Source organism: Quercus lobata, chromosome 11 (assembly GCF_001633185.2).
Source record: "Quercus lobata isolate SW786 chromosome 11, ValleyOak3.0 Primary Assembly, whole genome shotgun sequence".
Lineage (NCBI taxonomy): Eukaryota > Viridiplantae > Streptophyta > Magnoliopsida > Fagales > Fagaceae > Quercus > Quercus lobata.
In genome coordinates this window covers 36,692,270-36,764,358 of record NC_044914.1, presented here as the reverse complement: position 1 = coordinate 36,764,358, position 72,089 = coordinate 36,692,270, and the positions used below count along the sequence as shown (strand labels likewise).

The following is a 72,089-nucleotide window of genomic DNA, read 5'->3' as shown; positions in this document are numbered from 1 at the left end:
TGAATTGTCATTTTCTCATGCACAAAGTGATTGGAGGTTTAGGAAGGAGAAAGGGTTTGAGTTGGGATTAGCAACATATTGTAATTATCTGTAAAAAAATAATTTGCTACATTGTTAAAACATGGTACTAAGTTTGACATGATTAATCATTGTTAAATGGACGGTTTAAATTTTTACAATGTCAATGTTTAAAAAAAATATAAATGGATTTCAATTTTAAATTTATTTTATTTTAAAATTCTTGAAACTTTTTGAAATAAAATTTTGGTTGAAAGAACTTGCAATTTCTTGAAACATAGCTAATAGAGTTTTATCTAAACTAAACTACAATTGGAGTATAATTTAAAATTTCTAGAAATATGACTAATAGGATTTTCTTTTATAATAATAATAATAAAAAAAAAACTAAAAGTATGTTTCGTAATTGTTTTTTGTTTCCAAAAACAATTTTATATTTTTGAGACTAAAAAACTTGTTTGACAATCCAAAATGGACAAAAAACAAAAATTAATCTCAAAATTTAATTTATGAAGGAAATTGAAAACATATAAAAGACTGTTTTCAGTTTTTAATTTACAAAAGTTAATGAAAACACGCATTTAATTTAATGAATCTATCTCATTTAATGAATTAGCATTAGAGTTCAAATTATAGTAATAACATATTTTAGTATTTTCTTCTCTTTTTTTTTTTTTTTCAAAAAACAATCTTTTTTAATTTCAATCAACTAAACATGTTTTTTACTTCAAAAATACAAGAAAATTGATTTTTCTTTATATTCCCAAAAATAAAGTTTTGAAAATAGAAAACAAATTTATATAAAGTTTTTTTTTTTAATCTGATAATTTATATAAAGTTATTGTTAAGAACCGTGTAAAATTTCAAAATATATAGTTTAAATTATTTCCATTTCATAGTAAAAAAAAAAAAAAAGAACTATTTCCATTTCTAAATTTTAAATATTTCTCATAATAGTTTTATTTTAAATGAATTATTTCTATAAGATAATTCCATACTTTTTTGGCTAGATTCCATATTTTTTAGGGATTATTATTCAGATATTTATTTAAATATTTACTCTATATCATATCATAGCATATAGTATTATATAAAAATTTGGACTTATAGCTCATGGCCACATCAAGTGGCTATCTTCTCCTTGTGACAAACGTTACATTCTCATTAATTAAGATGATTTACAAATAAAAGTCTATTAGCTAAGTTTTAAGAAATTAAAAATTCTACTTCAACAAAATTATATTTTAAAAAATTTTGATTTTTTTTTAAATAAAATGTAAAATATATTTTTGTTATTTTGAATCTTTGATCATATATCATAATAATTTTTTATTTCAATATAATGAAATTTACACATTAAATGTTTTCCTTACGCCATGTAGGTGAAAATATATTTGTATTTCAATAGTTTAATCTAAATGAAAATCTACTAAATTCTTAATAATATTTTTAAAATATATATTTCTTTTATATAGAGTTTTTAATTAATTCACGTGTTTCACAAGCATACTACTAGTATTTATATTTAAAAACTTAAAGCTTTGATCGTTGAAATTTTTTGTTTACAAAAGTATTTGTTGAGCCGGTTATGTTTACTGCATACAAAAAATGCATAATAATTACAGACTCTTGTAGATCATGCTAGCCAACACCTCCTGATATTTCTAATGAAAACATTAAAATCTTCATCCCCTAACTATTAAATTGTCAAAAAGAAATCTCAATAATAATATAAACAATAGAGTTTCTCTGACTTAGAGTCTTGGCGGTGCCAAACTCCTTGTCAGTAGAATTTTGTTCCTTCCATAGGAATTAGTTCCCTTACCCAACAACGTTGCGTATAGGGCTTGTGGGAATTCTTTCGTGGGACCAGGGAAACAGTATGTATTATGGATTCCTTAACTAGAGAATGGAATCGCTTGTCTCTTTCCAAACAAGAGGGGGATACGTTTGACTTTGAAAACAAAAACATCAAACCAGGAAGTATGCTAGCGGCTAAGTTCTTCACTAAGAGAGCCCTCAGTATTGAAGTTGTGGCTCGGACTCTCTGATCACTGTGGAAAACAAAACATGAGTTTCGCATCAAAGATCTGGGGAACCATCTAATTCTTTTTACATTTGAAGATGAGTTGGATGCTGAGAAAATTCTACTCGGAGCATTGTGGAGCTTTGACAAGTATTTGGTTGCTCTCTACCGATACGAAACCGACCAGTCTCTAAAGGAGCTTCGCTTTGATACGGCGGAGTTTTGGATTCAAGTGCATGACCTTCCTGCGAGACGAATGACGGTTGATGCGACGGAAGGTATATGTCAAACATTAGGACGTGTAATCCACTGCAGCGATGAGGAGGAAACGGACGGAAGGGAGTTCATGAGAGTGTGCGTGGAACTGGATATCACAAAACCGCTCAGTCGTGGACGGAGAGTGCGGTTTGGCCCAGACAGTGATGGGTGGGTTTCGTTTCGGTATGAACGACTCCCAATATTTTGCTACTGGTGTGGGAGGTTAACATATGACGCAAAGGAGTGTGACGTCTGGATTCGCAGTAAAGGGACGTTACATGCCCAGCAACAGCAGTTCGGAGACTGGATGCGTGCGCCTCAGATGAGTATGTCCAGGCGGAAGATAATATCAGTGGCTGGGCAGGAGGCTCGGAGAACGGGTAGTGTTGCGGAAAAGAATGGTTTCGCTACTACTCCGGTGACGGTGACTGACAGCCCGGTGATGATGACTAGGACAGATGGTAACACGAGAAAGGAAAATGCGAATCCTAAGGAATATTCGAATTCGAATGATAAGGCGAAGATCACAGACATACTTACTGACAAGGAGAAGTTTAACGCGCACATCCAGGAAATTGATGATGCGATCTTTAATGGCACTGATATTTCTTCGGTTACAAATGCTAATAATGCTGATCGTGATTGGAGGAATAAAGGAAAAACTGACAACACATTGCCAGTGAGGAGAAGTGATGGACCAAACATGGAAGGGACTTTGGACCATGGACCACAAGATATGGGCTGCTTGGTTAATGGGCCTAATGGGCCTATCACTAATAACCCAGCTCCTAGAACCTGGAAAACAATCACAACTGGGCCAAAAATTATTAATCCAATTCTGGAGGAGGCACATGCAGGAATTAAACGTGGAGCACATGACCATGCAAGCACCGACATGGTAACTACGTCAAAGAAGAAAAAAATGGAAGCCGAGGTGGTGGAAGTGAGTAAGATGTTGGCTATGGAGTTTACTGAAACGACAGTGGCTGCGAGGCAGCACCGCCGAGATCAATGAATACTTTTAGTTGGAACTGTCGGGGGCTTGGGAACCTCCGAACAGTTCGACAACTCCAAGAGGTAATTGCCTCTGAAGATCCCAGTTTAGTTTTCCTCATGGAAACTAAGCTATCCAAGGAAGAGATGACTAAGAAGAAGCATACTTTTGGATTTACAGAAGGGCTGGTAATGGCTAGCAATGGAAGTAAAGGGGGGTTGGCCTTACTATGGAAGAAGGAATTAATGGTGGATGTCCAAACGTTTGGACCGTGGCATATAGATGCAGAGGTGGGAGGGGTTGATGGAATAGGGAAGTGGAGGTTCACGGGATTTTACGGACAACCGGAAACGGGTAGGAGAGAGGAGACTTGGCGTATTCTAGAGAGACTAGGGAGCTCAAACCATCTTCCCTGGCTGTGTATGGGGGACTTTAACGAGATCGTTAGTGATGCTGAGAAACTTGGGGGTAATCTAAGGTCACCTAAACAGATGGAAAGATTTTGAGATGCCATTAACAGATGCCGATTCAGAGACTTGGGTTATGTGGGCCCACGTTTTACCTGGAACAAAATTTTTGCAAATGGAGATAGTTGGTGGATTCGACTAGACCGGGCATTGGCCACGCTGGATTGGTTTTTAAAATTTGCAAATGCGAAGTTATACCATCTGTCGACCACTACGTCGGATCACTGCATATTAGCTCTTCAGTGGAATCAAGGAGAGAAACGGCGACATAGAGGTGGGAAGCCATTTAGGTTTGAAGCTATGTGGCTTCGTGATCCAAGGTGTGCGGAGGTTGTAAGTGATGTGTGGGAGTTTGGCCTTGGTGTCCCTACGGGTCATCCACTTCAGAACTGTATTTCCTCATGTAATGCTCGCCTCACTCAGTGGAATAAAAAAGAATTTGGTCATGTTAGCAATCGGATCAAATCACTTCGAAATAGGCTCCAAGCACTGGAAACAGCCCCGGAGCATAATATGGAAACCATCCGGCAGGTCAGGCAGTCTCTAAACTCTTGGTTGGATATAGAAGAGGTCATGTGGAAACAATGATCTCGGAATATTTATCTGAAGGAAGGGGATCGCAATACTAGCTTCTTCCATACCAAAGCGTCAAATAGGAAGTAGCGGAATTGGATTCAGGGACTAGAGGATGAGAATGGGCTATGGCAGGAGGGTATGGATGAGATTGAGTATGTAGCTACACAGTATTTCTCCACATTGTTTACTTCCACTCAGTCGGGAGATATGACAGAGCTTTTAAATGCAATCACACCTACAGTAACGGATGCAATGAACCTGATGTTAACCAGAGATTTTCAAGCCTCAAAAGTTACCTTAGCACTGAAACAAATGCACCCTAATACTGCACCAGGACTGGATGGCTTGCCACCTCTTTTCTATCAGAAATTCTGGTCACTCACAAGCACCTGTGTCACTCAAGCTGCGCTGGACTTCCTGAATCATGGTATTGTTCCTCCTAACTATAATGACACACAGATTGTTCTTATTCCTAAAGTCCAAAACCCTAGAAAAATTATTGAATACAGGCCAATTAGTTTATGTAATGTGGCCTACAAGATAGCCTCTAAAGCAGTTGCTAATAGGTTTAAAAGTGTTTTATCAACAATTGTCAGTGAAAATCAGAGTGCTTTTACCAAGGGGCGTTTTATAACTGATAATGTGTTAGTTGCATTTGAAACCATGCATCATATTAGCCAAAAGAAGTCGGGGAGGGTGGGGGAGATGGCTCTAAAATTGGACATGAGCAAAGCTTATGATAGGGTAGAATGGACTTGCTTGGAGAATATTATGAGGAAAATGGGTGTTCATCAGAAAATGGTTGAAGTGATTATGAGGTGTATAACTACTGTCACATATTCTATCTGTATTAATGGGCAAACCCGAGGTAGAATAGTCCCTTCTAGAGGCCTTCGCCAAGGAGACCCATTATCTCCTTATCTGTTTCTATTTTGTGCAGAGGGTCTTTCAGCACTTCTTCGTCGGGCAACAGAAAGGCAAAATATTAATGGTGTAGCTGTTCTTTGCTGATGATAGCTTGGTTTTTTGTCGAGCATCATTGGAAGAATGTAATGAGCTACAGCGTATTTTCATTGTCTATGAAGCTGCCTCCGGCCAGCAACTCAATAAAGCCAAAACTGCCCTATTCTTCAGTAAAAATACTCCACGGGCAATACAGGAGGAAATAAAATCTAGATTTGGAGCTCAAGTCATACGCCAGCATGAAAATTATCTGGGACAACCTTCGTTGTTTGGGAGATCCAAAAGAACACTTTCCATGATCTAAAAGACAAACTGGGCAAAAAAATTTCGGGGTGGAAGGAAAAACTTCTATCGAATGCGGGCAAAGAAATTTTAATAAAAGCAGTTGGCCAAGCAATTCCTTCTTATACTATGAGTTGCTTCAAACTCCCAGATTCCTTATGTGATGAGCTTGCTGGTATGGTCTGCAAATTTTGGTGGGGACAAAATAATGGGGTTGACAAAATGGCTTGGCTTAGCTGGGAGAAGATGTGCACTCCTAAGGAGACGGGCGGTATGGGTTTTAGGGACCTCAAGGCATTTAATGTGGCTTTACTAGACAAATAGGGATGGCGCCTTCAAACTTCTACAAATTCACTATTCTACCATGTCTTCCATGCTAGATATTTTCCACATGGAGACTTTCTCTCAGCTACTGTGGGGACAAGACCATCATATGCTTGGAGAAGTATAATTGCTGCACAACAGATAGTCTGGAAAGGGAGCCATTGGAGGATAGGAAATGGAGCCAAAGTTCGAATATGGGGAGACCGCTGGCTTCCTTTGTCTTCCACTTTTAAAGCTATCACACCATGCCTGAGTGGTGGTGATGAATCATTAGTGGCTTCGTTAATCAATTACTAGAAAGGAGAATGGAACTTGGAAGCCCTACAACGAACACTCAGGGCCAAGGATATTGAATTGACTCTCTCCATTGCACTGAGCCCGACTCTGCCTGACGATAGCCTCATCTGGGCGTTGGCTTCTTCAGGGAAGTTCACGGTGAAGTCAGCCTATAGATTGGCACTTGATGAGAGAGCTGGCAACAACGCTGAGGAGAGCTCAAACTCAACATGAATGAAGGAGTTTTGGAAGTTTATTTGGCGCTTGAATGTCCCTAATAAGATTCGAAACTTCACGTGGCGTGCATACCGGAATATCCTACCCACAAAGGATAACCACTTTCGGCGAAGGATAACTGCAGATAACACCTGTGAGGTATGTGGAAGCTTTGAAGAAACAATAGGACATGCACTCTGGCACTGTCACCGTGCGAAGGAAGTGTGGAAGGAAGCAAGTCTGGATATGGATAAGGTGATGGACAAATGCCCGGAATTCTTGAACTTATTGTGGTATGCCCGAAACGTGAAGCAGTGGCCGGAGGAGGACGTGGGTTTGATGGTAATGACGGCATGGGGCATTTGGACGAACCGGAATGAGGTGCGCCACGGGAAGAGCAGAAAACCAGCATTTGTTCTCGTTCGGTGGACAAAAGAGCTCCTGGAGAACTTTGTGATGGCTAATCATTCCACACGGCCATTCAAAGATCCTGTGGAAGCAACGTGGCAACCTCCCAAGCCTCCGTGGTACAAAGCCAACATGGACGGTGCAGTTTTTTCTCAGCAAAAGGAAGCCGGGATCGGGGTGGTGATACGGGACCATCATGGGGAGGTGGTGGCAGCACTTAGCAAGAAGATAAAGGCTCCGCTGGGTGCTATGGAGGTAGAGGCCAAAGCAATGGAGGAAGCAGTCCGTTTTGCATGGAAAATGGGAATCCGAGACTGCCTGTTCGAAAGCGACTCCCTCACAGTGGTGAACGCCATGCTGTGACGCACAGAGGCTCCATCGTCTATTGTTAATGTTATTTCTGGGTCCCTGTCCCAGCTTTATAGGTTTAGAGAGGTTAACTTTCACCATGTGGGTCGGTCAGGGAATAAGGCTGCACACACGTTAGCCCAGTTTGCTAAAAGCGTGTCAGACCAAACTGCTTGGGTTGAGGAAATACCAGGCTGTATTGAGAGGCTGGTGTCCCAAGATGTAATGTCTTTGATTCTAGTTTAATCTAAAGTATTGAGTTTTCACATCAAAAAAAGAAAAAAAAGAAAAAAAGAAATCTCAATAAGTAATACTCTTTTTTTATTAAGTTTTAATTAAAGATAAAATTATTTTGCGGAGTATCCATTAATTTTCAGAGTATCCGTTCCGTGTATAAACGGCCATGCATGCATCTATATATGCAATTAAAACAATAAACAGGTTACCATATTATAAATATCAAACATTTCCCTATAATAATTAATATATTACTTAATACACCAGCAAGAAGTTCTCATGTGACATGCAGGGACAGTATTGATTCACAAAATGGAAAGTTGTAGTGGCCTCTATATGGAATAACATTTGTTCTTATCAAATGAATTATTAAAAAAAATAAAAAACTAATAAGATATATATATATATATATATATGTTTTTTTTTTTTTTTTTTTGGAGAAGAAAATTCATTCTAGACTTGCATGAGAATCTCTTTGCATTGATTAGGTTACTTTCTTTTTTCTTTTTCATTTTTTGCTGAGATTGGTTAGGTTACTTTCTTTCCATCAATCTGCTTCTCAAAAGAATAAAAAATAATAAAATAAAATAAAGTAAAAAATCATCAATCTAAAGTGCATGCATTTGAAGAGAGCCCAATCACCGCCTATAATTCCTAGAACATTTTGATAGGCCACGTTTAAACTCTTTTTTTTCTTTGTTTCAGTAATTTGCGTCTTTGACATAAATCAAAACTTGAAGAGAGAAAAGTCAAAGATTGGATAAGGTATAACAGTACGAAGTCTCGTGAATACATACATAAATTCCCCAATCATACTCTTTATTAAAAAAAGCAAAGATTGTATAAGGTATAATGTTTCACGGATATGTATCTCCGTGACTTTAGGCACCATGTTAGCCTTTCGAAAGTTTCTCAGAAAGTTATGATATTCCGCTGATCTAGTTTCTCAGAAAGTTATGATATTCCGCTGAACTCACGAGATCAGTGGAATCAGTCACTTCCGGAGTACTATAAATGTGTACTTCCTTATCTCACATGAATGATGGGTTCCACTAATTAAATTCATGGTAGGACCCACCATTCATGTGAGAGGAGAGAGTACGCATTTACAGTACTCCGGGATAACCTAATAATTTTCCGACTAAGAAAAGGAGCAGCTGACTACTTTTCTAGCATCTCTTTTCACTACTGTCAAATGTCTATGGATTTTTTTTTTAAAATTTTTTTATGCAAATTCTAATAAGTTTACCGTTGGTTTACATTTTCTCTTTATACCCTTGATACTTGCAAAATTTCAAGATTATCTGATATTAATAACATTATTTAATTTATTAAATATGATTTTATGGATTAAATAATATATAATATTCGATTGGCACAAACTATGGCATGCACATTAATAACATAGAGAAGATGTATTCAAATAGTAGGATTTTTAAAATAATGATTTAATAAAATAATTTCTAAATAATTCAATAAAATTTTTTAAAATTCATAGGTAGTGTAATATTGCTAACTAAATAATGTTATGACACAATTACTGAAGTGGTTAAAAGTGAGTGGTTTACAACACTAACATGTGTGGATCCACTATTTTTTATTGACCAATCACAATTGAACACTTCAATAATTGTAAAAAAAAAATTGAAAAAAAATTGTGTACATAGGATTATTTGGTGTAACTTAATCCTAATCTAATATAGATTAGTACTGCATAATATGAAATCTACTTTCTTTCTTTTTTATTTTTTAATTTTGATGAAGATATGAAATCTACGTAAGTAATTGATGATGTAATTTATGTCATGTATATGAACTACATAATTATTTTAAAATTTCATAGTTAAGATTTCAAAATTTTTAATATAAAATTTCTTTATAAATGTAAGGGATTCTAATCACAACGGTAGACTTAGTAAAGTTGACACAATACAAATTTACTTATTTTCTTCTGCCCAAATTAGATAGAAATGGGCTCACCCCACTTATTATATAAGTTGTTCAATGGATAACCAAAAAAAAAAAAAAAAAAAATCACAGTATTTTTACAATAGTTGTGATGTATCATAAGTCAAAATAAAATAATTATTAATAGATACGGATCCACAACTATTATGAAAATATTGTGACATTTTTTATAAAGCTGAAACCAAAAAAATATCCTTCGTATGAGACTAGAATTGTTTTTAGATTTCATCTATGATGTCAAAAATATTGTAACTCAATTAGTAGACACTTTTTGTATTTTTAAGATATTCAGGGTATACAAAATCGTTTCTTTTTTCCCTTCTTTTGGTAGCATCGTGGTTTTATAAAATTCTCCTACAAATTTATGAAAACTTTGGTTGTTCTAGTCTCTTCTGGTCTTTCTTTCTTGAAGTGGATTGACAACCAAATAAGAGTCAAGTCGTAGAGCTTATTCTTGTTTCTCATATCATTCCATTTTTCTATTTTGCAATAACCACGGGTGTGACCTATGTGAGTCACATGCTATCACAGCATTACACAATGTATCACTTTCTTCTATTTACCGATCACTTCAAGTGCATGACAGTATCAACTAATTGGTAAATTTTTAATGAGAACCGTTCATGCTATTTTCATATTTATGGTTTTTTTTTTCTCCAAATCTAAAAGATTGTGGTCAAAATCAATATACTTGTTTGCCTTGCTGCGAGCACCAGTGCAAAAGTCATGTTACGGATGGTTCCATCCATCCACCACCATGAAAACAAGTGAATTGGAGATCTAGGTGAGAAAGGGTTCAAACTCCATGATTAATAGCATATTATAATTGTCTAATAAAAAATAGGTGTCTTGTATTTCATTTACTAGAACAGAACTTTCCAAGTATCAAATTACGAGATTTAAAAGTCCTAGATAAAATGGAAGCAATTCACCTTTACATAGCTACTTAATGGTGCGCTTGGAATCCAACTTTTAAAAACAACCATAAACCACAGCACTTCAAGTTGAAAGCAAGTACGTTCAAAATCACATAAAGATGTAAATGAATTGCCACCCAATGAAAGGTGGATGACTTTATAATTTATTTTAATTTTTTTCTCCTAAATTAGTTTATTTATGAATAAAAACATTTGGTTTTATTCATAGAGCTTCAATTAATTTCTATTTCACCAATTACAATATTTCATATCTAAAATTAAAGAAAAAAAATCCATTTTTAAAAAAAAATAATAATTAATTGCCTAACAAAGGGGAAAAAAAAAGGACATATCAGTATATCACAATATATGGTATAAATGGTGGAGCATAAACTGGAATATTAAGGGCATGTTTGGTAGACTGTAATAGGCGTTGTAATGTAATAGTTATTCTTATGGTTTAGTTATTCTTTAGTTTGGTTATGTTTTTATTACAAGAAATAATCATTCCTTATGAATAGCTATTCTTTAAAATGAGGAATAACTATTCCTCTTTAAAAGGTCGTGTGGGGGCCGGTTAATCAATCAATTATTAAAATCGTGTTAATTGGGCCTGTAGCCCATCCGAGGACGTAAAACTGTTCGAGGAGGCCCATATCAGGTTATAAGGTAACCAAATGAAAGGAAGAGTAGATATCACGTGAGGTGAGTTCAGTATTCGTCTGAGGACAAAATCCTTCTCGGCAATATGAGTCCGAGAACGACCTGAACGCCACATTATTACAAACACACTTCGGAGCTACGTTACCACTAAAAGTAGGACATGGGACCAAGGATAAGAAAGAAAAGGTAAACAAATATCTTTAACAACAGTTGCCTCCGCATTAATTGCTCTCAACCAACTCTCTGCCGCATTAATGTGGATGTGATACCTGAATAGTGATGAGGCAGCCTTACAGCTACTGGTTGGAGGTTCTAGAAGGTGTTGGATGGGATAGGAAGGGATCCCCCGAACCCAACCTACACGTGTGTGGTGAAGATGATACCAAGAGGGCAGTACATAACATGGAAGAAGGCATTGAGAAAAGGGGGATCGGAACTTCTAAACAAAGAATACTGAGGAGAAAACCTTATGAAATAAAGAACTAAACTTGTTTCAAGGAGAAATTGATCGTTATATTAGTGCTAATCCATCTATAAACGTAAAGTTTAATCGGTTTTTTTTTGGAGTTAACCTAGCTCTTTGACATCCACGCTCTACAAATTTATTGTTTAGACCTTTAACGTTCGAACCCAACACCAATTTGGGATCGTTACAAATTGAGTCCTTACAATTGGCGCCGTCTATGGGAAGAGCTTGATCTAACTTAAAGGAAATTCGGTGCAACGTTCATGATGGAGAAAGCAGGTCCGCATCACTACGCAGTAGGACTACTTCAGGTAGATGCCAACCTACACCAAGCAGAGTCAAGGGGCTCCCAGTATGGTGATCCCCACCGGAGTCTCGGACGAAGAGAAGGCCGCGAGGGGAGTGTGCGCACAACTCATACCACCAAAAGTCACTCTCATGGGAAGAGTCATGTCTCCCATGCAAAGCATGACAGGAACCTGCAACGTGAGATTGACGAGTTGAAAAGAGAGTTGCGTCATCCCCGACGAGAACGTTCCCTACCTTGCTCCGAACCATCATCCGAGGAGACGGATGGAGCTAGTTATAGGCGGAGATCCAGAACTCCGCCTAGTGAGACTTTCTCCTATGAAGAGGAGCACGGCCATCGACATAGGTACGAAAGCCCGCCTAGCAGGGGCTTGGGGAACAACGCCATGAATAAAGTGTTAAACCAAGTTTCCAAATCACCCTTCACAAGGAATATAGAAGATGTGGTTCTTCCTCGGCGATTCCACCAGCCTACATTCACCCTGTATGATGGCCGGTCAGACCCGGTAAAACACGTTAGCCATTTTAGCCAAAAAATGGCTATCTACTCCATGGATGAGGCCTTGATGTGCAAGGTCTTTCCGTCAAGTTTGGGTCCGATGGCGATGATATGGTTCAACGGTTTAAGGCCAATTCTATTAAGTCCTTCAAAAAGCTTACCCGAGCTTTTGGTGCTCGCTTTATCACTTGCAGTAGGGTTCCTCGGCCTTTGGGATCCTTGCTGTCTATGTCCATGCGAGAAGGCGAGACTCTCAAAACTTATTCAGATAGATACTGGGAAATGTTTAATGAAATTGAGGGAGAGCATGATGATGTGGCCATAAGTACTTTCCAGGCTGGTCTTCCAACCGATCATGATTTAAGGAAATCTCTGACTAGTAAACCTGTTACCAGTGTACACCAATTGATGGATAGGATTGACAAGTACAGAAGGGTAGAAGAAGACCAACTTTAGGGAAAAGGAAAGGCCAAGGTAATCCCTCAGGAGAGGAGGGATTTCAGGTCAGACTGTTACAATAGTAACTGACCTCGGAAAGACTTTGGCGGGCAATCAGGTTCTGCTAACACCCAGGTGGTTAATGTAGTGTTTAGGAGCCGGTGCAGCAGGTATTGGAGAAGATAAAGAATGAGCCATTTTTTAAATAGCCAAACAAGATGGCAGGAGAGCCTAAAAGACGCAACCCGAACCTTTATTGCCACTATCATTAGGATCATGGGCACACGACGGAAGATTGCAAGAATTTATGGGACCATTTGGAGCAGCTGGTCCGAGAGGGGAAATTGAAGCAACTCTCGCACCATTCCAGTGGTAGGGGAGGCCAGGCAGGCTCAGAGATATGTGGGGACGCTTCTTCAAGACTTCCCCTTGGCACAATAAACGTTATCTTTGCCGCCCCCGGGAGGACTGGATCTTGTCCTTCCAGGGTACTGTCGGTGTTCCGACCTCCGGCCGAGGATCATTGCCAAGCATCAAAGAGAGCCAGGGCTGACGTCCCCCTGATTTTGGGCTTTTCAGATGAGGATAAGGTTGGAACCATACAGCCCCATAATGATGCTCTGGTGGTCACACTGAGAATTGGTGGGTACGATGTTAAAAGGGCGATGATTGATCAAGGTAGTGCTGTTGATATAATGTACCTAGATCTGTACAAGGGGCTAGGTCTGAGGCCAGAGGACTTAGCAGCCTACAGTTCCCCTCTGGTGAGTTTTTAGGGAAGGATGGTCGCTCCAAAAGGATAGATCAGACTACCCGTGCAAAACGGTATGGATGTGGTGGAAGTGGACTTCATTGTTATAGACGTTTTCTCTCCATACACGGCTATTATAGGCAGACCTTGGCTTCATACCCTAGGAGCAGTCTCATCTACTCTACATCAGAAAGAGAAGTACCCATCTAGAGGCCAAGTATTGGGGATAGTAGGAAGCCAGGTTGCAGCTCGGTAGTGCCTGGTAACGGCTATACAATATCAGCCAAAGGTAGAGGCCTCAGCCACTGCCGATAATGGATTATAGCAATTAAAACCCCCAGTATTACCTTTAGATGGACCAGTCGACGAGGTAAAATGTGAAGATTTGGAGAGGGTAATTGTTGCTGATGATCTAGAAAGGTTCTTTCAGGTTGGGGCTAAACTGCCTTTGCAAGAGAAGGAGGGATTGCTGGAATTCCTCAGAGCAAATGTAGATGTATTCGCATGGAGCCTATATGAAGCCCCAGGTATAGATCCAAATTTCATTTGTCATCAACTCAATGTGAATCCTTCTGTAATTCCCAAAAGACAACCACCTCGGCGACCATCAAAAGAGCATGCTGAAATTGTCAGAAGTGAGGTGACCAAGCTCAAGCAGGCTGGGGCTATCAAAGAAGTTTTTTATCCTGAATGGTTGGCTAATACGGTGGTGGTAAAGAAGAAAACAGGAAAGTGGCGAGTGTGCGTAGACTTCACGAACCTCAATAAAGCTTGTCCCAAGGATCCATTTCCCATGCCGAAGATAGATCAATTGGTGGATGCAACCGTTGGTCATCCTAGGATGAGTTTCTTGGATGTCTTCCAAGGATATCACCAAATACCGCTAGCATTGGACGATCAAGAAAAGACTGCTTTTGTCACCCCTATTGGAAACTATTATTACAAAGTGATGCCCTTTGGTTTGAAAAATGCGGGATCTTCCTATCAACGGATGATGACCAAAATGTTCGAACCGCAACTGGGCAGAAACATTAAAGTCTACATTGATGACATGGTAGTGAAGAGTAAGGTGGTATCCAAGCATGTGGAAGATCTCATGAATATCTTCGGAATACTGAGAAAGCATAAGCTACCCTTGAATGCTTCAAAGTGTTCCTTTGGTGTAGGCTCCGGGAGGTTCCTGGGATACATGGTGACTCATAGAGGAATTGAAGTGAACCCAGATCAGATTAAGGCCATCAACGATTTACAAGCACCTTGGAATCCAAAAGAGGTGTAGAAACTGACTGGAATGACTGCTGCTTTGAACCGATTTATCTCCAGATCGGCCGAGAGGTGTTATCCCTTTTTCCTTCTACTGCATAAGTGGAAAGGATTTGAATGGACCGAGGAGTGTGCTGTGGCGTTTCAGTAGTTGAAGGAGTACCTGTCCAAGCCGTCTATCATGTCTAGTCCTGAGGTGGATGAGGTGTTGTTTGCTTATCTGGTAGTTGCCCCTCATGCAGTTAGTTTTGTCTTAATACGAGAAGACAGTGGCGTCCAAAGACCAGTTTATTACGTAAGCAAGTCCCTTCAAGAAGCCGAGGTGAGATACTTGTCATTGGAAAAGGCCATCTTGGCGGTGGTCCATGCAACACGCAAACTTCCGCATTACTTTCAGGCCCATACTGTGGTTATCTTGATTCAGTTACCTCTCAAGTCCATACTTAGAAGTGCAGACTACACTGGGAGAATTGCTAAGTGGGGCACAATCCTAGGTGCTTTCGACATCAAGTATATGCCTCGCACCTCTGTGAAACCGATCTGGTTGCTGAGTTCGTTGAGTGCCCGGAAGAAGCTAACATGAAGCAAAATGACATGGATGAAAAATCGGTTGGTCTGATATTAGCACAAGGTGGTTCTCCCTGGAGGGTATATGTGGACGGAGTAGTAAACCAACGGGGGGCAGGATTGGGGCTAGTTTTGATATCACCTGAAAAGATTATCATTGAGAAGTCCTTGAGGTTGGGATTCTTGGCTACTAACAACGAAGCAGAATATGAAGATTTATTGATGGGAATGGGTATGGTCCAAAAGATGGGTGGAAAGATAGCAGAATTATTCTCGGATTCAAGATTGGTAGTCGGTCAAGTGAAAGGATAACTGGAAGCCCGAGATCCAAGAATGCAGGGGTATTTGAGTCAAGTTAGGCATATGCAAACGAAATTTGAATCTTTCATCTTGTCGCACATCCCCCGAAGTGAAAATACCCATGCTGATTCTCTGGCAAGCCTTGCCATCTCTTCAACACGGAATTTTCCTCGAGTGATAATCGTTGAAGACTTGCATACACCCACTTCACCAGAAAAGGACATACGTCAGGTTCATCAAGTTAATCTAGCGCCGAGCTGAATGGATCCCATATTGAAATTCCTTGAAAGTGACACCTTGCCTGAAGAGAAAATAGAAGCTAAGAAGATACAGAGGAAAGCTCCTCGGTTCTGGTTATCTGAGGACAAAAAGTTATACAAACGGTCCTTCTCTGGGCCATACCTACTTTGTGTACATCCCGAGATGTCAGAGTCACTCCTAGAAGAGTTGTATGAAGGAATTTGTGGAAGTTATACAGGGGCAAGGTCCCTATCACACTGGGCCATTACTCAAGGATATTGGTGGCCAAATATGCAGAAGGAAGCGCAGGAGTATGTTAGAAAATGTAACCAGTGTCAAAGGTTCGCTCCGAACATCCACCAGCTTGGAGGAATTCTTAACCCTCTGTCCAGCCCTTGGCCTTTTGCTCAATGGGGGCTGGATATTGTTGGCCCTTTTCCTAAAGCCTTAGGGAATAAAAAGTATCTGCTGGTCGGCACAGATTATTTCACTAAATGGGTTGAAGCTGAATCTTTGGCTAACATCAAAGACGTGGATGTTAAGAGGTTTAACTGGAAGAATATTGTCACACAATTTGGAACTCCGCATACTCTTATCTCGGACAATAGCCTTCAATTTGATAGTAAGGCCTTCAGGCAATACTGTTCAAACTTAGGTATAAAGAATAGATATTCCACTCCAGCCTATCCTCAAGGGAATGGGCAAGTTGAAACTGTTAATAAAGTAATATTCAGCAGACTTAAGAAGAGGCTGGATGATGCAAAAGGAAAATGGGTGGAGGAATTGCCATATGTTCTTTAGACCTATCGAACAACGCCTCGACGATCAACAGGAGAGACTCCTTTTTCCATGACCTATGGAGCCGAGGCCGTCATCCCTCTGGAAACTGGATTTCCAACGTTAAGGACTAGTACGTTCTCCTCGGACAGTAATGATGGGATGTTGGAAAAAAGTTTAGACTTGATCGAAGAGCGAAGGGAGAGTGCAATGGTCCAATTGGCTTACTACCAGTATAAACTCAAGCAAGGCTATGATATTAATGTGAAGCTGACACCGTTAGCTGTAGGAGATTTGGTGCTGAGGAAATTTCTGGGAACCACCAAGAATCCAACTTGGGGAAAATTGGGGCCTAATTGGGAAGGGCCTTATCGGATTACTGCAGTAGCCGGAATAGGAGCCTATTATCTGGAAGATCTAGATGGAAAAGCTGTACTTCATCCTTGGAATGTAAATAATCTTAAGAGGTATTATTATTAATAAAAGTAGTCTAGTTTGGGTTTTTCCTTTAATTTATGCTAATCATGCATCTTGTGTTTCCACACCTAATGACATCCATTGAAGTATTAAACAGAAACTAAGTTATGTCAGGTCCTCGGATCACAAACTTAGTGGAAATTAATACCCTATGACATCTATTGAAGTATTAAATAGAAACTAAGTTATGTCAGGTCCTCGGATCACAAACTTAGTAGAAATTAATACTCTATGACATCCATTGATGTATTAAACAGAAACTAAGTCATGTCAGGTCCTCGGATCACAAACTTAGTGGAAATTAATACCCTATGACATCTATTGAAGTATTAAACTGAAACTAAGTTATGTCAGGTGCTTGGATCACAAGCTTAGTGGAAATTATTACCCTATGACATCTATTGAAGTATTAAACTGAAACTAAATTATGTCAGGTCCTCGGATCACAAACTTAGTGGAAATTAATACCCTATGACATCCATTGAAGTATTAAACAGAAACTAAGTTATGTTAGGTCCTCAGATCACAAGTTTAGTGGAAATTAATACCCTATGACATCTATTGAAGTATTAAACAGAAACTAAGTTATGTCAGGTCCTCCGATCACAAACTTAGTGGAAATTAATACCCTATGACATCCATTGAAGTATTAAATAGAAACTAAGTTATGTCAGGTCCTCAGATCACAAGTTTAGTGGAAATTAATATCCTATGACATCTATTGAAGTATTAAATAGAAACTAAGTTAGGTTAGGTCCTCAGATCACAAACTTAGTGGAAATTAATACCCTATGACATCCATTGAAATATTAAACAGAAATTAAGTTATGTCAGGTCCTCAGATCACAAGCTTAGTGGAAATTAATACCCTATGACATCTATTGAAGTATTAAACAGAAACTAAGCTAGGTCAGGTCCTCGGACCACCAACTTAGTGGAAATTAATGCCCTATAACATCTACCGAAGTATTAAATAGGATTCTATGAACATCATTTAATATATAATTGAAGTACTGAAAGACCTAACTTTATCCAACTTTTGAACATTCCCTAAAGTTTCGATTGATTAGAGACAATGCGTATCTATCCAAAATGTCTCCCTGAGACCTCATAGTATAATGGTTATCACCCATTTTTAATCCCCAATTGTTAATATTTATAAGTTATTTTTCTCTTGCAAACAAAAGATAGCCGAAATAAGTCCATCTAAATTACGATAACACAGCGAACAAGTACAAAAATAACATAGAGCGGCAATAACAGTAAGCAAGTAAACATAAGAATCCTTACGAAATTTCTAATCATATTACAAAGCAAGTCCTATTTTTTCAACTTGATTTGGATATTTGGAGCTTGGCTAGCTAGTTTGTTTGCCTCCGAGGTGGTGACTTCCTCTTTATCCTTAGTTGCTCCCCCAGCTGGCAAGACTATGGAGGCCAAATCTTATTGAAAGCTTTGGGAGGCCACCTCTGCCTCAGAAGCTGCTGCAGCCTTGTCCAAGGAGGCTTCTGGAAGGGCAGTACTCTCTTTTGTTGGTTCTGGTTGGCCAGGAGGAGGAAGACTTGGAGGCAAAACCTCTTCATTAGGATTAACTGTTGAGGGAGTGGCTTCAGCTTGATTGGATGCAGGAGCTGAGGGGCGGATTGCTTCAGGGTAGACTACGTTCTCTAGCCTCCTTAACTCGGATAAAGCCTCAACCCCAGCTTAGTTAAGGGCCTCGTCCCAAGTTTGGGCGCAGTAGATGTGGCACACCATTGGCACCTCGGCCCTCAGAGTCTCCTCGGTCTCAACTACACCGATCTCATAGCCTTTCTGCTCAGCTTCATTCATTGCCTGTTCGGCCTCGGTTTTTGCTTTCTCAACTTCCTCCCTGGACTTGTCAGCTTACTTCCTCAGCTTTTGGGTTTCCTCCAAGTGCTTCTTAAGGGCTGCAACTTGCTCCCAAGCTTTCTTCAGTTCTGCATTTGCCTCATGCAAGCGCTTCCCTTGTTCCTCGACCTGCTTTTGATAGCCTTCCAAAGCCGAGTTAGCACTCTTGCGAGCTTGCTCCTCAGCAAGTAGCTTTTTCCTCGCATCGGCCAAATCCTGAAGGGATTGTGTCAAAGTCTGTACGGCCGTTGCCCGTTTCTTCCTTTCATCATCTAGCTGACTGGAGCAGATATTGAGCATCTCATTCAACTTGAAAGTATTTTGGAGAACCTGCAAGGAAGAGGTTAACACTGTAGTCAGTAAAAAGTACACATCAGTGAGTAATAATCACAAAAAGAAAAAGAAAAGAGTTAGCACTTTACCAGGCCCAAGTATCTTTTATTATTAAGGATGAGTTCATTCTTCCTCGCGTTCTTTATCTCTGCCATATCTCTGGGGAGCAACAAGGTCTCCTCTATAGTCGAGGCTACGTGACACCCAATGCCACTGTTAAAGTCCCTAATAGATGCATCATCTCGTAAGGGCTCCCCAGCATGCATGGGTGCTGCCAGCCAGGCTTGAGGCTCAGGAGGTTGAGTGTCAGACCTCTCCTGGCCTTGTTGAGGAAGGTGGCTAGTATTTTGTTGCTTTGCAGCTCGTTGGGTATCCTCCTTGCGGGTCAGACGAGACTTGCCAGCATCCACCACACCCTTCCCCTTCTGCTCCCTATGCCTTTTTAACTCGGCAGCATCAGCTTTGACTGGCTGGGGAGGATGATGAGAAGGTTGGTGAGGAGCAAGAGGAGGAGACTTGGAGGGAAGAGAAGGAATCTGGGATTGCATCGATTTTGCCAGCGCATTCTTCCCGGGCTGATTTTCCATCAACTCCATCAAACTTCTTTGGGGCTTCTTTTGTATCCCCATCTCGTCAGGATCTTCTTCGAAACGTATAGGTTGATCAAAAATCCCAAAGTCGTCCCAGGAGTCTGAGAGTTCTACAATTTCTTCCTCTTCTTCTTCCTCTTCCTCCTTCTCTTCTACTTCCTCTTTTTTTGAGGGTAGGCTGGGATGAAAAGGCTCCTGCCGAGACGGCGGCCACGAAAAAGGGCTCGGTGCGGGATGTATCTTGGGGAAGTGGGATACCTTTTGGAACGATGAACCCCTTGAAGGCAACACTGATACGGTGAAGCCGAGGATCGCGGGCTCTGATCACGTACTTCGGAGCCTAGAAAGCAAACGAGAGGGGGCTGTGGCCGAGGATTAAATGTGCTGCCCGGAGTTGGCCGTTAGTTTCGTTCACATATATCTCAGCTTTCAATACCTTATCTAAGCTTACTTTATTGACTAACTTAAGGTTGGGCTTTGTGAAACGTCTATCTACAAAACCATTGAATTGAAATGAAGCATCATTAGGGATAGGAATACTAAGACTCAAAACAAAAAAAGAAAAAAAGGGAAAAAACATGTATGTGTAAACCAAATATTATGAATCTATGACTACATTCCCACCTGGTACTCCTTCCTCCACGGGGCATGGCAGACCATCATGCCATTCCCCAGAGAAGATAAGGAAATTCTCCTTTAGGTTCTTGTTTGAAGTGGGAAGGCACTGAATTAGCCTCACCTCAGGATATCTCCATTTGAGATAGTACCCCTGCCCCTTCAAGTGATGGAGATTGTACACCCAGTTCACGTCATGATGGGTCAGGTTTAGGTCCATTCTCTCGTTCAAAGCTTCTATACTTCCCAGGACCCTAAACATATTTGGGGCACACTGAGTTGGGGATAACCTAAAGAACCTAAGGTAGCTCCTAGTAATCTTACCCATGGAGATGGTCATCCCGCCTTCTATGAAGGCAATCATGGGAATAACCACTTCCCTTGTTTGTCTAGCGTTGGCCCATTCCCCTTGGGCTGCATACCTCATACCTACCGTAAAGGGAATCCTATACTTAGAGCGGAAATTTCTCATACTTTCCTCGGACTCAACTAGACATCGAAACTTACCCTCCTTTTTCCCCATTTTCCTAAAGGATTTAGTAGAGAAATTAATGAGTTTAAGATGAAAGTGGTAAAGGTTTTGAGAAAACTTATAGGTTTGAAAGAGGGACCTCGGACAAGACTTAAGTATTTGTAGACGCCAGGAAAACGACGAAAAAGGAGAAAGACAGGTTCAGTGTATGAGCTCTAGAATTGTGTGATCGCTGAAGGTAAGAAAGAGAATTGATTTGAGAACGCCTTTATAGTCGTGTAGAAATTATGAGCGGTAAAGTTCCCGCTCGCGAAACGAGATAGACCCCCTACCGTTTGATTTACATCTCACCGTTGAACGTGGGAGACAGGGGCGTCGCCAAAATTTAATGCTGCCACGATCGGGATGCTGAAGCGTCAAGAGCATGCCCAAAACATAAACGGGTATGGGCTTATGACATCAAAATCAATCTTTTCTCCCGAGGAGTCGAAAAGCAAGATTTCGAGGGGCTATTGTAGGGGCCGGTTAATCAATCAATTATTAAAATCGTGTTAATTGGGCCTGTGGCCCATCCGAGGACGTAAAACTGTCCGAGAAGGCCTATATCAGGTTATAAGGGTAACCAAACGAAAGGAAGAGTAGATATCACGTGAGGTGAGTCCAGTATTCGTCCGAGGATAAAATCCTTCTCGGCAATATGAGTCCGAGGACTACCTGAACGCCACATTGTTACAAACATACTTCGGAGCTACGTTACCACTAAAAGTGGGACATGGGACCAAGGATAAGAAAGAAAAGGTAAACAAATATTTTTAACAAGAGCTACCTCCGCATTAATTGCCTCTCAACCAACTCTCTGGCCGCATTAATGTGGAGGTGATACTTGAACAGTGATGAGGCAGTCTTACAGCTGCTGGTTGGAGGTTCTAGAAAGTGTTGGATGGGATAGGAAGGGATTCACCGAACCCAACCTACACGTGTGTGGTGAAGATGACACCAAGAGGGCAGTATATAACATGGAAGAAGGCATTGAGAAAAGGGGGATCAGAACTTTTAAACAAAGAATACTGAGGAGAAAACCTTATGAAATAAAGAACTAAACTTGTTTCAAGGAGAAATTGATCGTTATATCAGTGCTAATCCATCTATAAACGTAAAGTTTAATCGATTTTCTTTTGGAGTTAACCTAGTTCTTTGACATCTACGCTCTACAAATTTATTGTTTGGGCCTTTAACGTTCGAACCCAACACTAATTTGGGATTGTTACAAATTGAGTCCTTACAGGTTGTATTAGCTATTCCTTAGTAAGTGCAATAATTTCAAAATTTAATATATTTCCAAGTAAACAAACTTCCCATATACATCTAATAATTATAAAAATAAAAAATCATAAAAAATAACACATATCTCTCTTAAATTTAAAAATAACAATTTTTAAGGAAATATAATTGTATGAGTAAGAACTTTCCTAAAATAAATGTTAAGTTTCACTCTAATGTTATAATTCATAACCAAACTAATGAATATGTTTAGTTATTACATTATAACATATTTTATTCATAGTAATAAATATTACAATTCTTGTCGTAATTCTCATTCAGTGTACCAAACGTACCCTAAGAGTGGAACCGAAAATTTTTATTCCTCATTTATCATTAAACCTTTTTAAATCATAGATGGAGATGCTTTATTAAACATATATAGCCCTTAGTAAGGCTTCTGGCCAACATAGTTGCCAGGAGGATCATAGTTGCAACCAATGAATGTCCCACCATTGTTGCACCTCACTTTAGCACATCCAAGACGAACCGAGTTGCGCCAAACCACCTGAGTATAGTGCAGGCACTCCCCACCAACACAAGAGTTAGAGTTGTAGTCATAGTTGGCTTTCTCGTCGACCCACATCTTTACCGCATTTGTGCCTGAGAGGTCAGCGCTGCCCCATGCAATGTTTTCACCATATTTTCCACCGGAGTGCACAAGATTGCAATCTCCAATACGCTGATTAGCATAGTTCTGTGCATATGCGGCGACAGTGTCATCCCAAGTCAGAGATGGAACTCCCACGTTTGCACGGGCTGCATTGTGGGCATTAAGGTAGTCTTCTTTGGAGTCTTGGGCAAGGGTGAGATGGACTAGGGTTAAGCCCATGAGAAAAACAAAAGCTAGTGAAATCTTACACAACCCCATTTTAGTGCAAAGCAAAATCTTAAGTGATTGGTGGAGAAATAAGGAATGTGCATGAGGTATATATAGGGAATTAGGGATATACGTAGCGTGAAAAATGGTGTGATGAACATTGGAAGTAATGGTTGAATGTTGAAAAGCACAATGTGGAAAATGTTAAGAGGAACTAGAATAGTATTTGCTAATGACGGAATAACTATAATCCGTTTGTTATCGAAATTACTTTCAGTTAAAATATTTGATTTGAAGAAAGGATTTTTTTTTTTTTTTTTGAGAAGAAGAACGAAAGCATAATGACTTCTACGTAGATAATGAAATACCATTCGAATTTCAGTCTTGATTCTTGACCTTGACTATAAACAAGAATATACTTTGGGCTGCCCAACTCACTAGAGACTAAGAAACAAATGGTGGTAGCAAACATTTTAATTTTCAAATTGAAATTACATAGCATCACGTAAAGTCATAAGATATTATTCTTAAAAGGCAACTGATTATGTATTTAATATATTACTTCCATTATTTTTTTTAAATACTTTTGCTACATTTTCAAGACCATCAACAAACAAAATTATTTACGGTCTAAGTTTACCAAAAAACTTACTCGTTTTTTTTTTTTTTTTTTAATATATTACTCTCTTTTTTTTTTATTTTTTTTTATTTTTGATACCTTGATGGTTGGAATTTGGGGAATTTCAATCTTAAATATTTCTATTGAATATAACAAAAGATGTAACTAGTTGAACTAAAAAACTTTTGACAAAAAACTCTCAACTCCAAAGGATATTGATTAAAGTTTGTCAAGGTATATATGATTTTTAAAACGAGCGTTAAAATATAAGTTTTGTGATATATTGGAGCAAAATCAATGCATTTACTGGTTATTACCTAATAGAGTAATAGCTTGTCATACTTTTTGACCTGCATAAAATCTTACCTAGGAAGTCTGTCTAATAATTACAAGGAAATAACAGCGCATTTTGTTGCAGAAAATGAGCCGAGTCTGCTGTAAACAAATTCTCAGTGCATGGTTCAGGTTTTATAACATTGCTTGGTACTAGTCTACTAGATAGGCAAAAGATACCCTCCCATGATTAGGGATTTTGACAAAGCTTCAAAGATACCTTCCCAGGATTAGGAGTGGATTTCAATTAATTTAATCGGTAAAGTTATTTGTCATTGAACAAAAGATTCAAAGTTTAATATTCGCCTACACAAAAAACAAGAAAAATTATTAGGTACTTCCGGGGTACTATAAATACGTACTCCTCCCTCTTACATGAATGGTGGGTCTCACACATGAATAGTGGGTCCCATCATGAATTTAATTAGTGAGACCCACCATTCATGTGGGAGGAGGGAGTACGCATTTATAGTACTTCGGGAGTATATAATAATTTCCCAAAAAACAATTAGTGTATTGGTCTTATGATAATAAACAACCATGGTTCTAGGAATTTTTTCTAGGAGGTTAGTAAAAAAGTGTATTTTGGACAGAAGATAAATCTTACAGTCTACGTAATTTTCATATTACAAATTTGTCTATAATACTAACAAAAGAATAATAGATAAACTATAGATTTGGTTGCCATATTGTTTATTAATTCAATGAACATATTAATTATTGTTACTGAGAATAAATTTTGAAAATCATCTATTGTTTCTAAATACAATAAACATATTAATTATTGTGTTAAGTGAATTTTAATTATTACTATTTATAATACTTTTATTTATTAGTTTCTACACTCTTTTACAATTATTTTATTTAACAATTTAACACAACTTTGATAAGATTCTCACCAAAAAAAAAAAAAAAATGATAACTATTAGTCTTTGTAATTGTATTAGGAAAATTTTTGTTATATATGTTAACATTTGCTTTTTTCTTCACTTATAGTCACTCTCCTGTCCCATGCCCCTTGTCTATTATTATTATTATTTTAGAATTGCCCTCTATCTAACTGTTTAATTGTCTTTTAATGTTAATATTTGCTACCCACAGACTGAATGGCATGTGCCCCAGTCCCCACTTAACAAATAACAAATTAAAAGCACATTCAGATTCAGCCACTCCACTTATATATTCATTTAAAAGTATAAATTAGTTGAGAAGTGTTATGTCCCAACATTTTCACAAGTGTCATGTCTACAAGATTTTCACATTACTTTCATAACAAATCTTAAATGGTAAGTTGTTATTAATTCTAATTTGAAACCATCACTGAAATTTTCCTAATACAATTAGCCAATAACAACTTGTCAATTAAGATTTGTTATGAAAATGTTTTGAAAATGTTATGTACATAACATTTCTCAAATTAATTATAACTTTATTTGCAATGACAGGTTATTAAGAAAGTCATATTCACGCTTATATAAGTTGGGCTTCAAAAAATTATAATTAGATATTCAAATTTGTAGTTTAGAGGGGTTTAAACGAAAAATAAATAATATATATATATATATATATATATGTGTGTGTGTATGAATATATTACTGTGTTAGGCAGGTTATAAATTAATAATGAATATTCAATTTCCAGTAATTAATCATGACCACCGGGATAAATTTGTTTGAGAAACTTCATCATAGGCAGTATTCTTGGACTCTTCCACCAATAAAATCATAATGGTTATGCAGCCATAAATAACTTCTTATGCTAATAAAGTAATACTTGGGATATCTTCGTTGTCGTTTTGTATTTGGGTCAATCCCAGTGCTTTTAATTTTAAATTTATCTACCAATAATAATCATTTGTTTTACTTTTCTATTTTGAACAATATAAGGTTCATCTAGAAGATTGTCAAAAAAAGAAAAAAAAAAGAAAAAGAAAAAGAGGTTCATCTAGAAAAGCACATGCTTTTCCGTTAGGCAGTTATCCAAGCTAACCACCAATCACGGGAAACACAATGACCATGATTTTAGGACCCAGTCATGTGGATGTGATGACATCAATTTCATAATTAAAAATAGATTTTATTTGTCTCGACATTCAATTTCATAATTTGTTAACTTGTACCACTTTTAATTGACTTTTCATAATTGCACAAATCAACGTATAAATCATCAAATTAAGTGTGAGAATGATATGTCCCACGAAAGTTAAAGTAAACTCACTGCTTGCGAAAAAAATTTCACTTTTTTTCTTCTTCTTTTCAGTAGGAAACAACAAATATCACGCCTTACGATACACACCACGTAATTTAAAAAAAAAAAAAAATGCATCGTAGGTAATACATGATTGATAGCAAACCTTTTATATATATATATATATATATATATATATATATATGTATACATTCCTTATTTACAGAATTACAGTTGAAAAAGTTTACTAATTTTTCAATAAGCTATCACTACAAGTTATGGTATCAAATCATAGCCACATGTAAAGTTTGTGATTTTTTATTTATTTTATAGATATAATAGAATTCATTCATATCATTCACATTTGTTCCAGGTTTAAGCAAACAATTTCGCCAATTAACTTACGTGAAACCTATAAAATTTGTAATATTATACTAACTTCTATGCTCCAATTGTTTTGGCGTCAAGTCTTTTATTTTTGTGTATTCAGATATATTCCTGAAAACATTTTTAGGCATTAATTTGCCAATTACAAAAAATTTAAAAATTTCTTATATTTTTATATAGATACTAAAAATTAACTTTAATTCTTTGCTTTAAAATATTATTATGGAATAACTCTAGAGAAATAAGCATAATTCCAATAAAATCAATGAAAGTTACACAAACTAGTCGCTAACCCGCGCTATGCGTGGGAAGGTTTTATATAAATGTGATACATATATAACATATGCAAAATTAACTTGATTTCTTTTTTTTCTTTTGTTAATTAAATGAAATTTCAATTGTCCTTTAAGATGTTACTATAAGTTGAAAACTATTCCAATAAAAAATGATGCCTTATGCTAATCCAAAATAAAATTAATTTTGCAAAATTCAACATTAACATCTATTTGTCAAATCCCAATAACTGAGCAAAAGAATATTGCCAAAATCCTATTCGTTAATTCCTTAACCTTCTTGAACTTCCACACTAACCAACCAAAGGAAAAAAAAAACACCTAAAATTTAGGAGTATGGACCATCTAGCTAAATTAAGTGCAAATTTAAAAAATAATTAACTTAAATTTTGAATAACATTAAAATCCCAAAAGTAGCAAAAATAATAATAAAACTTTAAAATACGACCTTAGACACCTATGCATTCACTTACAACAAAAGTAGCAAAAGTTACAAAGAATGATATGTCAAGCACATATTATTCCCATATCGACACAAACCTTAGACTAAGAAATCACTTTGCACATCCCCATCATATTTTTTGCAAGCCCATACACAACTTCCTTTCACTCTTCAGAGCATAAGGAACGTATCATCAAACTACATAAACTAATTAGGATGATAGTTAGATATCTACCGTAACAATGTGCAACTTAAGGCTCTACTTTCTACACCACTTTTGCACCTTCTAAAACACCAAAAATATCCAACTTCTTAAAATGAGGTTGTTTAATGTAATCTCTTTTAAACTAAATCATTAAAATAATTTTATCAAAAAAATTTTAAATAATAACAAATAATTAGAAGGATAACAACTGTGTGAAAAAAATTAAAACATTTTAAAACTCAAACTCAAACTTTTGCACTCACCAAGGAAAGTAAAATATTGTTAATGCTTTTTCACTAAGCACTATCTTTGTGAAAATCTCAAACCATGAATCCGAGGTTGAGGCCGATTCTATAATAGCCTAAATAACCACTGTGTACCTGAAAATACCAAACAAACAAACTCAATCAACCAAATTAACTCTTTTAAATCTTTAGCTTTGTATCATTCTTATGATCAAAATTAATGCATCTAAATTATGTTACTGGTTGGTGTCACATTATGTACATAAATATACTCTATTCTATAGGATGGAAAGCTAATGCAGTTAAATAATAAATTTTATTATTTAAAGGTTGTTAACTCTATACCTGAAAGTTATAGTGATGAAATTTGAGACCCTAACATCAAAGATAGCAAAAGAGATTCAATTGTGTTCAGGTTGATTGGTGAGAAAACTATGAGGAAAAAAACTAATTTAAACATTCCCAAAAAATAAACAAAGGCTTACACAAAACATAACCTACTTACAAAGAAACAAAACAAAGGCTCACACAATCACATCTTGAATTGTGAACATAAAAAAACTATAATTGAATGCAAGAACTTAAAGGACTTATTAACACATAGTACCGATGATATGGAGATGTTGGAGTCGGGCTACACATTCTTGGGGACTTAAGAATTGCACTGCCACCGCCTTCTGATGAGGCAAAAAAAAAAAGAAAAAAAGAAAAGAACAAAACACAATAAAAACAAATACAATTTGTCTAAATAGATAAGGTTTAGCATTGCAAAACCTTCAAACCCACATTATAATATAGATGCTAAATTTACCATGAGCTTGTCACGGTATTGTGCCATATGATACTAAATTGCTAGCCAAGACAAACTTTCATCTAAAACTATAACTTTGTTTAAGGATTGTCATTGTTCTCAATATATCACATGGCTGCAATAAAGCACTGTGAATGGTCTCAAATTTCATCACAGTATTTTTATTATTCTGCAGTTTGCCATGTGATTCATTGCTTCTTCACATGGCAAACTTTCATTGGAGACAAATTGTATCAATATTGCGTTTACTTTGAGGCACTCGTAGTGTGGTTCAGGTAGGGTTTGAGAAGGGTAGAGGTGCATGTTTAGGGTTTTCTTTTGTTTTATTTATTGAGGAGGGAAGAGAGACTCCTAACAGGAGTCTTTCTCTCTTTTTATTTAAATAATAATTTTATTTAAATATTGTGCTGACGTGGAAAATTGTGAGAGTTTCAAAAGTTTCGGTTATATATATATATATATATAATAATTTTATTTAAATATTGTGCTGACGTGGAAAATTGTGAGTTTCAAAAGTTTCGGTTTTATATATATAGATAAGCAAAACCAAAATAAGAGTGTAACATAACGAAAAATATTAAAACAATTAGTATAAACTATCAACTAAACTTACAACAAATTTTGAAGAAAATACTCATCAGCTCAAAGAAGGAAATATATATATATATATACACACACTTAAAAGATTTTTGTGCAATTTTTAAATTTTGGGAGCAAATTTTGAAATCTTGAGGTATATTTAGCTATTTTCGAAGCTACTTTAGTCATTTAAGTATTTTTGAAGGAATAATTTTGTCATTTTGTAGTTTAGGGTTATTTCAAACATATTGGAATATTGGATATTTTAAAGAGATTTTGATTATTTTGGAGGTTTGAAGGATATTTTGTATATTTAATAGGTATGGGGATATTTTGGTCATATTAGAGGTGTACATAGTATTTTGGTTATTTTAGGAGTATTTTTTTTCCCATTTTATAAGTTCCCACTATATTTTTGTCATTTTAGGGATTGGGAGGAGGGTTGTCATTTTAGAATTTAAAGGGTATTTTGGTAATTTTGATTGTTCCAAGGGTTATATTTGAGGTTTAAGGGTAATTTGGTTATCTGGAATATTTTAAAGGTATTTATGTCATTTAATAAATCATTAGGGGGCATTTTAGTCATTTCAAATGGTTTAGGGGGACATTTTGCTCATTTTCAATTTTGTAAGGGTATTTTGGTAATTTTAAAGATTTTACTACTATTCTATCATTTTGGAGATTTTCATAGTATTTTTTCCATTTTGGAGCTTTTAGAGGAAAGTGGAGCATGATGTTTAATTTGATGCAAAGCAAATAACCATACCATGGCTTGACATGCTGTGAATCCTCTAGAAAGGGAGGGTTTTTTTTTTTTTTTTTTTTTTTTTTTTTCCTCTCTCTCTATTTTGGAGTTTTTCAATTTTTGTTAAAAGGGAAATGAATAGAAAATTCTCATATACACATTACACAGTAGCCTTAAGCAGATTTTAAGTCATATCACGATGAATTTGGAAAATTTTATTTTAAATATCAATAAAAACACAGAAGGCATCATTCTTGAATAAAAAACTTCTTGCACTAGTTTAGTCAGATACTGTTTAGTTGATTATAGATAGATTTTTTTTTTTTTTTTTTTTAGATATAATGTTAGAGCTAAATAACTTTTCAATCCCAAATTGGTTTATTAAAAAGAAATGTTATGTCTACAATATTTTTATAATATATTCGTAACAAATCTTAAGTAGCAAGTAGTTATACGGGTAGACAAAAAAGTAATTTAAGTTATGAATTCAAATTATAACTAATAATAATATACCATCTATTTTTTGTTGCAAAAGTGTTGTGAAAATGTTGTGCATGTAGCACTTTTTCTTATTAAAAGACTCTATGTAATTAAAATGGGAAAGACTATCTACTTGAACCCTTATTAGCAATGCTAATAAGAATGGAAAGCCTCAAAAAAGCCTAGCCATAGAATGAAATACTTTCTTTAAAATTTGAAAACTAGCCAAAATGCTTTGTTTTCCTCCATGATCTCTCGCTTGATTCATAATCGTTGTTTCTAAATTGCCCTTTTCTGTGTGTCACCCTTAATCCACCATTCAGACTTTTCTAAGCCAAAAATAGAATTTAACCTGCCACCTCTTTTACAATCCATGCCTAGGGACATTTCACAAGTGCCATGTCGTAAAAGAAGTCTAACTCCGAATAAACTTAAAGGTATTCTCACTAACAGACTTTCTCACTTTAAACAACTAGTCTTTTTCTGACTCTCACACGTAACAAAGATACACCACGAAATTAGTGATGGATTTTTTTCCTTCAAGATAATAGGATTTTTATACTTTGTCTCGGTGTCATATCAATAGTAACTTGCTATTGCGTCAAGATGCATGTGTTTCAACTACCAAAGATTTTAATTAATAACATCAATCTGGTTAGGAAATGTTAAATACTTCTAATTGGTGCTTGTAAGTCGTTGCGCCAATGTACTAAAGCATAGGTGTTTTGTATCCATTGAGCAAAGACGGGTTGTAATTGTATAGCAGTAGATATATCTTGAGGACACCGATCAAGACTAGTAAGCCCATAAGCCCATAGTTCAAAGGGTTCACATAATCGAGAATCATCAGATTTACGCTTATTTTCAACTCTCCAAAACGGTTTGTCATTTACTACGCCCTTCCTAGTCTCTAATGCCGAGGTCATTCATATATGTTAATCAATCTTTAGCAACAGTTTATGTGACCTTGTTCAGGGAGAGGGATAGAACTACCTTGTCCCCTTTAGGGGCATTCCTTGCCGTCCACTCAAGGTCCCCTATAGAAAGGCCAAACCTCACCCAAATGAAGGTATGCGAGAAAAATCCCAACTCTTATACTTTTAGAGTTCTTGGAAATCTTTTGTGAGGTTTCAACTGAAGCATCAGGGAAGCTTAGGTTGACACCTAACCGATGCCCTACGATAGCATTCTTCCTTTTTGCAGGTCCTCTAGCTTCTCCAGATGTTCAAGTGACTCACTGATTTTTCATGCATCATCAAGCTTACTTTTGTGTGTGTGTGTGTGTAATGAGGAATTAACACTATAGCAAACACAACAAAGATAAAAATATCAAGTTATATTTAGAATTTTCTATAAAAATTGTTAAGAGTCATATTTTCTATATAATTGGCTATTCCTTTAATAAAACACACTTTACTTGTAAATTGGGTAGATCTAAGTTTGGTTTGATACATATCAAGTGGTTGTAGTAAAGGCATGAAGATTGATCTAAGAAATAAGTGAAGAAAAGTTGTTTTACTAAAATACGATAGATAGCTCGACAGATTGCTGTTATTGAGATTTACCAGGAAACTCAACACAAGCTTGATCTATCGAGCTTTACGAATTCAAATTTTCTAGATTTAAATTTTGGCCCATGTTGAAGTATTTGTTTAGGATTTTTTTTCTCATAACCCCAGACATATATAAAGCTTATTTTGAGAGTCGTCACACACAGATACAGAGACCAAAAGTTTAATTTTCTTTGTGAGAAGCTATTGTGCTTGTATACCATAGGGTTTTGTAACCAAGTGCTTCCTGGTCTTTATTATTGATGAAGTGAAGAATTTTCCAGCTAATGACAATCATTCAAGTTGCTGGAGTTAGTCACGTACTGGGATCCATGCAAAGAGTTAGTCACAAATTGGAGATTTGTGTAACAAAGGAAAGAAGCCTACTATAAGATCAAGTCCAATTGGATATTGGAGCAAAGGTTCAACTGTAGGTTAGTATTTTGGGATATGCTAGGGTAGTGGTAAGATTCCTTATACTTGTAACCGCTTGATTATTGATTAGTGGATTCTTGGGAGTGGTGACCTTAAATTCATCCGATGGGGTTTTTGCTTTGTGAAAGGTTTTTCCCATTTGTCAACAAATCACCGTGTTAATTTATTTTCTGCTGCATATTAGTTTATTTAGTGATTTGTTTGTGCCTCCACGATTTGCATGTAATTTGACTTAATTAATCAACTTAGGTAATTGAGTTAATTAACCAAGGTCAAGCTATCTTAACCTAACAAGTGGTATCAGAGCAAGCACACTTTGATTAGGTTTTAATCTTTGCCGTGTCATCCATTAAACCCCCGTTTTCATGGATACAAATTACATGAACAAGTCTTTTTATAATACCCCTTGTGTTTCTAACAATGATGTGTTTCATTCTCTCAGGACATGTAAGTTTGAAATTTATATGAGACTGATATTTGTGTTAATTGAAAAAGGCTTGCGTATGGATATGTTGATGAATTCATCTCAAGTGAAAGAACTATTGATTCTCGAGAAATGCAAAAGAAGACTAGATTGACTCAAACAGTGCATACATCGGGTTGTAGGCAAAAGAAAGATGAAGTCACAATTAAGGTTGTCTAACAAAGGTCACAAAAAAAGAACTCTGCCATATGACTTGACTGATAAGCATGAAGTGTGCTTTATGATGCATACTGTTCTTAAAGTGATGAATACATGTCTGTGGTATCTAGACAGTGGATGTTTAAGACATATGACTAGGGACTGTTCTCACTTCAAAACATTTAAGCCAAAAAGAGGTGGCAATGTTACATTCGGGGATGGAAGCTAAAGGGGAAAATAATTATTTCCTTACCTGGACTTCCTGACATTGAAAATGTGCTATATGTTAAAGGACTGAAAGTAAATCTATTGAGTATAAGTCAAATTTGTGATCAAGAGTTCATGGTGTTGTTTTCCAAAGAAAGATGTCTAGTACTTAATGTCTAGTATCATGTGTGGACCATGTCAACTCGGAAAACAAACAAGAACTACTCATCAGGCAACATTAACCACTACCACATCAAGACCACTTGAGCTCCTTCATGTTGACCTCATAGGTCCTACTAGAATAGAATCTCTAGAAGGCAAGAGATATATCATGGTTGTGGTAGATGACTTTACCAGATTTACATGGGCAATTTTACTGAGATCCAAGTCTAAAGCACCTCAACAAATAGAAATCTTGTGCAAAAGATTGCAAAATGAAGAGGGAGTATGCATAAATCGTCTTCAAAGTGATCACGGAAAAGAGTTTGAGAACTCTCTATTGGAACAATTTTGCACCGAAGTTAGGATAGCTTAAGAATTCTCAGCTCCAATTACTCCTCAACAAAATGGAGTAGTAGAATAGAAGAATCAAGTCATCCAAGAAATGGCTAGAGCTATGATGCACAACAAGGATGTCACAAAAAATCTGTGGGATAAAGCTATGACCATTGCCTGTCACACTATAAAAAAGGTCTACTTCAGACCAGGAACAAAGAAAACTCCCTATGAACTGTGGAAAGGGAAAAAGCCAAATGTAAAATATTTCAGAAAATTTGGTAGCACTTGCTTCATCTTGAAAGATAGGGAAAATGAGGGAAAGTTTGACACTCGAAGTGATGAAGGTGTCTTTCTTGGTTACTCATCCTCTAGCAAGGCCTATAGGGTATTAAACAAAAGGATAGGTAAAGTCATGGAGATTGTGAAAGTCGTAATGGATGAAACCTCAATTATCCCTACATAAAAGGAGGTCGATCAACTACCAAAGTCCATTCTCCCATTTGCTCCTGTAAGCGACAAAGTTGAAGAAGATCCTTTTCTCCCTCCTACACCAAATGCCAATCAATCATCTGATAGCATTCATGCTGAGAATACTCAAGAACCAACCTCTCGTCCTCCACTAGTTGGTCAAATCGAAAGGGAACCTTCATCTAGAGTTAAATTGAACCATTCTCAAGAAGCAATTGTTGGAAATATGAATGAACTAAACTTGAGAAAACATATAGTTGATAAATATGTGGCTAATTTTGTGTCTTATTCATGAATTTGTCTCAAGTTGAACTTGCAAAAGTAGAAGAAGCATTTCAAGATGAAATTTGGGTCGAAGCTATGCATGATGAGCTCCATTAGTTTCAAAGGAATGATGTCTGGACTCTTGTTCCAAGACCAGAAGGGGTGAACATCATTGGCACAAAATGGGTCTTTCGTAACAAGACTAATGAGGAAGGAAATGTCATCAGAAATAAAGCCAGACTTGTTGCTTAAGGATACACTCAAATTGAAGGGGTTGATTTTGAAGAGATGTTTGCACTAGTGGCTCGTATTGAATCCATCCAGATACTACTTGCTCTAGCTTGTCATCTAAAGTTCAAATTGTACCACATGGATGTCAAGAATACTTTCCTAAATGGTTTTCTCAAGGAGGAAGTCTATGTATCACAACCATAGGGATTTGTTGATCCACATTACCCCAATCATTTGCTTTGTTTGAAGAGGGCATTGTATGGCCTAAAGCAAGCACCAAGGGCATGGTATGATCACCTCATGGACTACTTGGTGGCAAATGAACTCTTAAAAGGACAAGCAGATCAAACCTTGTTCATTAAGAAGGTAGATGGAAAGTTGGTTATAGCTCAAGTATATGTTGACGACATCATCTTTGGTTCTTCAAAAGACGATTAAACACATTCCTTATCCATTATGATGCAGATCGAATTTGAGATGAGCATGATTGGAAAGCTGAATTACTTTCTTGGCCTTCAAATTTAGCAAAATGATTCTGATATCTTCATATCTCAATCTAAATATGCTAATAATATTGTAAAGAAATTTGGATTAGAGTCTGCTTGCTTGTTTAGAACTCCCTGAGCTCGAATGTTAAACTCACTATTAACTTGTTAGGGAAAAGTGTGGATCCTACTCTCTATAGGAGCATGATAGGTAGTTTTCTTTACCTTACTACTAATAGACCTAACATTAGCTATAGTATAGGGGCATGTAGTTGTTATTAATCCAACCTAAAAGAGTCTCATGTTACTGTTGTCAAGCGTATCATAAAATATGTTAAATCTACCAATAACTATGGTGCTTGGTACGATAAAGATACTAATGATGTTCTGGTTGGGTACTCTGATGCTAACTAGGCTGGTAATGTTGATGATCGTAAAAGTACTTTTGGTGGGTGTTTTTTACTTGGGAAATAATATTGTTTCTTGGATGAGCAAGAAGTAGAAATCCATATCCCTCTCCACTAATGAGGGTGAATACATTACAGTTGGTAGTTACTGCACTTAACTTCTTTGGATACAAAAACTTCTTCTTGATTATGGTATTTGTCAAAAACATCTCACTATATATTATGACAATACTAGTGCCATTAATATCTCAAAAAATCCTATTCAATATTCTCGATTTGAATACATTGAGATCCAACATCACTTCATTCACGAGTTAGTTAAAAATGGTGCTCTCACTCTTAAGTTTATCAGCATTGATGATCAAAAGGCTGATCTCTTCACAAAACCTTTGGATGGTCTTCGTTTTGAGTTCTTACACCAAAACATTGGTGTTATTTCCTTGGCATGATCTCTCTCTCCCTTTCTCATGCATTGCCATTTGCTTCCTATCTCTAGTTTTTCTTTTTAATATGCTTGTTCGTGTGTTTGTTTGTTTGTTTTTTTTTTTTTTTTTCAATATAAAAATGGAAAAATTCAAAAAATACAAAAACAATGTGTATTTGTGTACACTAGTACTTGTGTACCTTGGATGGCCTTTGAAACAAAGTTTCTCAACTTTGTATCTCTTGTAGTTTAGATGATGTTAGAGATTTTACTGAGTCATTGGGTCATTGTATATGTACTCTTTGTAATTACTTTGTGACTCTAATAGTGATTGCCAAAGTGTAATAGTTGTTGTGATAGGATCCGACTGTAGTTGGTTACATTGATAGGAGATAGAGTTAGTTAGGTTGGTTAGTAATAGCTGGTGATAGCTATGGCAAATAGTTACAGAGGGCAGAATTGAGAGGTATAAGAGTAACACCACAATGTGTACAAAAAAGGAGAAAGAGTTATGTCAGTACACTTCTTTCTACATTCCCATTCTTCTCTTTTATTCTGTCACTATCCTTAGGAGGCCTAGCTAACCACGAAACTAGCTACCAACTTTTCTTTTTCAATTTTGGTTCTTTACAACTGGTATCAGAGTAGAGGTTCTGTGACTTGATGGCTAAGACACGATCTAATGCTGCCATGGCAGCCTCTAATGAAGCCATTTTCTCTCTTCGAGTTACTTCAAACCATCACAACAAAAACATTCAAGAAATCCAAAAGATTCAGGAGATCCATACCAGAACAATGAATGAGATGAATCGACATCTTATGGCAATTCTTTAGAAGTTGGGTCCTAATGAAACCAGATCACATGAAACTTCATCTCCAATGCATAATTCTTCTATAGTGTTCCTTGCCAAACCTGTCAAGCTTGATTTCCCATGTTTTTCAGGTGATGATCCTGCTAGCTGGGTGTACAAGGCTAACCAATATTTTGGGTATTACCAAACTCTAGCTACAGAGAAACTTATGGTGGCCTCATTTCACATGGATCAAGAAGCTCTGGTTTGGTTTCAAGATGCAGAGGAGGCTGGTGTGTTCTGTAATTGGGAGGGTATGGTACAGGCCGTATATGTTAGGTTTGGATCAACACCCTATGACGATCCTATGGAGGCCCTCACTAAGTTGAGGCAATCTTCAACAGTAGCAGTTTACGAGGCAGATTTTGAGGCTTTGCCAAATAGAATCAAGGGCTTGTCTTCAATGCATAAGATGAGTTGTTTCCTAAGTGGCTTAAAAGATGAGATATGCCTGCCAGTGAGGATGCTAAATCCACAGTCATTGAATGCAGCTTTTGGATTGGCTAAAATTCAAGAGGAGTACTTGATAAGTTGCAAAAGGAGTTTTAAAGTCAATTCCTTTGTAGAAGCTAAGTCCAAAATTCCAATTAAAAGAAATTTCCCTGCCCAAATGGAAGAGAGGAAGAAAAAGGGTTTATGCTATAACTGTGATGACAAATGGGGCCCTAGTCACAAGTGCAAAAGTACCAAAATATTCCTTCTTTAGGGGATTGAATTGGTGATTGATTCACATTCTGGGGTTAAGATCACTGAGTTGGAGGAAGAAGTCGGAAGTCTAATCAATGAAGGGCAGAATACTAGTACTAATTCTGAGGAGGTTGAGATAACTCTATATTCTCTAATTGGTACTCCCACACCTAGTACTATGAGGATTAGGGGTAAAATCAATGGAGTCAATTTGGTAGTTTTGTTGGACACGGGTAACACCCACAATTTTATTGATGCAGCATTGGTTCCTAGTTTGCAATTGTTGGTTGGCCAATCTCAAACATTGGAAGTTAAGGTAGCTAATGGTGCAGTGGTGAGAACTCAAGGGTTTTGTGATCAAGTACCAGTATGCATTCAAGGGGAGGAATTTTCTATTCCATTTCATGTTCTTCCACTTCGAGGGTGTGATGTTGTGTTGGGAACTCAGTGTCTTACCACACTTGATGATATTCAATGGAATTTCTAGTTCTTAACTACGGAGTTTTGGCATAAGGGGCACAAGGTTATGCTGCAAGGATTGAAGCAATCTGGTTCACATCTCCTTGATTGGGATCAATTCTTTAAAAATCCAAACAAAAAAGGCCTTTTGGTTCACATCTTAACTCCTTCCTCAACTAAGAAGCAGGCTGCTCTACCTGAAGAAGTGGTAGATTTGCTTCAAGAGTTTGCTCAGATTTTTGACACTCCAGTAGGGCTACCTCCTTTTAGGGGGCATGAACATCACATTACTCTTAAGGAAGGAGCTCAACCAGTCTACCAAAGGCCATATAGGTACCCTTTTTACCAAAAGAATGAGATAGAAAAGATAGTTAAAGAATTATTGGCTGTTGGATCTATAAGGAATAGTTGTAGTCCATTTGCCTCTCCTGTTTTGTTGGTAAGAAAGGCAGATGGGTCTTGGCATATGTGCATTGATTATAGGGCACTTAACTTGAATACTGTCAAGGATAAATTCCTTATACCTGTTATTGATGAATTACTTGATGAATTGAATGGTGCTTGCATATTTTCTAAACATGACTTAAGGTCTAGATATCACCAAATTAGGATGAGTGAGGAGGACATTCCTATAACAGCTTTTAGGACTCATGAGGGGCATTATGAATTTATGGTCATGCCATTTGGCCTCACTAATGCACCTTCAACATTTCAATCCCTAATGAATCAAGTGTTTAAGCCTTTTCTTAGAAAGTTTGTTCTAGTATTTTTTGATGATATTCTGGTTTATAGCAAATCCTTGGTTGATCATGTCTCTCACCTTAGGGCTATATTAGAGGTGTTAGCTAAGGAACAATTATTTGCTAAGAAGTCTAGGTGTGTTTTTGCTTGTGGTGAAGTCGAGTATTTAAGGCATTTGATTTCTGGTGAAGGGGTAAGAATGGACCCTAAGAAAACTATGGCAATGCAATAGTGGCCTACCCTAAAGGATGTTAAGGCTTTAAGGGTTTTCTTAGGTCTCACAGGGTATTATAGGAAATTTGTAAGAGGATATGGGCAAATTGCAGCCCCATTGACTGCTCTTCTAAGGAAGGATTCCTTTACTTGGACTGAGGAAGCTAATTTGGCTTTCCAAAATCTCAAGTCTGCTATGTCCACTCCACCTGTTTTAGCTCTTCCAGATTTTGATAAGATGTTTGTGGTGGAGTGTGATGCCTCAGGTGTTAGGTTGGGTGATGTACTGATACAGGAAGGGAGAGCTATAGCTTTCCATAGCCAAGCTCTCAAGGGCAAGAGTTTGGCCTTATCAACTTATGAGAGGGAACTACTAGCCTTGGTGACTGCTGTGCATAAGTGGAGGCCATATTTGGTTAGGAAACCCTTTTTGGTGAGGATAGACCAGTAGAGCCTTAAATATATTTTAGAACTGAAAATTAGTACCTCAGCTCAACAAAAATGGATTACCAAGTTGTTAGGATATGCTTTTATTGTAGAATATAAGAGGGGTAAGGGGAATGTGGTGGCTGATGCTCTGTCAAAACAGGTTTCTGGTGGTGGAGTTTCTTCTCAAGAGGGTGTTTTGTGCATGATTTTCTTTCCCACCCCTGATTGGTTGGCTCAACTTAAGGCTAGCTATGCTACTAATCATTCCATTGTGAGTATTTTAGATGCTTTTCAAGCAGGGAAGGAAGGTCCTAAGGGCTCCACTATGCAGAATGGGTTACTATTATATAAAGGCAAAATGTATTTGGGAAATTGTGATTCATTGAAGACAACCGTTTTGCAGTAGGTGCATAATGGGCTATGGGGGGGAGGGGGTCATTATGGTTTCCTTAAGACATTGCATAGAGTTCAGAGGGATTTGTATTGGCCTGGGTTAAGGGCAGATGTTAGGAAGTATGTTAAGGAGTGTGATACTTGCCAAAGGCTCAAGCATGAAACTTGTAATCCAACAGGTTTGCTACAACCCCTGCCTATACCAAAAAGACCTTGGGTGGCTGTGAGCATGGATTTTGTCGAGGGTCTTCCAAAATCTCAGATGAAGGAGGTGGTTATGGTAGTGGTGGGCAGGTTTACAAAGTTTGTTCATTTTGTAGCCTTGTCTCATCCATACACTACTTCTAAAGTAGCAACTCTTTATATGCAAAATGTGTTCAAGTTACATGGAATGCCTACTTCAATTGTTAGTGATAGGGATCCTATTTTTACTTCTCATTTTTGGCAAGAGCTAATGAAGCTTTAGGGTATTCAATTAGCCACGTCGTCAGCCTATCACCCCCAAACAGATGGCCAAACAGAGGTTGTGAACAAGAATCTTGAGCATTATTTGAGAGCTTTTGCAGCTGACAAACCAGCTACTTGGGTTAAGTGGTTGCAATTTGCTGAATTCTGGTTTAACACTAATTTTCACACCTCACTTAAGCTAACCCCATTTGAAGCATTGTATGGATATCCCCCTTCTAGGCTGATGGAGTACATTCTTGGGACAACAAAGGTTGAAGGAATGGATGCTCATCTGAAGTTCAAATAGCAGCTGACTACTTCTTTGTTAAGGCAGAACTTGGTAGCAGCACAAGCATAGGACTGAGACAAGTTTCTCTGTGGGAGATCGGGTATTTCTACAACTTCAAGCCTACAAACAGAAGTCCCTTAAGCACCACCAATTGAAGAAATTATCTCCTAAGTACTATGGACCATTTCAGATCTTGTACAAGGTTAGAGAGGTGTCTTATAGGTTGGATTTGCCTCCAAATTCTAAGATACATCCCACTTTTCATGTATCCTGTCTGAAAGCTATGCTTGGGCAGCATGTGGTCTCTATTCCAACCTTACCACCTACTGATTTGGAAGGGACTGTCATTTCAAAACCAGTAGCTGTTCTCAGAAAGGTCTCATCAACTTTGAAATAGGACTATCACTCAAGTTCTGGTTCAATGGCATGGTGAAAGTCCTGATGATGCCACTTGGGAGAGCTTGTACATTCTGTAGCAGAGATTCCCTCACCTTGTGGGCAAGGTCTTTTAAAGGGGAAAGTATTATTAGAGATTTTACTAGGTCATTGGGTCATTGTATATGTACTCTTTGTAATTACTTTGTGGCTCTAATAGTGACTGCCAAAGTGTAATAGTTGCTGTGATAGGATCCGGTTGTAGTTGGTTACATTGATAGGAGATATAGTTAGTTAGGTTGGTTAGTAACAGCTGGTGACAGCTGTGGCAGATAGTTACAAAGGACAGAATTGAGGGGTATAAGAGTAACACCACAATGTGTACAAAAAAGGAGAAAAATAGTTATGTCAGTACACTTCTTTATGTGTTCCCATTCTTCTCTTCTATTCTGTCACCATCCTTAGGAGGCCTAGCTAACCTCGAAACTAGCTACCAACTTTTCTTTTTCAATTTTGGTTCTTTACAAATGACATCTTTATGCACAACTAAGCAATGTGAGCTTTGTGACTTGTTTATGTGATTTGTATGATTTAGTTAATCTTTTATCATTCATATCTTTATCACTCTTTTTTGATAGGAAGGACTAAAAAATCCTAAGAGAAAGACATAAATATCCATTTCATCACTAAAACTCGTCAATCATCAAACATTTGTGTGCAATTCATAAAAGTCGTGCCGGTAAGGTGTAGCACTTGCACAATAAAAGCAAGATGTTTTGCTTACACAATTGTGTAATTCTTTTCCTTCTTATATACTCATGCATGTTATGTCATTTTATGCTTAAAAGGAAAATATGCAAAGAAAATGAAAAGCAAAAAGAATCAAAATGCTTTTATATATGGTTGCAAATGTGTTTCTAGGAGATGTGGGAGTTATATGATGTACCTCAAATGTGATGGTCCCCATCAAACAGTTATGATTGTGTGTGGATGTATTTGATTCTCTTATATCATCACACTCTTCATCCAATGAGACACTTATTCTTTTTGCAAAGTTTCAAACATAACACACATACTCTTTACCACTCTTGATACTATTATACAAGTACAATATAATTTGGCCATCACAAGGAATACATGTAGTAGTATAAGCTTACTAAACTGTCTTAACTTATTTTTTAAAATAAAATTGGTTAGATTTATTTAGTGTGTTTTTTACCTATGAATGCCTTGCATCTAGAGTTGTTGATGTGTTTGAGTGCTTAACATGCTTCTTTTTGCTTGGTTTGTGTCTATCTTGGTTGCATTTATCTCATATTGTTTTTCCTTCTTAAAAAACCTTGCTTCTAGTTGCTTGATAGAAGCTCAATAGCATCTTGATAGATGCACAACAGTAGCTCAATACAAGCCTTTTCTATCGAGAATTTTTGGGCTTTTCTCAATACCTCTTGATAGATAGCTCAATCCATCGAGCCTTTTTCTGAAGTTTTTGTTTGGCCGGTAGAAACTTGATACCTCATCAATCTATTGAGATAGTTTTGCCATTAATACCTCCTTGATACCTCCCGATCTATCGAGCTTTTGTTCTCGACACCTCCTTGATACTTTATCAATCTATTGAGACGCCTGTTTTATATATACACGAGGGTCAACTCGGTTTGCTCTTCACTCAAATATCTCGATCTTTCTCTCTTCTCTCTCGACCCAAACTTTTTCTTTTCACTAAAATCCTTCTTCTCATCAAGATTTCGATCCATTTCAAGTTCAATCCTTTGGTATGTGATCTAAATCCTCTCATTTTTTCATAGTTCATGCATTTCATGCATTTATACCTAGGTTTTCAAGTTTTTGGGAAATTTTTGGGGTTTTTGTGCTTTTGCTAAAATTTTTGGGTTGGGTTTTGTGATTTTGTTGTCATATGATCATGCAATGCATTCTCTATCATTATAACAATGTTTCATGCATTCTAGGTTTATGTGACTAATTATATCACATGAGTGCTATAGTTTAGATTGGGTTTTTTCCCATAATGTAATTTGTTTTTGCTCATTAGATGCTCATGCATTTCCATGCATTGCACCTTTCTTTCCTTTTTTCATGAGCATCTTCTCTGTTGTGTTGCTTTTTTTCTTTTTTCTTCTCCAATAGTTTCCTAACTATGGCACCCAAAAAGTCAATCCCTCCCAAGAATCCAATCACTCCTCGTGGTTCTTCTTCTACTTCTTCTTCTCTTCCCTTAGTTCCTAATAGTGTTCGGTTTTATGATGTGAACTCCCAAAAGGATTTTGTTGAGAACTTTTGTGATCGGGCAATTCATTCGAAATGCCAGGTCATTTTGTCTGATTTTCTAGACACGCCTCTTCCAGGTTCATTTAGCTCTCGGGGTTGGGGATCTCTTTATGAGAAACCCTAGAGGTGTCCCAACATGTTTATACAAGAGTTCTACTCCAACATACATGTCATCAATACCTCTATTCTCCGGAGCTCATTTCTGAGGTACTACGTGTCCCTAGGGTAGCTCATCCAAACTATCCTAGTCATCCTCGTCTACGTACCATCTCTCGTGATGAGTTGACCTCACTTTTCTATGAGAAAGCCATGGTATGGGGAGATACTCTTAATTTCTCCACAACTGAGTTTGCTAAGGGTTCAAGGATCCTTAATATGGTGATGATCTTTGTTCTCACACCACGATCGCACTATAACACTATTACTGAGCCTTATGCTCGTTTTCTTTTTTCCCTTTTGGAAGATCTTTCTATAGATTTTCCATCACATATGATAGTATCTATGATAGATATCTATCGAGATAATACCACACGTGATAAGCTAATCTTTCCTTCAATTATCACACACTTCCTCACACACCTGTACGTACCCATTCCTTCTTCTCCTTTCTTCTACTCTATAAGTGTTATCAGTAAGGAATCTATACGGAGGAGTGATGCACAGTTGGCTACTAAGCAGCCTTGTGTAAAGCCTACTCCGACTCAACAGGAGGCGGCTGCTTTTCTTACTACGGAGGATTTTGCTTTTGCCACTCGACCCTCTTCATCTTCTGCTCCATCTTCCTCTTTTGGACTAAAGGCATCTCTTGTTGCCATTATGGATTAGTTTCAGCTCATGCGTGTTGATTTTGGTAGTCGCCTTGACTATCTTTTTGATGAGATGAGTCAGATGAACACCAAGATTGGTCACATCACTTGCTGTCAGTCTCATCTTGGCAAATTTGCTCCTTCTCCTACACCCAAGTCTACTGAGGATTCTTTTGATGGTGGAGATGATCGTGATGATGCTTCTGGCTCTTCTAGTGATGATGAGATGGCTGCTTCTCAGTGATTTACACTTTGTCACTCATGACAAAAAGGAGTAGTTTTGGTTATGAGAGAGTATTCATGTTGTTAGAGGGAGAGCTAGCATAGAGATAGATTAGTTAGGGAAAGAGTACTTTTAAGAGATGTAATGAGGATTTTGATGTATCTTTCTCACTTCATGTACCGTGGTCCTGTAACCTTTACATACATTGTTGTACTTCTTTTCTCTATATATATGATGGTGTATGTTGTTTCACCTTTATCTCACGTGTTGGTTTTTTTTCTCTCTTTATACACACGTTTCTTCTTTTATATAACTTGTTTATATTTCACATTTGATACCTTGATGAATCTTGTTTGAGTGTTTCAACTAAGACAGGTTGCAAGTCTATTATGCCATGATCTCTATTTTTGCAAAGTTTTTCAAGAGCTCATTGTTTTAGTTAGACTTATGTAATTCTATGTATAATAATTATGGAGATTTTTGTTTTATACTTCTCTCATAATTATGCTTGTGGTTTTGTCATGGATTGCCAAAGGGGGAGATTGTTAGGGTCATATTTTCTATGTAATTGGTTAATCCTTTTACAAAATGCACTTTACTTGTAAATTGTGTAGATCTAAGTTTGGTTTGATATATATCAAGTGGTTGTATTAAAGACATGAAAATTGATCCAAGAAACAAGTGCAGAAAAGTTGTTTTACTGAAGCTTAACAGATAGCTTGACAGATAGCTGCTATCGAGATTTACTAAGCAGCTCGACACAAGCTTGATCTATTGAGCTTTGCGAATTCAGAATTTTCAAATCTGAATTTCAACCCATGTTGATGTATTTGTTTAGGTTTTCTTTTCTCACAACCCTAGACATATATAAGACTTATTTAAAAGGCTTCATACACGGATACAGAGACCAAGAGTTTAATTTTCTCTGTGAGAAACTATTGCGTTTGTACGCCATAGGGTTTTGTAACCAAGTGCTTCCTGATCTTCATTGTTAATGAAGTGAAGAACTTTGCAGTCAACAACAATCATTCAAGTTGCTGCAGTTAGCTAGTCACGTAATAGGATCCGTGCAAAGAAGTTAATCACAGATTGGAGATTCGTGCATCGAAAGAAAGAAGGCTAATACAAAATCAAGTCCAATTGGGTATTGTAGCAAAGGTTCAACTGTTGGTTGATATTTTGGGATAGGCCAGGGTAGTGGTAAGATTCCTCATACTTGTAACCGCTTGATTATTAATTATTGGATTCTTGGAAGTGGTGACCTTAAATTCACTCGGTGGGAGTTTTTGCCTTACAAAAGGTTTTTCTCATTTGTCAACAAATCACCATGTTAATTTATTTTCTGCTGTCTTTCTCAAAAATATATATATAATCAACTTGGGTAATTTAATTAATTAACTGGAATCAAACTATCTTAACCCAAAAAATGTTATTTATAAACAGAGTAAAACACAAAAACCACCTCAAGGTTTGGGCTAATATTGGGTATTGCCGAAATGTTTTAAAAACATCTCAGGGTGGTATATGCATTTGTATATTAAGTGACTTCAACTTTAAGTAATGTTTTTTCACCATGGTCACAATGTATTTTTACATATTTTTTGTGCAAATTTATGATTCTTCCCAACAATGTCTTTTCACTATAATCACAATGTAGTTTTTATAATTTTTATGTAAATTTGTGATTCTTCACAACCGTCAGGTATACTTGCATGAGTACAATTTATTACAAATAAACATGTAAAGAGGGTATTCCAAAAGTGATCATATTGTACTTTCAAAATGAAGATAAAAATGTAGTATTAGAATATGTCCAGTTGAATTCATCCTACTATTCATTTATAAAAAGACAACATATATGGTTAGCATTATAAGTGAAAAATACTAATAAAAAAAATAGCTTTGCACAAAACGTATGATTTAATTAAAATATGAATTCAAGTACATTACGATGAGATATTTGAGGCCAATAGAATAAATCTGTTCAATTTATAGTGTATTATATGATTACAGACAGAGCTAAATGCATTGATTTACTGCTTAAGAAAGTCAATTAATTTGAAAAATGTTTTACTTTTGATAGAATTAAATATATCATAAGTCAAGTGGATTTTCTTTAGAGTAAATAATGTCTCTTTTTTAAGATTATGAACTTCTAAGAGAGTTAGAATGTAACTAATAAGTTATTTATTTAGTGATTATTGAATAGCTCATCTCAACTCATGATGAGGATTAAATTGGCATTCCCATGAACATAAGAAGAGCTATTATCCAAAGTCATGATATATTAAATGAAGCTTCAATTTAAAAAGGTCAGTAAAAATGTAACTAATAAGTATTTTTGTGTGTAATGAGAAATTAATACTATAACAAACACAACAAAGATAAAAATATCAAGTTATATTTAGAATTTTTTATAAAAATGTTATTTATAATAAGAATAAAACACAAAATCCACCTCAAGATTTGGGCTAATATTGGGTATTGCCAAAACTTTTTTTTAAAATATCTAATGGTGGTATGTGTATTTCTATATTAAGTGACTTCAACTTTTTAAGTAATGTTTTTTCACCATGGTCACAATGTATTTTTATATATTTTTTAATTTAAAGTTGTGATTCTTCAAAACTGTTAGATATTTCAATATTAAGTGACTTCAAAATTAACCGTCATGTTTCTCAAAAAAAAAAAAAAGTGACTTCAAATTAAAGCAATGTCTTTTCACTGTGATCGCAATGTATTTTTATAATTCTTTTGTAAACTTTCGATTTTTCACAATTGTCAAGTATACTTGCATGAGTACAATGTATTTCTCACAAAATTAAAGGACATTCTAAATGTCATAATATTTTTGTGGGGTATAGATCTGAGTCCACCTCGAAGACCTCAGCCCAAGGAAGAAAAACCAAGAAGCCCCCACCGCGGTAAGAGCCCGACCTAAGTACCAACTAGGGACAAAGGAGATCCACTGTTAGGAAGAGGCCATCTGAGGACAATACCGAGGTGATGAAGCCTGTATTCATTTTTTTTTTTTTAGAAGAAGATTCATTCTAGACTTGCATGAGAATCTCTTTGCATTGGTTAGGTTACTTTCTTTTCATCAATCTGCTTCTCAAAAACATTAAAATTAAAATTAAAAAAAGTAAAAAAAAAAAAAAAAAATCATCAATCTAAAGTGCATGAATTTGAATTGAGCCCAATCACCGCCTGTAATTCCTACAACATTTTACTAAGCCACGTCTTAAACTTTTTTTTTTCTCTTTGTTTCAGTAATTTGCGTCTTTGACATAAATCGAAACTTGAGAGAGAAAGAAAAGTCAACAATTTCAGCTAATAACCTAATAAGCTCATTTTTTTAACAGTACGTAGTCACGTAAATAGATACATACATTCTCCTTGCTTTCATACTCTTTATTTATTTATTTAAAAAGAAAAAGATTGGATAAGTTATAACGTTTATTGAGGACCCCAAACATTTCACGGATATGTATCACCGTGACTTTAGTTTAGGCACCATGTTAGCCTTTCATTCTTTCTCAGAAAGTTATGATATTTCGAAACAGATTGTAAGAAGAGAAGATGCATCTTCTCTATGCTTGATTTCGAAGTATAAAATTCTTTTAATATACCAATCAGATTAGGGAGGAATAACCTAGGAGCATGACTCTTTTTCATGCTTGGTTTCCAATGTATAAATTTCTTTTGATAGACCAATCAAATTAGGTAAGAATGACCCAATATTATGTTTGAATATACTTGGACTTCTTTTCAAAAAAAAAAAAAAATATATATATATATATATATATATATATATATATATATATATATACTTGGACTTTGAGTGGTCCAAACGACCTAGCTTTTTAACCATTATTGGTTGAAACTTGTGTTAGGACTAGGAGTGACATGTGAGAAGTGAGAACGCACGGGATCAGCCGAATCAACCATCGACTGAGAAAAGGAGCGGCTGACTACTTTTCTAGCATCTCTTTTCACTACTGTCAAATGTCTATGGAATTATTATTTTATAATTTGTTTTGATGCAAATTCTGATAAGTTTACCGTTAATTTACATTTTCTCCCTCTACCTTTAATATTTGCAAAATTTTAAGATTATCTGAGATCAATAAAAATATTTAATTTATCAAATATAAGTTTATGGATTAAATAATATATAATATTCTATTGGCACAAACTATGGCATGCACATTAATAACATAGAGAAGATGTATTCAAATAGTGGGATTTTAAAAATGGTAATTTAATAAAATAATTAAATAAAATTGTTTAAAATTAATAGGTAGTATAATATTGCTTGAAATTATACTATATGTAACTAAATAATGTTATGATACAATTACTGAAGTGGTAAAAAGTGAGTAATTTACAACACTAACATGCGTGGATCCACTATTTTTTCTCCACTGCTCATAATCAATCACTTCAATAATTAAAAAAAAATTGTAAATAAATTGTGTACGTAGGATTATTTGGTGTAACTTGATCCTAATTTAATATAAATTAGTACTGCATAATATGAAATCTACTTCTCTCTTTTTTATTTTTTTTTATTTTTATGAGGATATGAAATCTACGTAACTAATTGATGATGTAATTTATGTCATGTATATGTACTATATAATTATTTCAAAATTTCATAGTTGAGATTTCAAAATTTTTAATATAAAATTTCTTTATAAATATGTAAGGGATTCTAATCACAACGGTAGACTTAGTAAAGTTGACACAATACAAATGTACTTATTTTCTTCTGCCCAAATTAGATAGGCAATGGGCTCACCCCACTTATTATATAAGTTGTTCAATGGATAACCAAAAAAAAAAGGTCACAACATTTTTATAATAGTTGAGGTGTATCATAAGTCAAAATAAAATAAATATTAATATACACGGATCCACAATTATTATGAGTATTATGAAAATATTGTGACATTTTGTTATGAAGCTAAAACCAAAAAAATATCCCTCAGCATGAGGCTAGTATTGTGTTAAGATTTCATCTATGATGCTAAAAATATTGTAACTCAACTAGTTGACACTTTTTTGTGTTTTTAAGATCTTCAAGGTATACAAAATCATTTCTTTTTTCCATTCTTTTGCTAGCATCATGATTTTATAAAATTCTCCTACAAATTTATGAAAACTTTGGTTGTTCTAGTCTCTTCTTTCTTAATTTCTTGAAGTGGATTGACAACCAAAAAGGAGTCAAGTCGTAGAGCTTATTCTTGTTTCTCAAATCATTCCATTTTTATATTCTGCTGTAACCACGAGTGTGACCTATGCGAGTCACATGCTATCACAACATTACACAACGTACCACTTGCTTCTATTTACCGATCACTTCAGGGGTGCATGATAGTATCAACTAATTGGTAAATGTTTAACGAGATCCGTTAATGCTATTTTCATATTGATGGGTTTTTTATTTTTTCCCAAATCTAAAAGATTGTGGTCAAAATCAATATACTTGTTTGCCTTGCTGCGTGCACCAGTGCAAAAGTCATGCATGGTCACGGATATGTTCCATCCATCCACCACCATGAAAACAAGAAGTGAATTGGGGATTTAGGTGGGAAAGGGTTCAAACTCCAGGGTTAGCAGCATATTATAACTGTTTAAAAAAAAAAAAAAAAAAAAAAAAAAAAAAAACTAGAAGAGAACTTTTCAAGTATCAAATTACGAGATTTAAAAGTCTTAGATAAAATGGAAGCAGTTCACCTTTACATAGGTACTTAATGGTGCGCCTGGAATCCAACTTTTAAAAACAACCATAAACCACAGAACTTCAAGTTAAAAGCAAGTACGTTCAAAATCACATAAAGACGTAAGTGAATTGCCACCCAGTGAAAGATGGATGACTTTATAATTTATTTAAATATTTTTCTCCTAAAATAGTTTATTTATGAATAAAAACATTTGGTTTTATTCGTAGAGTTCCAATTAATTTATATTTCACCACTTACAGTATGTTATATCTTAAAAAAAATTCCATTTTTTTAATAATTGATTACCTAACAAAGAAAAAAAATAAAAAAAAAAAATAAAAAAGAAGAAAGAAAGAAAGAAAGAAGGACATAACCATATATTGTGATATACTGTTATGTCATTCTTTTTTTTTATTATTATTTTTTTTTTTTATAAGATAGAATTCTACTCTCACCTAATCTTTTTTTTTTTTTGGAGAAATAATTACAATATGTTGCTAACCCCGCAATTCGAATCCTTTCTTCCCTAGACCCCCAAGCACTTTGTGCATGGGGAGGTGCCAATTCAGCTACAAGGCCTTTGGCTACTCTAACCTAATCTAAGTGTATATGTGTGTGAAACTCTCTCCTGGAGACTTAAACCCCGGCCTTTACCCCTCACACCCCACAAGCACTTGTACTTGTAGAGTGACCATTGCACTAAGAGTGTGCGATGGTGGTGAAGCATAAACTGGAATATTAAGAGTGGAACCGAAAATTTTTATTCCTTATTTATCATTAAACTTTTTTAAAATCATAGATAGAGATGCTTTATTAAACATATATAGCCCTTAGTAAGGTTTCTGGCCAACGTAGTTGCCAGGAGGATCATAGTTGCAACCAATGAATGTCCCTCCATTGTTGCATCTCACTTTAGCACATCCTAGACGAGCTGAGTTACGCCAAACCACCTGAGTATAGTGCAGGCACTCCCCACCAACACAAGCGTTAGAGTTGTAGTCGTAGTTAGCCTTCTCGTTCACCCACAATTTCACTGCATCTACGCCTGAGAGGTCACCGCTACTCCATGCAATGTTTTCACCATATTGCCCACCAGAGTGCACAAGATTGCAATCACCAATACGTTGATTAGCATAGTTTTGTGCATATGCTGCTACGGTGTCATCCCAATTCAAAGGTGGAACTCCCACATCTGCACGGGCTGCATTGTGGGCATTAAGGTAGTCTTCTTCGGAGTCTTGGGCAAGGGTGAGATGGACTATGGTTAAGCTCAAGAGGAAAACAAAAGTTAGTGAGATCTTACACAACCCCATTTTAGTGCAAAGCAAAATCTTCAGTGATTGGTGGAGAAATAAGGTATGTAGGTATATATAGGGAATTAGGGATATAAGTAGTGTGAAAAATGGTGTGATGAACATTGGAAGTAATGGTTGAATGTTCAAAAGCACAATGTGTAAAACGTCAGGGGAACTAGAAGGATCAAAACAACGCTTGAATAGTATTTGCTAATGACGGAATAATTATAATTCGTTTGTTATCCAAATTACTTTCTGTTAAAATATTTCATTTGATGAAAGCATAATTTTTTTTTTTGAGAAGAAGAACGAAAGCATAATGACTTCTATGTAGATAATGAAATTCCATTCGATTTTCAGTCTTGACTCTTGACTTTGACTATAAACAAAAATATACTTTGGGCTGCCCGGTTCTCTAGAGACTAGAAACAAATGGTGGTAGCAAACATTTTAATTTCCAAATTGAAATAAAATAGCATCACGTAAAGTCATAAGATATTATTCTTAAAAGGCAACTGATTATGTATTTAATATATTACTTCCATTATTTTTTTTAAAATACTTTTGCTACATTTTCAAGACCAACAACAAACAAAATTATTTACAGTCTAAGTTTACCAAAAAACTCTCAACTTTTTTTTTTTTTTTTTGATATGTTGATAGTTGGAATTAGGGGAATTTCCATCTTAAATATTTCTGTTAAATATAACAAAAGATGTAACTAGTTGAACTAAAAAACTTTTGACAAAAAACTCTCTAACTCCAAAGGATATTGATTAATGTTTGTCAAGGTATATGATTTTTAAAATGAGCGTTAAAGTATATGTTTTGTGATATATTGGAGCAAAATCAGTGCATTTACCGGTTATTACCTCATAGCTAGTTAGGGGTGTGCATGGGTCGGGTTGGGTCGGGTTGAGGGGATTTTTTGACCCAACTCACCATAGTGGGTCAAAAAAAATTCAACCCAACCCAATCCATCACATAAGTCCAACCCAACCCAACCCAACCCACATGGGTCGGGTTGGGTCGGGTTGAACCCATGGGTTTGACAAATTTTTATTATTATTATTATTATTATTAAATTGAGTAGAAAAAAAAATTAATATATTAAAAAAACCTAAAGATTAGTATCAATGTAACTCCTTAAAGGTAAACAACACTAATAACTAAACAACAATAGTAATTTGTTAGAATTTGTGTGAACTAATTGACTTTTATATAAGATAGGAAGAATTGACTATTTAAAAAAATTTATTAATTATATAATATATTATATATATATTAAATTAGTATTAGTAGGAGGAACTGAGGAAATGCTGCTCTATAGCTAGTTTTTTTTTTTTAAATTATTAAATATAATATATATATATATATATATATAAGTGCCCTATAATTGATTTAAAAAAATTATTAAATATAAAATATATTTTAAATATATATTAAATATGGGTGGGTCGGGTTGGGTTTGGCGGGTTTGTAATTTTATGACCCAAACCAACCCGACCCACCATTAAAATTTTTTTTATAACCCAACCCAACCCACCAAGCCTAAAAAACCGACCCAACCCGGCGGGTCGGGTTGGGTTGGGTCGGGTTTGGCGGGTCGATGGGTTTTGTGTACACCCCTATAGCTAGTTATACTTTTTGACCTGCATAAAATCCTACCTAGGAAGTCTGTTTAATAATTACAAAAAAATAACAGCGCATTTTGTTGCAGAAAATGAGCCGAGTCTGCTGTAAACAAATTCTACTAGATATGGAAAAGATACCCTCCCATGATTAGGGATTTTGACAAAGCTTCAAAGATACCCTCCTATGATTTGGAGTGGATTTCACTTAACTTAATCGGTAAAGTTATTTGTTGTTGAATAAGAGATTCAGAGTTTAATATCCGCCCACACAAAAAACAATTAGTGTATTGGTCTTATGATAATAAACAATCATAATAATAGAGCCAATGGCAGCTTCAAGAATATTTTCTAAGATGTCAGTAAGAATATGTATTTTGGGCAGAATATAAATCTTACGGTCTTCGTGATTTTCATGTTACAAATTTGTCCATAATACTAACAAAAGAATAACAAATCTATATATTACTAAAAACTGAAGCATGACATTTATTGCTACTGAGTTCCTGTTGCACCACTTCATCGTCACGTCATTCGCTACATAATTATTATTTATTATTTACTCCTATTATTCTACAAAATATATATATATATATATATATAAATATATTATTGACTTTACATATACATCTTTATCGGTTTTAACATCTATATATATATTTCTTTTTTATTTCCAGTTTTCCTATAATTTTCTTTACATTCACTTATTTTTTAAATATTTACATTTTCTTCAACCTTTCTTCTTTCCTTACCTTTTCATCTCCCCACTACCGTCTACTTTTATATTGCTATTCACCTTTCCCTTTATCTTCCTTTATTTGTCTCTTCTTATCCCTTCTCTCTTACAATAAATTTCTCACTCTTTTCCATTCTTTGCATAGTTTTCTTTCACAAAAAGGTTCTCTCTCTCTCTCTCTCTCTCTCTCTCTCTCTCTCTCAATGTTTTGGTGGATTTTTATTTTTTATTGCATCTCCGCTTTAGGTTGATAAATTTTTGTATTTTTAAGAACTCTAATTTAGGTTGATACAATTTAGTTTTGTGTTTTAAGTTATTATCATCATTATTTTGCTCTTTGATTGTTAAATTTTATCTGATTACATTATATAAAAAATTAAAGATAGTAGATAAATATAAAATAGTATTCCATTACATAGCATAATTTGAATAATTTAGTGTTTATTGTTATATCTTTTAATTTTTCTTTATTTTTTCTTCTCTTCTATTTTACTCAATATTGAAATTCAACCACATTCTCCTTCTCATTAAACTATTTATATTTTCTCTCTCTTTTAAAAAAAAATGTAATATTTTACTTAAATTAAAAAAAAAAAAATTGTGCTCATCAAATTATATATATATATATATATATATTTTAATATTTACACTTTTTCCAACATTTCTCTTTCTCTTTACCTTTTCATCTCCCCAAACATTCTACCTTGATATCACTCTCTCTTTCCTTTTATCTTCCTCTATTTTCTTTCTTTTTATTATCATCCTTTTAGTATAAATTTGTCATTCACTCTTCCATTCTTTACATAATTTTCTATCACAAAAAAGAGGGTTGTTTCCCACTCTTTCTCCCTCAATTTTTTGGTGGATTTTTATTTTTAGTTTTCTTGCATCTCTATTTTAGCTTCATAAAGTTTTGTATTCTTTAGAACTCTATTTTGGTTGATGGGATTTAGTTTTGTGTTTATGTTTTTTTTTTTTTTTTTTTTTTTGACTTTGATTGTTAAATATTATCATATTGCATTATAAATAATTAAAAATAGTATATAAGAATGTACTATTATTATATTACATAGAATTATTTGGATAAGTTAGTTTATTGTTATATATTTTATTTTTTTTTTTTCTCATATCATTTTATTTAACATTTAAATTCAACCACATCCCCCATATATATCATTAAATTATTTATATTTCCACTCCTTTTTTATTTTAAAAAATTTTAAATATAATATTTTGCCTAAATTAAATAAATAAAATTGTCCACATTAAGTGGAGTAATGCTAGGGAAGAATAAAATATAATATTCCAATCATTCTCACACCCAATCCATCAAAGGAAGAATGAAATACAAAAAATTAAAGTTAGAAACACTAAATTAAAAAAAAAAAACTAATAATACATATTTAATGTCATAGAATCATCATCAAATTATGGAAAACAATAGGTTGTCAATGGAGAGAGAGAGAGAGAGAGAGAGAGAGATAGTATAGAAAAAAACCAATACCAAGTAATAAAGAGTAGATAAAGAAAAAAAAAAAAAACCAAACGTCAATTAGTAATCGTTGATTGGAAAACAAAGAGGTTGTAAGGAGAAGTAAAAAATAAAATAGAGATTATCGTGTGGAGAACATTAAAAACTTTACAGTGTAGTAATATAAACCGTTAAATTCACTTAAAAAATTAAATAACAATCAAAAATTAAATACAATCATAGTACTAAATTTAAATTTAAAACTAATCAAACTCTAACTATGGAAACCATATTAATCATAACTAAAAAAGAGATGTTCTCTGGTAGTAGTAGAAATTACATAAGAAATACAGTTAGAAAATTTAAAAATCCATTTTTTGACATTTCATTTAACCTTATTTATAATATATATATATATTGTGGGGCCGGGGAATTTATGATCCGGCCCACACTCTATTAGGGCCCGGGGCCCGTGCCGAGGAGGGTATTCGCTGAGGACGAATGGGGAAAGGTCAAAGTGTCGAGTGGAACAGCCGAGGGTGACCCTGTCCTCGGCACTCCAGGACTTCAAGGGGAAGAGAAACGTCTCGATGATGGCTGCCCCCAAAAAGCCCCCTGAAGGAGATGCAAGTAGAATGGGACCCACGTGGGGGTACGGTGCGAAACTGGTTCTGGGCAAATATGTCCCCTCCACATTAAATGCACCCGCCAGCGTCCTAACCATGTTAATGAGAAAAGACGCCTGGACAGGGTGACTTCGATCATCGCAACTAACAGAAAGTAAGGAGTGACAGCTAATGGGACGGGCATAGAAGTAGGCACCTGCCTGATCAACAAGTGGAGGGCTAAGATCAACCAGGAAGGGCTATATAATGTGAAGGTTAATGCACCGAAAGGCTGGCTAGGAAAAATGGCCAAAAACCAGAGCCTCCCAGCCCGCCTCCAGGAGAAAGACTCCTAGAATGAACACGATTTAATTATGTATGAACACCACGAAAAAACCACCGTCTGGTGACCAAGGCTTAACCTTTCAAACCCATGCTCTATAAATGATATTGTTTGGGTCTTTTTACGTGCGAACCCAACATTATTATGGGTCATCCCAAATCGAGTCCTTACATATATAATTTTCATACACTATTACTTTTGAAAATTTAATGTACAATGTTGCCTCTCATTTATCCTCTTTGTTATGCAAATCATCAGTTAGTAAATATATGATAATGGTAAGAAGCGTTACAAATGATATCACTAAAAAAAATATATAAAATTAATTAGTCACTATCATTATGGAATAGTAGTCTATAATTTAACGAATCCAAAAAAGTGGAATATATAGAACTTTCTTAAAGGTATGTGTAAAGATTCACTATGTGTGTGTGTGTGTGTGTGTGTGTAAAGGTAAAAAAAGGTATATTTAAGGTTTTTATTAATTTAAAAACTAAAGAAAAACCAATGGTTAATAACCAAAATTATAGTATTAATAAAATATTTAATGAGACCATCCTAAAACAATTATCACGCGCAACGCGTGGGTATGCAACTAGTGTATTATAAACCCAGTTTAAAACAGTACTATTACTATTTTCGTGTGTGTTCTAATAAGTATTATTGTTTACTATAAAAAAAATTTGAGAATATATGCATTCCTTCATTTTTTTTTTTTAATAGATTATCTTCGGTGTTATTTTGAAACTTTTAATGAAGGTTGAATTTTTTTTTTCAACCATTAAGTAGGTATCATGCATTAATTAAGCACAACTATAAAGCTTTATAATGATACAATTGACTATTGTATTTTCTGATTTTCTAGAAGCATGTGAGCAAAACTTATGGCAATAAAATTGTGGTCAATACGAAATTTGGAAGAGATTTTTTCAATTTTTCTTGGACTAAAAGAAAAATGAACAAATATATATCAGTGACAGCCCCTCCCAATTTCTCTTCTATTCTTGAGTTGAGAATCATAGTTTTCTCCTTTTTGATGTCATCTGAATGATATATGTGAAGATGGTTTACATGAATTTCATACTAAAGTACGTTAGTATAGGAATTTGAATGTAAAGATCTTAGCATTATCGCTAATAGCTTAAACTTCTTAGATTATGGGTAAATTAACATGGAACTGAAACAAGAGAGTCTTGAGTTCGATTCACTGTTTTAATCTACAATTGGTAATTTGTCAAAAGAGATGTCACTTTTAATGTCTTCATTTTTTAGATGCAAAACAGTTTCTCTTGGTTACGTACCATATCTTATTATTTTATCCAAAAATGCAAGCAACCGTTATCAAGCCTATTCTACATATGTACATAATTAATGATAATTTTTCAAGTAATTCATATCTTTGGGAGCAAAGAGTTTGATTAAACACTACTGCTTCATTCACCAAACAATGATAGTGATCTTAGTGTCAATGATACGTATAAGTTACCTATCAAAGTTTGGAAAGTTTTGAAACTGTCAACGAAACTTTTCCCTTAATTCATTCTCTAACTACTTAGTGATAGCGATTTCTTCTCACCAAAAAAAAAAAAAAAACTAGTGATAGCGATCTTAGAGTCAATCATATGGATAAGTTACAGTTCAAAGTTTGGAAAGTGCTATTATATTATTAATTAATGCCGGAAATTCTAGGAACATATAAAAAATCACATACGATCAATCACAATCTACCACATAAGATAGTTATGATAAAAGTTATTACTTTTTATATGACCACTTGATGAAGGAGATGATAAGATAAGGTATATAACCAAGACAAACCGTTTTAATAGATTATCTTTGGTTGCATTTGGTAAGTCTACTTGAGAATTTATGCATTCCTTCATGTTTTTTTTAATAGATTATCTTTGGTGTTATTTTGAAACTTTTAATGAAGTATGATTTTTTTTTTCAACCTTTAAGTAGGTATCTGGCATTAATTAAGCACAACTATAAAGCTTTATAATAATACAATTGACTATTGTATTTTCTAATTTTCTAGAAGCATGTGAGCAAAACTTATGGCAATAAAATTGCGGTCGATACAAAATTTGGAATAGATTTTTTCAATTTTTAATGGACTAAATAAAATTGAACAAACATATATCAGTGATAGCTCCTCCCCTTTTCTCTTCTTTCTTTAAGTTGAGAATCATAGTTTTCTCCTTTCTGATGTCATTTGAATGATATATGTGAAGATGGTTTACAAGAATTTCATACTAAACTACATTAGTATAGGAATTTGAACGTAAAGATGTTAGAATTATCACTAATAGCTTAAACTTTTCAGATGATGGGTAAATTAACATGGTACTAAAACAAGAGAGTCTTGAGTTCGATTCATTGTTTTACTCTACAATCGGTAATTTGTCAAAAGAGATGTTACTTTTAATGTCTTCATTTTTTAGATGCAAAACAATTTGTCTTGGTTACGTACCTTATCTTATTATTTTATCCAAAAATGCAAGCAACTATTATCAAGCCTATTCTACATATGTACTTAATTAATGATAATTTGTCACGTAATTTATATCTTTGGGAGCGAAGAGTTCGATTGAACACTATGGCTTCATTCGCCAAACAATGATAGCAATCTTAGGTCAATGATACGTATAAGTTACCTATTGAAGATTGGAAAGTGTCAATGAAACTTTTCCCTTAATTAAGGGAAAAGTGTTATTCTCCAACTAGCTAGTGATAGCGATTTCTTCTCACAAAAAAGAAAAAAAAGAAAGAAAAAAAGGTACTGATAGCGATCTTAGAGTCAATTGTATGGATAAGTTACATTTCAAAGTTTGGAAAGTTCTATTATATTATTAATTGTAAGGACTCGATTTGGGACGACCCATAATAATGTTGGGTTCGCACGTAAAAATGCCCAAACAATATCATTTATAGAGCATGGGTTTGAAAGGCTAGGCCTTGGTCACCAGACGGTGGTTTTTTCGTGGTGTTCATACATAATTAAATTGTGTTCGCTCTAGGAGTCTTTCTCCTGGAGGCGGGCTGGGAGGCTCTGGTTTTTGGCTATTTTTTCCAGCCAGCCTTTCGGTGCATTAACCTTCACATTATATAGCCCTTCTTGGTTGATCTTAGCCCTCCACTTGTTGATCAGGCAGGTGCCTACTTCTGTGCCCGTCCCATCAGCTGTCACTCCTTGCTTTTTGTTAGTTGTGATGATCAAAGTCACCCTATCCAGGCGTCTTTTCTCATTAACATGGTCAGGACGCTGGCGGGTGCATTTACTGTGGAGGGGACGTATTTGCCCTGAACCAGTTTCGCACCGTACCCCCACGTGGGTCCCATTCTACTCGCATATCCTTCAGGGGGCTTTTTGGGGGCAGCCATCATCGAGACGTTGCTCTTCCCCTTGAAGTCCTGGAGTGCCGAGGACAGGGTCACCCTCGGCTGTTCCACTCGACACTTCGGCCTTTCCCCATTCATCCTCGGCAAATACCCTCCTCGACACGGGCCCTAGGCCCTAATAGAGCGTGGGCCGGATCATAAATTCCTCGGCCCCACAATAGCTCCTCAAAATCCTGCTATCCAACTCCTCGAACGGATAAGAGGGTTTTGATGACATTAGATACCTGTCAATGCCTGTCAATCCTTGTCACCTATCGGTTCCCGAGACTTTCCGTCTGCCCGAGACACGTTCCTGGAGCCCTTGGAAGGTGAAACGTGGCCTCATTAAATACGGATGGCTCTGTGTTTCCCACGTTCTACGGCATGATGAAGATCAAACGGTGGTGATTCCTTTGTCTTTATGGGTGGGAAAATTTGTGCAGTTACCCTAGGAAGTATAAATGATTTTTTGGAACGGATTTGTCTCTTCAATTTTGCACTTAAGAGTTCTAGTGCGTATACTCTGGGTTCATCTGAACTCTCGTCCAAACTCAAATCTATCTCCAGCACAAAAAGCCTGTTCGAAGCGTCTTTCCTCTTTTATGTAAGTTCCCTACCTCCGTTAACTCGTGCTTTTTCTTTTCTGGGTTTACTTTTCTCTGGTTTCCTTTCTTCTCCAGTCGCTGGTTGAGTTTGTCTAGTAAATCATAGAGATGGCTAAATCGAGACTAAGGAAATTAGTCGATACTGAAGAGGCGATGAAAAAGTTCATCGCCGATTACAGGATTCCTCCCAACGTAAGTCTGAGGCATTGTAAGATGGGGGAGTGGCACTATAAGAGGGAAACGGACGAGGTAGTAATTCTCGTCCTCGCCTTCGTAGAGGGGGGTATGAGAATCCCTATGGGGCTGGTAATGAGGGGTTACCTCAGGCACTTCCGATTAGCCCCCACCCAGTGCACCGGCAACATGTTTAGGATTTTGGGTTGCGTGGATGCTTTAAACGAAAAGATGGGGCTGAGACTGACCCACCATGACGTGAATTGGTGCTATAATCTCCAAAATTTGAAGGGGAAATCCTACTACATGAAGACGAGAGACGAAAGGGTTCGACTAATTCAATGCCTCCCTGATTCCAACAAGGGATTAAACAAGGATTTCCTTATCGTCTCCGGTGAATGGTATGATGGCAATTCGTGCCCCATAGTAGAAGGAGAACCAGGTGGGGTATAGGGAATGGAAGGGCACTGACACTTTGCGCCATTCTAATCTGATGTGGTTCGGTAACTAACTATGCATATGTGTTTTTCTTTTGTAGATCCACACGCTTATCAACGGCATTTTCACTTAGTTAATCGGGTGGACTTGGAGACTGTTCTACAAGCGGCAGTTTTCGTAAATGACGAAGATGGTCAAGTCCGAGCCACTCACAAAATATTAGGGTATGCTCCCGTTCAGAAGTCATTTGCCGACCTTAGGCACGTGATCAGCGCCAGCCGTCCTTGGCTTCCAAAAATTACCATGGTCGAGATAGGATTTTTAATCTCCGAAGTATCATCTGTCCCAAAGAGCATCCCACTGGTGGACCTCTCCTTATCTCATCAAGTAGCAGAGGACGAAGGCGAGTTAGAACAGCCCAATGAAGGGTTTGGGGTATTTGACCTAGTCAACCAATCCGAGGATCCTTCTGGTGATATAGGTGACCCAGCCTTGTCCGAGGTGGAATTGTCATCAGTAGGCGCATCTTCTCAAGCTGAGATGGGACTCAAGAGAAAGCCCACGACCAGCTTATTCGAACTCCTCGAGGGTCAACCAGGGAAGGGTGCGTAAGGAACGCCGCAACCCAATGCTCCTTCCCCACCACCTCCGCCCCAGGCTATCCAGACTAGGTCATCCTCCACAAAGTCACAGCCACAATCCCCCCACCCCAAACTTCCTGCTCCTCCCCAACCAGCTCTGCCTCCTCGGCCGGAGAGCATTGATTCAAAGAGAAAGAGGAGTCCCAAGGGCAAGGAAACCATGGATGGGGGAAAATCCCAACCTTCTAAGGAGAGGGAGGAAGCCCCGCGTGCGAAACAATTGAAGATTGGGCACCAAAGCAAGGGTAAAGAGACTGAATCCCAATCTTTCCAAGGCAAGGGAAAGGGGATCGAGGCTCAATCCTTGCCAAGTGCCTAGCTTCCTGCCCCAATGCTTCACGGGGGTCCACTGCTGGAAACCGCGTCCAGGAGGGACCTTGGAGATGGCGAGGGTGGTTATGTGGCAGACGCACTAGGGAGAGTCATGCTGCTTCCCACCAACATGGATGGGTTGAAGAAAATGAGGATGCAGGAGGTTTTCCTCAACACAAAGAGGCACTTGGGCATGGTAAGGCTGTTGAACCCTAAAACTTTATTAACTCTTACTCCCGGTTCGTCATTTACGATGTATTTATCTCTCTTGACAGGCTCTCCAGGCCACCTATAGGATGGAGGAGGAAGTGAACAAGTAGAGTAAGGCGGCTGAGAATGAACGCTCCAAGCGCATAGAGGCCACGCGGACTCTCAAAGCTTCCGAGGATGACCTCGCCAAGGCCAAGACTGCCCTAACAGATGCTATCCGAGATAGGGATAGCGCCTCGGCGAGTTTAGCCAGCGCCCAAAAATAGGCCGAGGACCAAACAAAACGTCTGCTAGAAGCCGAGGATCAGTTGCGAATAGCCAAGGAACAGATCAACGATTTAAATAAAAGACTGATCCCGGCAGAGCATGACAAAGGGGTGGCGGAGTATGCCCGCGACGAAGCCATGAGGGCCAAGCGGGAGGCTGAGTTTGCCAGAAACGAGGCTGAGGCTGCCAAGGAAACGGCCGAGGATGAGGGTTACAACACGGGGGTAGCTGACACCCAAGCCTCCCTCAAAGCCCAAATTCCTGGAGTATGCAGGCTTTACTGCTCCCAGGTTTAGGAAGAGGCCTTGAAGCGAGCTGGGGTGGATGCTTCGTCCGATTTATGGAAAGCGGAGAACATATTCTACCCCACAGCCATCCGTGAGGCCACCTCCGCCAGCTCCATAGCTGTGAGCGACCAACACGAGGAAGGGGTCACTCAGTCGGAAACCGTACAGGTTGGCGCCTCTCCTGGTGAGCCTCTCAAAGAGGGAGAGCTTCAGGATGTGATAGAAGTATCTCAGCGTACGGATCCCGAGGTACCCAAAGAGGTTGCTGAGCCCGTGGTTGGCACTCAGATGCCTAATGCTGAAAAGCCAGCCATACTTGCCCAGCCCTTACATGCAATTCCCCTTGCTATGGTCCCCAAGAGCACCAACACCGATCCTGCTCAGTCTTCCCCAGAAGGGACTGTCCTCTAGGGCATCGAAGCTGATCCCGTTCCACCTTCCCAGGACGTGGCCGATGCAAAATTAAAGAAGTAGAAACCCTGGCCAGGCTTCATATTTGTTTTTAGTTTAATGATTAGCTAGTTTTTTTTTTATTGACAAGACTTTGTACTCTGTTGGTAATTTGAACCTGTTGACCATATATATGAAATTCTTTTCTTCCTTTTTCCTTTTGGTTACTTGTCAGTTGCGCTCGTCGATACCTACTACTGCTTATGATTTCTTAACTAATTATTGTAACATGTATGCATGGTTGCACATATAACATGTTTAGGACCCTGCTTTAGAATAGTAGCAAGCCCGCCCCCACAGGGTATTGAACTTGTGTCTGGACCTATTTCAGCGGGTACATAGGCATCACCTGAAATGTCATATGCCCCATTAGGACCAACTTGGTGGACCATACAATACCTTGGTTCTATCCAAAACTTGATATTTAAGTAGTTAGTTTCCCCATAGGTTTGAGTCCGAGGACCATGCAATACCTTAGTTCTGTCCAAAACTTGATTTTTAAGTAGTTGGTTTCCCCATAGGTTTGAGTCCGAGGACCATGCAATACCTTGGTTCTGTCCAAAACTTGATTTTTAAGTAGTTGGTTTCCCCATAAGTTTGAGTCCGAGAACCATGCAATACCTTGGTTCTGTCCAAAACTTGATATTTAAGTAGTTGGGGGAATTAACCCCTCGACTGTGGCGTGGGACCTTAGTTTAGGGGGATTAGCTCCTCGGCCAAGCCCCTAGAACCATCCACGCTGCTGACGCTACGAAGCGCAGCCCCTAGTGGAACTTTACGCCAGAACACTATATCCGGTTATTGGAAATGATGTGTGGGACTGTCTTAACCCACCACCTGTGCCAAGACACAAGCCTTTCCCACAGACGACGCCAATTGTAAGGACTTGATTTGGGACGACCTATAATAATGTTGGGTTTGCACGTAAAAAGGCCCAAACAATATCATTTATAGAGCATGGGTTTGAAAGGCTAGGCCTTGGTCACCAGACGGTGGTTTTTTCGTGGTGTTCATACATAATTAAATCGTGTTCACTCTAGGAGTCTTTCTCCTGGAGGCGGGCTGGGAGGCTCTGGTTTTTGGCCATTTTTCCCAGCCAGCCTTTCGGTGCATTAACCTTCACATTATATAGCCCTTCCTGGTTGATCTTAGCCCTCCACTTGTTGATCAGGCAGGTGCCTACTGCTGTGCCCGTCCCATCAGCTGTCACTCCTTGCTTTTCTGTTAGTTGTGATGATCGAAGTCACCCTGTCCAAGTGTCTTTTCTCATTAACATGGTCAGGATGCTGGCGGGTGCATTTAATGCGGAGGGGACGTATTTGCCCTGAACCAGTTTCGCACCGTACCCCCACGTGGGTCCCATTCTATTCGCATCTCCTTCAGGGGGCTTTTTGGGGGCAGCCATCATCGAGACGTTGCTCTTCCCCTAAAAGTCCTGGAATGCCAAGGACAGGGTCACCCTCGGCTGTTCCACTCAACACTTCGGCCTTTCCCCATTCGTCCTCGGCGAATACCCTCCTTGGCACGAGCCCCGGGCCCTAATAGAGCATGGGCCGAATGATAAATTCCCCGGCCCCACATTAATTAATGCCAGAAATTCTAGGAACACATAAAAATAGCAAACGATCAATCATAATCTACCATGTAAGATAGTTATGATAAAAGTTATTACTTTTTATATGACCACTTGATGAGGGAGATGATAAGATAAGGTATATAACCAAGACAAACCATTTTAATAGATTATCTTTGGTTGCATTTGGTAAGTCTATTTGAGAATATATGCATGTCTTCATTTTTTTTTAACAGATTATCTTTGGTGTTATTTTGAAACTTTTAATGGAGGTTGATTTTTTTTTTCAACCTTTAAGTAGGTATTTGGCATTAATTAACCACAACTATAAAGATTTATAATGATACAATTGACTATTGTATTTTCTGATTTTCTAGAAGCACGTGTGCAAAACTTATGGCAATAAAATTGCGGTTGATACGAAATTTGGAAGAGATTTTTTCAATTTTTCTTGGACTAAAAGAAAAATGAACAAACATATATCAATGACAGCTCCTTCTCTTTTCTCTTCTATCTTTGAGTTGAGAATCATAGTTTTCTCCTTTCTGATGTCATCTGAAAGATATATGTGAGGATCGTTTACATGAATTTCATACTAAACTACGTTAGTATAGGAATTTGAATGCAAAGATGTTTGAGTTATCACTAACAGCATAAACTTTTTAGATGATTGGTAAATTAACATGGTACTAAAACACTAGAGTCTTGAGTTCGATTCACTGTTTTACTCTACAATTGGTAATTTGTCAAAAGAGATGTCACTTTTAATGTCTTCATTTTTTAGATGCAAAATAGTTTGTCTTGGACCTCTTGGTTACTTACCTTATCTTATTATTTTATCCAAAAATGCAAGCAATTGTTATCAAGCCAATTCTACATATGTACTTAATTAATGATAATTTTTCACGTAATTCACATCTTTGGGAGTGAAGAGTTTGACTAAACACTATGGCTTCATTCACCAAACAATGATAGTGATCTTAGTGTCAATGACACGTATAAGTTACCTATCAAAGATTGAAAAGTTTGGAAAGTGTCAATGAAACTTTACCCTTAATTAAGGGAAAAGTTTCATTCTCCAACTAGATAGTGATAGCGATTTCTTCTCACAAAAAAAAATAAAATAAAATAAAACTAGTGATGGCGATCTTAGAACCAATTATATGGATAAGTTGCATTTCAAAGTTTGGAAAGTGCTATTATATTATTAATTAATGCCAGAAATTCCAGGAACACATAAAAAATCACAAACGATCAATCACAATCTACCACGCAAGATAGTAAGGATAAAAGTTATTACTTTTTATATGACCACTGGATGAGGGAGATGATAAGATAAGGTATATAACCAAGACAAACCGTTATAATAGATTATCTTTGGTTGTGTTTGGTAAGTCTATTTGAGAATATATGCATGTCTTCATTTTTTTTTAACAAATTATCTTTGGTGTTATTTTGAAACTTTTAATGAAGGATGTTTTTTTTTTTTCAACCTTTAAGTAGGTATCTTGCATTAATTGACCACAACTATAAAGCTTTATAATGATACAATTTATTATTGTATTTTCTGATTTTCTAGAAGCATGTGAGCAAAACTTATGGCATTAAAATTGCGGTCAATACGAAATTTGGAAGAGATTTTTTCAATTTTTCTTGGACTAAAAGAAAAATGAACAAACATATATCATTGACAACTCCTCCCCTTTTTTCTTCTATCTTTGAGTTGAGAATCATAGTTCTCTTTTCTGATGTCATCTAAATGATATATGTGAAGATGGTTTACATGAATTTCATACTAAACTACGTTAGTGTAGGAATTTGAATGTAAAGATGTTTGAATTATTGCTAGTAGCTTAAACTTTTCAGATGATGGGTAAATTAACATGGTACTAAAACAAGAGAGTCTTGAGTTTGATTCACTGTTTTACTCCACAATTAGTAATTTGTCAAAAGAGATGTCACTTTTAATGGCTTCATTTTTTAGATGCAAAACAGTTTGTCTTGGTTACGTACCATATCTTATTATTTTACCCAAAAATGCAAGCAACTTTTATCAAGCCTATTTTACATATGTACTTAATTAATGATAATTTTTCACGTAATTCATATCTTTGGGAGCAAAGTGTTTGATTAAACACCATGGCTTCATTCACCAAACAGTGGTAGTGATCTTAGTGTTAATGATACGTATAAGTTACCTATCAAAGTTTGGAAAGTTTGGAAAGTGTCAATGAAACTTTTCCCTTGATTGTGGGAAAAGTTTCATTCTCCAACTAGCTAGTGATAGCGTTTTCTTCTCTCTCTCTCTCACACACACACACACACACACACACACACAAAAACACTATAAATTCGGTTTCCATATTTTTTATTAATACAATGAACATACTAATTATTGTTATTGATATTAAATTTTGAAAATCACCTATTGTTTCTGAATACAATAAACATATTAATTATTGTGTTAAGTGAATTTTAATTATTACTCTTTATATTACTTTTATTTATTAGTTTCTACACTCTTTTACAATTATTTTATTTAACAATTTAACTCAACTTTGATAAGATTCTCAAAAAAAAAAAAAAAAAATTGATAACTATTAGTCTTTGTAATTGTATTAGGAAATTTTTTGTTTTTTATGTGAACATTTGCTTTTTTTCTTCACTCAATCACTCTCCTGTCCCATGCCCCTTGTCTAAGTTTGTTTTTAGAATCACCGTCTATCTAATTGTTTAATTGTCTTTTAGTGTTAGCATTTGCTACCCACGGACTGAATGGCCCATGCCCCCAGTCCCCACTTAACAAATAACAAATTAAAAGCACATTCAGATTCAGCCACTCCACTTATATATTCGTTCAAAAGTATAAATTAATTGAGAAGTGTTATGTCCCAACATTTTCACAAGTGTCATGTCCATAGGATTTTCACAACACTTGCACAACAAATTTTAGATAGTAAGTTGTTGTTGATTATAATTTGAAACCACTACTGAAATTATTTTTTTCCCAACAATAACAACCATTAATTATAACTTTATTTTTTGCCAATTAAAATTTGTTATGAAAGTGTTGTGGACATAACATTAATTATAACTTTATTTGTAATGACAGATTGTTAAGAAAGTCATATTCAAGCTTATATAAGTTGGGCTTAAAAAAAATTATAATTAGATATTTAAAATTTTATTTTAGAGGGTTTAAACGAAAAATAAATTATATATATATATATATATATATATATATATATATTACTGTGTTAGGCAGGCTATAAATTAATAAGGAATATTCAATTTCCAGTAAATTAACCATGACCACCGGGACAAATTATTTGGTGGGTGGTATATATATATCCTCCTCTCTAGTGGTTCCTGTCAAACTTGGAGCATTTTTTGTTTTGAGAAACTTTATCATAGGCAGTAACCTTGGACTCTTCCACCAAAAAAATCATAATGGTTATGCAGCCATAAATAACTTCTTATGCTAATAAAGTAATACTTGGGATATCTTTGTTGTCGTTTTGTATTTGGGTCAATCCCAGTGCTTTTAATTTTAAATTTATCTCACACGTAGTTTTGGTGTTGGCATGTGAGTGTATTCCTTTATTTCATCCCACTTCCCCTGTACATGTGTGTTTCTCAAATTAAAAAAAAAAAAAATTAATTTATCTACTAATAATAATCATTTGTTTTACTTTTCTATTTTGAACAATATATGGTTCATTGAGAAAAACACATGCTTTTCCGTTAGGCAGTTATCCAAGCTAACCACCAATCAGGGGAAACACAATGACCATGATTTTAGGACCCAACCATGTGGATGTGGTGACATCAAACGATTAAAAATATATTTTATTTTCCTCGACATTCAATTTCATAATATGCTAACTTGTACTACTTTTCATTAATTTCTCATAATTGCATTAATCAACAAATAAATCATCAAATTAAGTATGGAAATGATTATGTCCCACAAAACTTAAAGTAAATTCACTGCTTGCCAAAAAAATATCACTTTTTTTTTTCTTCTTTTCAGTAGGAAACAGCAAATGTCTCTTTCAAAGAGCCTTATGATACACGCCATGTAATTAAAAAAAAGAAAAAAAAGAAAAAAGAATGCATCGTAGGTAATACATGATTGATAGCAAACCTTTTATATATATATATATATATATATATATATATATATATACATTCCTTATTTACAGAATTACAGTTGAAAAAGTTTACTAATTTTTCAATAAACTATCACTACAAGTTATGGTATCAAATCATAGCCACATGTAAAGTTTGTGATTTTTTTATTTTATTTTATAGATATAATAGAATTCATTCATATCATTCACATTTGTTCCAGGTTTAAGCAAACAATTTTACCAATTAACTTAACGTGAAACCTATAAAATCTGTGATATTATAATAACTTCTATGGAAAAAATTGGCATTTGTCCTTTTTAAAAAAACAATCCAGCATTTTGCCCTATTTCTCAAACTAATTAGGGAAATGCCCCTCTTTTGAAACTCGATTTTCTCAAAATCGAGTTAAACCCTATAGTGACATTTTTAAGGATCCTAGAGTGACGTTTTAAGAACCTATAGTGGCGTTTTTTAACTTAATCTCCATAAAGTTGAGTTATAGGTAAAAAAAAAAAAAAAAAAAAATTGCATGTAACTCAACTTTATGGAAATCATTTCAAACAAAAGACCTAACCTATCAACTTGAGGACCAGACTGTTCTGGCTGATTGCTAGTTGGCTGTAACTCAAGGGTGACAGGAGAGATAGTTGCAGTATGCACAAGTGTATCTGACCGAGGAGCAGATGTTGTAGCAGGAGACATATGTTCACTCTTTGGTTTTTGAGAGGAGTGACTCTTGCTAGCTTGGAAAGATACCATGGATATTGGTCGAGGACGGTTGATTATTTTTCCATCTGATGGGGGATTGACACCTTCAAGAAGTATGATCTACATAATGAGACTACAAAATAGAATACATGCTCGTGTTGCTGTTCGAGCCACAGTCTTCCCAATGGTCTGGAAGATATGGGCCAAGATATCAATCGGGGCCCCAGTAATAAGATCACATAGGAATTGAGCTCTTCCAAGATTGATGAAAGCTGTGTTGGACAATGGGTAGAGATTGAAGAACATGATCAGCTTCAGTGTAGTCAACTCAGGAGCAAACTTTGTAGTGTTTATAGATGTGCCTTTACTAGAGACTTCATGATCAGGCCCAAAAATTTGCAGAATGTCTTAAACCTTAGGAGTTCGATCATCATAAGGGGTGAGGTCCACATTCTCGGGTCTAGTGATGCGAAGAACCTTGGCTATGTAGTTCGGATTGATGGAAAACTCTTTCCCTCTTACCCAGCATTTTAACTCAACACCAATGTATCTCGCATTTGAGAAGAATTCCCTAACCAACTCTTCCATTGAGTCTTCGAAATTCCAAAACAGATTGGCCCAATCTTTAGCTTCAAAGATTCTAGGGATAAAAGTTGTCCCCAAAGTGTCAAACTTTACCACTCGTTCCACTATGAGAGTAGCATCTTCAAAAATGCTTGAGTGAGTCTATGAATCAAGAGGAGTTTTGAACCTCTCACAGTTTGAGTCTTTAGACGACTGAGATTAGAGACGAGTTCGTTTAGGAACAGGGGAAGATGAAACATCAGTTACAATCTCTTTATCTTTGGACGATTGGCGAGACATCTATAAAAGAACAAACACACAGCAAAGATCCAAGAGCACAGACACAAGACACGAACAACAACTTGATTAGATTCAAGATGGTCAAAAAATGGATACTCATTGAAATTTAGACCGAGATATCACTTAAACATAGTACATGAACCCAGTCAGCAGTATGTGAGAATGAGCAACACTAAGGAAATGTATACTAAAGCATGCAACAGATGTTCAACACAGATGAATAAATAGTCACAATTCAGTTCACTGTAACCTAAGGCGATCACAAAGTCTCAAATATCTGACATTGTGACATTCTACCCTGAGAATGATATGCTCAGAGCAGCACAGTCAAGATACACAACTAAGAAACAGTCAAGAATACCAAAGAAGCAAGCATTAAATCACTAGAATCAACAAAAACCTCTTTAACCAACCCAATAGAGTAAACCCATGTACGAACATTGCAAAACACAAAAACTCAAAAAAAAAATTCACAAAACAAGGAAATACACGGATAAATATGTAAAATAGAGTGAGAAAATAGAAACCCATACATTTTTCCTGAAGATTTGAATGAGAAATGAAGCAAAATGGAAGTTCGTTTGAGAGTGACACAGTGAGTTTGAGAGTTTTTTCAGAAAAGGAAGAAGATGAACAATTAGAAATGTTCGAGGGAAAACTGAAAAGGTTTAAAAACTGACCAAGTTTGCCCAAAACACGCAATTTTCATGACTGAGTCAAGTCGCGTGCAAGTTGCCAGGACTAGCCACCAGAACACTTGAAAGAGAAATCTTGAAAAATTTTCTGAGTGTTTTTCGCGACTGAAAGTTCCACTCGTGAGAGAGTCGTGAACTGAGCCACAAAAATCTATATGTACCCCTCGCGACTGGACCTTCCACCCGCGAACAAGTCGCCAACCTAAGCCGCAAAAAGCATGAAATTCTAAATTTTTGAAAAATATTCTAAGTCTTTTTCGTGACTGAAGCATTTACCCGCCAATGAGTCACCAGTGAGTCGCAAAAAATCTCTGTGATAGACTCGCGACTAGGGCATGCGACTGGTTCTACCCGTGACTGAGTCACCAGAACATGGCAAAACAATTTTTGACAATTTTTGCAAAAACAAAGTACTTTCCAAAAACAACTAAAACACTCAAAAATATTTTTGTGATAGATCAACGAAGATAGAGCATGTGAAAACACATTTAATTAAGTACAATCACACGAATGAATATGGCATTCATTGAATATAGACATGTGTGTTGCGTGTGAATATCAAAGATAAGATAGTCCTTAGTCTAATGTGAAACTTCAATGATCAATTCAATCAAGGTATACACAACAAGCACTAGATAAAGTGATCCATCTCAATTATAGAAATATGCATATATGACCTCCCACAAAGGCTTGAGTACAATATCTTTGAAACTTTTCATTTGGCTCCATGTTTGACATATCATTTGATCTATTTAATTCAACATATCTCATTTTGAGACCGATTCCTAAAATGTTGGTATTTCACTTTGATGAGTTAGCCTTTGGCTTTTTGGGCATCATATACTTTTAATTTTCGGTCACTTTCCCTTTTTCCTAGTCGAATATTTGTATGTGCGACAGGCTTTTGCAGCTCAATATTTCTTTTTATTTGGAGATTTACATTTAGTGAGCTCTTTTAATAAAAACAGTAAAATAAAGAGTGGGAAGATATATAGTCACAAGTCTATGCATGTCTCAAGATCAACGCAATCATTCACTAATCATTCATGACGAGGTTGAAGATCTATTTACAACAGTTACATAGATTTCAAGATTTCTCCCACAATAATATGAGTGCATAGGAAACAAGTTATGCTCGAAGATGCACAAAGCCATTTGCACAAAGGTACAAGGTAAAACATATTTTGAGACAAAACTCAACAATGTCGATCAATCTTTTTAGATTTTCTACTTTTTATGTGGTTTTTGGATTTTTGACACACAGGAAGGAAAAGATTGATTAGAAGCAACAATGTAAAAACAAACAATTTTCAAATCTCATAATCAATAAACAAACAAACAGTCACACAACATAGGAAGTATTAATGCATGGACATG

At 36.2% G+C, this 72,089-nt stretch overlaps 2 protein-coding genes across 2 annotated transcripts; both read right to left on the bottom strand.

Annotated features, from left to right (window-relative positions):
• Positions 1-22,615: 22,615 nt before the first annotated feature.
• Positions 22,616-23,114, bottom strand: LOC115969066 (basic form of pathogenesis-related protein 1-like). The gene has a single exon (XM_031088630.1). The coding sequence runs from the start codon at positions 23,096-23,098 to the stop codon at positions 22,616-22,618; it is 483 nt and encodes a 160-aa protein (XP_030944490.1). The 5' UTR covers positions 23,099-23,114.
• A 27,608-nt stretch (positions 23,115-50,722) lies between these two features.
• LOC115969260 (pathogenesis-related protein 1-like) lies at positions 50,723-51,205 on the bottom strand. The gene has a single exon (XM_031088871.1). The coding sequence runs from the start codon at positions 51,203-51,205 to the stop codon at positions 50,723-50,725; it is 483 nt and encodes a 160-aa protein (XP_030944731.1).
• Between the last annotated feature and the right edge of the window lie 20,884 nt (positions 51,206-72,089).

Coding starts and splice junctions, on each gene's coding strand:
- LOC115969066 (XM_031088630.1), bottom strand. CDS start 23,098: ATGGGGTTGTGTAAGATTTCACTAGCTTTTGTTTTTCTCATGGGCTTA.
- LOC115969260 (XM_031088871.1), bottom strand. CDS start 51,205: ATGGGGTTGTGTAAGATCTCACTAACTTTTGTTTTCCTCTTGAGCTTA.